The sequence below is a fragment of the Drosophila novamexicana genome, unplaced genomic scaffold, assembly GCF_003285875.2.
Source record: "Drosophila novamexicana strain 15010-1031.04,08,12 unplaced genomic scaffold, DnovRS2.1 tig00000770-arrow-pilon, whole genome shotgun sequence".
NCBI lineage: Eukaryota > Metazoa > Arthropoda > Insecta > Diptera > Drosophilidae > Drosophila > Drosophila novamexicana.
The window spans coordinates 2,711,129-2,782,287 of record NW_020824821.1 but is presented as its reverse complement, the minus strand read 5'-3'; the positions used below and the strand labels follow the sequence as shown (position 1 = coordinate 2,782,287).

Sequence of the window (71,159 nt, the reverse complement as noted above, 5' to 3'; positions counted from 1 at the left end):
ACCTTTTCTCTTTGTTGCCCAGGCAAGGGCCAGCGCCTTGGGACATGCAGCATGAAAAGTTCACCTGAAGTTAACTGTGCTTCTCTTTTGCTAACAGTTACAGTGAGAATTCTTATGGCAACAGTTGCTCAATGTTTGTGCTGCATAATTAAACAATTGTCTGGAAAATTGCGTTCCAACTTAGATGGCGCCACAGTGGCCCAGACGCAAACACATCCGTCAAGTGGCCCAGTGCTGAATATTTCCTGAATTATACGCTTAAACATTTTGGCAGGCTAAGAAGCATGAAGTCGGACTTAGAAATGGGCATTTGCTTGTTTTAAATCGAATAGAAGCAAACATTGCTTCATCTATTTATTTATTTATTTATTTATTAATGGTCGACAAAACGAGTGTCTTCCTCATTATTCAATATATTATACAATAGAATTTTATGCTAAACGCCTAGTTAAAGGATAAAATTTTCTAAATAGCATCACCGACCGATGGAGGTGTTTTATTTGCCAGTCCGGCCAGCTGTGCCCCTTTTCACAGCTAATTTTGTCAGTGACGCTATTAGAGCCTACATCTAAGCAGAAGGTTGTAAGTAGGAAAAAAGTGTTTTCAAGTAACATTAAAATAATCTTAATTTGCTATATTAATAAAGAAAATACAATAAATAGGAAGAATGAAAGTAAGAAGATTGTTAATTAAGTAAAGCAATGTAAGTTAGATAAAGAGTGTTAAGTAGATAGGACAGAGAGAAAAGTAATGGGAAATCACCGACCCGGTGGTGGAAAATTTTTCAGCCTGTCCGGCAAGCTATGCCCCTGCTCATAGCTGGGAATGGTCAGCGACTTCCCGAAGGTATCCTGAAAGCAACGATTTTATTAGGGGTAGAGACAGTTCGGTAGAGAAAACGTGATGCAAACTATTATAATTTTTACATAGCACGCGAAAAGGATTGTGCATAGCGTAGTCTGTTGTGCACGTAGATAGTAAAAAGGGGCGATAATTTCTGGTTGGTCTAGCCGGAACAGAGAATTGAAGACGCCCTAGCAGAAAAGGAGAATCTATGTCGCCAATAATCAACTTATGTAGAAGGACAACACCGAGAATTGTCCTACGGTTGGTTAACGACGGAAGGTTGAGAAGAAGCAGTCTGCTGGAGTAGGACGGCAACCGAAGATTAGGGTCCCAATTTAAACCTCGTAAGGCAAAAAGCAGAAATTGCTTCTGAACAGATTCAATACGATCCTGGCTGTTGTTATACTGTGGAGACCAAATGCAAGAGCAGTATTCAAGGATAGGGCGAACAAGAGAGATGTACAGAAGTTTTGTTATAAAAGGATCGTTAAACTCTTTAGACCATCGTTTAATGAATCCAAGTACACCTTTTGCCTCATTAACGATGGTATCTATGTGAAGATTGAAACAGAGTTTAGAATCAAAAATTACGCCTAGATCCTTAACTGTTAGTATACGTTGCAAAGGGATATTGTCGATTGTATAACTGACAAGATAAGGTGTAGTACGATTAAAAGTCATAAACATACACTTTGAACAGTTTAGATGCAATTGATTGGCCGAACACCATAGTTGCATAGCGTTCAAATCGTCTTGTAGACGAGAATGACGTAGGGGATTAGTGTATGATAGAAAAAGTTTGACATCGTCCGCATACATGAGTACACGGGCATGTGATATGACAGAGGGGAGATCATTTATAAAAAGGGTAAAGAGTAAAGGTCCAAGATGACTACCTTGAGGAACACCAGAAGTAACGTGAACCCGTTTAGAGGTAGTCAGCCTCAGCATTACTCTTTGGGTCCTACCTTTTAAATAAGAATTAATCCAAAGCAGAAGAGACAGGGGGAAACCTATTCGGTCAAGTTTAAAAAGTAAAATGTCATGGTGCACAGAGTCAAACGCCTTCCTGAAGTCAGTGTAAATGACATCAGTTTGCATTTTCGAAAGGAAAGCATCGTTTACCAAGGAAGTAAACTCAAGCAGATTGGTCGTAGTTGACCGATTCTTTACGAATCCATGTTGAACAGGGGAAACAACTGATTTGCAGAAATGCTGCAAATTCGAAGTGATTATTTTTTCAAATAATTCAGGAATAGCGGACAGTTTTGCAATGCCCCTGTAATTTCGTATATCAGACTTCCCACCTTTCTTGTGAAGAGGAATGATATAAGATTCTTTCCAAAGAGATGGAAAGACAGAAGTTTCAAGGGATAGATTAAAAAGCTTTAGCAATGGATAAAAAAGGGAAGAACTACACTGCTTGAGAAGACAACTAGGAATATTGTCCGGCCCAGGAGAGTAAGAAGACTTTAAAGAGTTTATAGCTAATAGGAGAGAGGAGTGTGAAATAATTAGAGGAGGTATATAACTTGCGGAAGAAATAGTATAAGGGTAAGCATTAGTATTAGGACAGACTGAAGAGTAAGTTGATTGGAAAAAATTAGCAAAGAGGTTAGCAGAATCAGTGTCATTGCTAGCTTTATCCAAGCCAAGAAAAAAAGAAGATGGCAAACTTGAAGATTTACGCTTCAAGTTTACAAAATTATAAAACTGTCTCGGATTTCGGGCAAATTGTCTTTTACAACGTGTTAGATAATTCTCATAGCATTGAGAATTAAGAAGAAAGAAGTTCGACTTGGCTATGGAATATTTAGCCAAGTCTGTACACGAACCAGACTTTTTAAACTTTTTAAAATATTTGGATTTTACATTTTTTAGATGTGATAATCTGGTAGTAAACCAGGGTGGTTTTGAAAAAGTAGTCGAAGGAATTGACTTAGGAATACACACATCTAAGAGGGAGATTAGGGTGATGTAAAAAAAATTAATAGCTGTATTCATATCAACTGAGTCATATAAGAAAGACCAATCGGTTGAATAAATAAGCTGATTCAGCAAAGAATAATTTCCTTTGCGAAAGCAATAGCGGGGCTTATTGGCTGATGAGCACGAAATGAAAGGATTACAATTTAGCATTGCAATCTCTAAAGTTGGATGATAGACATCCTCAGGAAGAGATAAAGGGGGGGACCTAGACACATTAGAAATAAGGTAGTCGTTAACAAATACAAGGTCAAGTGTTCTAGTCAAATGATTAGAAATTGAATTGATTTGAAACAACGAAAGATCAAGCATGCAGTCTATAAAATCGTGCTGTGCTGAGGGCACTAGATAATTTTTGGCAGTAAATAATGACCAAGAGATGTTGGGCAAATTAAAATCACCCAACACCATAAATAGGTCACTATCACGCACGTGTGAAGAAACTTCTTTAATACAAGTAATATGTTTCATATAAACTTGAATATCAGAAGAAGGAGGGACATAAGAGCATGTTACATAGACATTCCGTGTAGGAAAAGACACCTTAACTGGTTAACTCCAGTTCAGACTGGAGAGTGGCTTTAACGGCAATTAACACCCCACCACCTCGAGTCGGCCGATCATTTCGATACAAACTAAAGTTATTTGATAAAATCTCAAAATCAGATATGGTTGAGTTCAACCATGTTTCTGAAAATGCTATTATATCCGAATTGAAGGAAGTGCTGGCCATGAAAAGATATTTAAGTTTTGAAATAAGACCTCTAACATTCTGATAATGAATAAAGATTTGGTCAGAAGATGAAGCTAGTTTTTTGGGGCAGAAATGGTACCCTGTATTGAAGGGACTGGAAGGGTGACAGGCTGGTTACGCTTTTTAGGCTTGAACTCGTGAACAATCATGTGTGGAGGCCAAAATTTGGGATCACAAATGATTGGGAACATATCATGTGAAACATTTATTTTGAATGATGATATTTCACGAGGGGTGGAGAAATTAAATTTAGTTATTGACACGCTAGCAGAAGATTTGCTAGCAATATAGGCTGCCAATGACTCAGAAGTGGTGTCCGACGAAAGTCGAGACACAAAGACTTGCCTACGAGGGGCAACTACCGTTAAAGTAGGCGCTGATGGGGCTGTAGGTAATAAAGGAGTTGGGGGAGCTAACGAGGCACAATGATTGTTTTTAACAATCTGGGCAAGATTGCGCGCAGGTCTACCTTTGCGGCCAGGAGCTGATGGGGCTGAGGCACCTCTATGGAGGTGAACATAAAGAAGATGTTGAAAAATTATTGCTAAGTTGCCTAATCAATATTTAATAGACACGAACTCTCCTGGAAGCATTTCTTTTGTCTATCTAATATAATGATTAGTTAATAATTAACAAGTTGCCAATATGTACTCTATCTCAACCTTAAATCAGGCTAATATTACAGCGTCAAGAGCACAATGGTAACATAGCTTCGCTATCATTAACAATATCAAGAACAGAATCAACAATAACAACACTAATAATTAATCTGGCGGTCATGCAATAACCGCCATTAAACTAAACAAACAGAATTCAACGCTCGACGTTTGCCAGTTGTGCATAAATTTCAATTTGACAAGCCGAACAGAACCGCACCCTGACCTATGCCGCCCCTCTGCCTTTTTGCACCTATGCCGTGTATTGGCAAATAAACGGCTGCCCGTTGGCGATATGCTGGGCGAACCGCAGCAACAGCCGCGGGAATTGTGTTTTGTAAATAATATAGCCGGGCCAAATGTTTAATGACATGAAATTAATGCGCAAGCATCAGCAACATTTCTGCCATATGGAGGTGTTCCCTGTTGCCACCTGTTCAGGTCAAATGTTAATGACATAAGCCCCAAGGAGAGTTCATTTATAAATACGGTGCGTATACTCGATATCGATATATGCGGTGTATACCCTTACAGCTGGCTGAGCTTTGCTGCCATCACTCAACGAAAGTGTGCGACAGTTGGCATTCAGATTAGAGATGAGCGCGTGCTAACATTTGAAAAAAACTACCTTTTAAATAAATTAATAGATATCTCTGTGCGCAGGCAAAATATTCTTTAGAGGAGCTCAACAATAGTCCTAATTTAAATAAAACCGCTCTAACTCTTAAGTTGGGGTTGCCTAATCTCAATGCACGAGTATATATTCCAAGTCTTAAGTCTTTTACTGCACAACAAATATTCTTTCGAGCAGTAACACGAACTTTGGACAACACCTAAAAACCTTTTCGTGTTCTGAACAAGTAAAAATATATTTTTGAATTTTATTTACATTATGAAAAATGAATACAGAATTTTTTTTATATAAGAAAAAACATTCGCGTTGAAACATTTCGACGTTATTCGACCAAATCGCCGTAAGTCGTGCTTAATTCGTGCCACTTTTAGCTATTTTCGTGCTTATCTGCATAACATTGACACGCACGAACCACGTCTTATGTCGTTCTTTTTTAGTAGCGCAAAAAACTCAGCAATATGTTATCCTGTATCCAATCCACATACACACATGTGTGTGTTATGTTATTCTTTCTCTCGAATTTTATGAGTTGACTGTGGGCGTGGCCCAAATGGCGCAAACAATTGGCGCCAGTTTGTTTGAATTTTAGCTAGCAACTCGTAAATAAGGATATATTTTGCTTTTTGCCGCAATTTTCGTCCAACAACAATAGATTTACTGTTACGGTTTGAGATTTCATATTTGGCTGCGGGTGGGCACAACGAAGAGTCCCGAAATTTTTATTGTCCAGCCAAAAGAGAGAAAATACGCATGAAATTAGATTTGCTCCATCGAATTGATTTCATTTGTTTTGATTTGTTTCTGAAAATACGCAAATTGGATACGAAACCAAACACCAACACACACGCACTCACAAACACATACACACATACACTGTGAGTGGTTGCCATGGCTGAAATGAATACATTTTGGTCAAATGGTTGAGATTCGAGTATTGTCGTCGAGCTGGGGGCGTTGACATGGGGCGTTGCGGTTTCTGTTGACTTAATGGGAAGGCAGTCAAGCCCCAAAGAAACCCCCAACGCACAGACACACACACACACATTTACACTGACTCATTTTAGCCCAGCCCGACTTTTAGTAGTTTTCGCTGCCGCTGCTGATGCTGTTGGCAATTGAGCGATCAGCACTTGGCAGCTTGTGTTAGCATCAAAGTGTCAGCAGATACACATACATATACGTATCTGTTATACACACACGCACACGCACACATTTTTTGTGCCATGTAGTCAGTGATTTGGGCCGCATGAGGCTTAATGTGCCAAGCGTTAAGACACCAAAACCGAGCCGAGCAAAACAAAAAGTTGCCGCTCAATCAACTGTTCAAAATGTGAGAAGCATGGCCAAATCTAAACCCTTTTGGCTTGTCCATTTACGCTGCTTGGGGGATTTACAGATCAGCGGCTTAAATGACCCACGGGCTGCCGGCAATTCCTGTCCTTTAAGTGCCTGTCGATAACTTTTTCTGTGAACAACTTATTCAAGACATGGCACGTGATGACCCAATTAATGGCGCACTTTAAAAATTTATTTGTTGTCAACTTTTATATATAAATATTTTTTGGACTTGTTCGGCTCATTATAAATAAAAAAACAGACGCAGCCCTAAACTGAACCCATTCAAAAACTAATCATTATTGAAAACGTGTGCGAAAAAGAGAAACTTTTTGCTGGCACGGCCAGTCCCAATCGCATTACCGGCAAACAAGGGGCCCTAAGCTGACAGGAAAGTCTGTCCAAACTTCTAACGAAATAGCTTTGGTCAAATTGTTTTATTGTCCTTTTGTGTCCTTTCTACCAACGCCCACATATCCTTCTGGCTGCGCCAACATTGTTTGGCGCTAAAAACTCTCAAAGGATTTCTTTCCGGCGTTCGGTTGCCAAGAGCCAAGAGCAAAACACACTTTTGTGTTTGCACAGGATTATTCGATGTATAAGAATCGCATTTAATATTAAATTACAATATTGTGGGCTGGAAAATTGTGTATTCACGCCGGGACTTCGCATCATAATGTGACCATGGAGAACAGCTAAACGAATGTGGAATGAGAGTGAGTGTTAAATAAGCGTGATTGGAAAAGAAATGAATACAAATATAATACTCAAAGTTGTTCAATTGTTTGTGCATTTTAAAAAAAATGTGACCATGGATGTTGTGTGTTGAAATGAGGATGGAAGCAGACACAGGTACTGCATGTAGCTAAATGTCGAAGCATTTTCACACTGTATAATATAGAGGTGGATCTTTATTAAAGTGAACATGGATATCAACAGTGAACAGTTTGGAATTAATTTAATTAACATTCGATTCGGTTCGTAAATTTGTCAGAATATTGATAATTGTTGCACAAGGGCTTTGCTAATCAAATCGGAAATTGATTTATGTACGGCTTAGCCTTGATAAACTGAAATAGCATTATTTAACCTGCGGGTGCGAACCGGTTTAATTTTCAACCTTTTTGCACCCTTGATAAAGGTTCATATACAGCTTCCGGGTTTCCATGGATCAAAGCGTCCAGTTTAGAAATTTAAGGTGACAAGATATCAATTTATAACTAATACTTTAAGGTAATTATTGTTTTATTTAAGACGCGTGTCATTAGAAAATAGAAATAAAATGAAATGCTTTCACTGAGATGCAACTGCCTCTTCGTGTTGTATTCGTCGTTTTCTGCGACCCCTTCGGACTGCCGTGCGCCGTTCTCTGGAGGCCTTTTTGCGTGCCTCGGCAGCGGCACAGACCGCTTTGTAGGCAGACTTTTTGATATTTTGCAGATCTCTGCGGGACTCGCAAAGCCGCTTCTTGAGCGTGTCGATGCGACACTGCGCCGTTTCCATGAGCTGCGCCTTATCGTCGAACTCCTGCTGGGCACCGGTGGCCGCGTTTTTGGCTTGGCACAGATTTTCCTTGGCAAGCTTCATGATAGCCTCCATGGCCAGAAATAGCTGATGCGCCTTTTTGGCCGAATTGTGAGCTGCATGCAGATTATTCTGAGAGCTGGCAATTGAGTCTGTCGCCTGCTGCATGACCGACTCAGCATCGCTTATCTCCGCCTCCAGCTGCTCGACAATCTGTTGCTTGCCCGAAAGCGCCGCTTCGGCCGCCTTGGCAGCGGCATATGCCCTATCCGCCAGCTGTTTCTTAACCATGTGCGACACCTCCGCCGCGGCGGACTGCTGTGTGCCGTAGGCCTGCTCCGCCTCGTGCGCGGCCTTTTGGGCTATGTTCGTGGCGGTCTGCTTGGGACTGGGGTGGCCCATAAAGCTATCGCTATTGGCGCCGCATTTCATGCTGTTTAAGTCGCCGCCAGCTTCGTTGCAACCGCTGCCCGCTGTATTACAGGAACTGCCACCAGACACATCGCCCATATCCTCAATCTGGTCCAGACTGCCGCTGAGGCGTTTCTGATGCGTGTGGCGATTGCGCAAGCGCTTGGGGCTCAGCTCCCGAAGAGGTATAAACGCTGCCGTTGCTGCGATTGCGATAAACTGAAGTAGCAGTTGCAGTAGGAGGAACAGGTTGAGTGCCTGGGTCAGCTGTTTAATGCGCATAATTACGTGTGCCTTCAAAGTTGCTGCAAGTTTTACTTTCCAGTTGCCGCTCGAACATTTTTACATTTCAAGTAGTTTGCTAAGTCAATTTTCAGAGTAAAAAATAAAAAATGAATTGCGCCGTAAAAGTAGGCGGACGCACAAAGTAAAAGGAAAAGTAGGTGGCTATGAAGCGTGGGAAGGGGCAAGGAGAAGCAGGAACAGCGCATAAATTTTCCGCGCAATTTCACGCAATATCTTCAAGAGCAACTGAATCTCTTGGGGTTTTTTCTTACAAGTAGAATGTATCTGGGAGGCCTATGTTTACAAAAGTTTTTCTTTTTAAGAAGATTCAGAAAGAATACTCAAGATACTGAATAAGGAATGGAATATCAAACTGCTCAATATGGTCTCTATTTGGATACTGAATAAGGAATGGAACATCAAACGGATTTTTCTTTAGCGAATTGTCGCCGTTAAAAATGTTTGTCTATTCCCCATGTTTCTGCAAATATCTCATCATGCCAATGTGGCCATGTATTGGCAATTTCTGAAATGCCTCGAGGGTTATCTGGTTACGTTTTACAACACTAAAGTGTGCGTGTGGCAAATGCAAATAAATGCGTTTGCCTCAAAAAGTTGTTTTTTTTTCGGTTGTAAAATTAATTGGGTCATCAAAGCGTCTGCGGTTTTGGTTATCTTCAACTGTTACTGCGCGTCCTTTGGCCCAGATCAGCTTATCGGCCTTATCGAAATGGCTAAGTTGTTAGCTTGGCAAGTCCCCAGACGATGGTTTTGTGAGCTGCTTTTGTGCGTTGATCTGTTAATCCAAAAAGGGTAATCGCTGGCCGAAAACTGGGCTTAGGCATGTGATTGAACGACGGCACTTCGGGTATTTGGTAGTCGTAAAAAAGCTCAAGGGATTAACTTGAAGAATATTTCGAAGCATGGCCTCAACTAGTTGTGGTTTTACAGGCTTTGCAGTTTTTAATACCAATTATCATATGTTTCTTGAATGGCTAAAAATATTAAAGTGAAGTTGAGTTACTGCAAATGGACACTCGACAACCGCAACTGCCAGGACTTGACTGCTGCTCCTTCCCCCATTCCAGCACATGTCCTTGCGCCCAAAACTCATTTACTTGCAACTCTTGTTGCTGCCATGTGGAATTTGCACATTTACGGAGCGATTCGGCTCGTCCTTGTGCTCACACTCGCACTCGAATTCATACTCTCCCTCGTCCTCGTCCTTGTCCGTGTCACTTGCATGTGCCTTTTTGCGTAGCCAAGTACATGTGCAGAAGTGTCCCAAATGACACTCTCCGAGTGGGCGTCGGTGTGTGTGCACTGGTTGTGGTAAAAAACCACAAAAAATTCTACATTAAATCGATGTGCATGAACATTTTTGGCGAATGTGCCAAAAATGTACTAGGAGAAGAGGCGCACTCGGAATACTCTTTAAAAAAGACATGAAAATATTCAGTTCAAATAATTCAACTATAGAAATGAGAAAAAATTGTATATTTTCATAAACTAATTTAAATCTACAATTGAGATTTAAATATATTTGTTTGCATTCTACTTAAATTATGCAAAAACTGTAATGTGATTTTATTTTAAAAATTTTTGATCGGCATACTTTTTGCCTCCTATCAATTATTATTTTGTTCATTATTTTCCATATTTAATATTTTGGATTTATTATATTATATTTATTTTTTACATTTAATTTTCAGACGCGCCTTCGTAATTTTTAATTCGATTTAATAAAAATGCTACAGGTAGAATACATTCAATATTTGATATAATTTCAAATTTTATTTACGAGATCAGAAAAATGGGCAAAACCCGTCTACAGTTTTAACTCTACGAGTCACTGTCAATCTGTTTTAAGTAAAATATTGCGAAAGATATTAAAAATAATATCTTGTATTTTTGCTGTCACATTTTAGCTCATTTCCTTTACTTCTCATTAATGTCAAAATATAATGACCCCATGCCAGAGATGTCAGCCTTTATCATGTGGCTGCACTGCCAAATGCAGCAACAGCAACAAATTCACAACACACTCTCTCACTAACACATACACACACTCACACACACACACAAATTCAATTTCTTATGGCAGTAGTTGGACCCACAAATGGCATCTGACGTCATGCTGAAACCTAGAGCCTGTGTCTGCCGGGATATAGTCCACACTTACGAGTTGCAGCGTCTATGTAACCCACTCCGAGCCCCTTCCCACCCTTTCTGTCACCCTCCATGTCTGTGTCTGCGCGTGTGTGTGAGAGCGCATATGATATTTATGCCCTTGCAAAAGTGCTTATTGATGTTGCATCTGAAATTGAAATCTACTTTTTTTATCATTTATACTTGAAGTGCATCGATTTGAGTTTTCAATGTTTTCTGAACTTTTAATTAAGCAAAGCTCAAATTTTGTTAAGCAATATGTAAAAATGCTGGCAGTCCCGACACGATATGTCTCCCTGCGTATATTCCCTCCCACACGAGCTGCAGCTGCCCCCTTAATGCAAAGTCTAGGCCAACGAAGTATTTAATTAAAATGCATAAGTAAATTGAATTTAAACTACAGGAAAATTGCTCACATGCCACAAAGGTGCCGCCCCAAAAGATCGTTTTGACCACAAACACCAAAAAATTAAATTAACGCAAATATGAGCCAGAACTAAAAAGAAGCCAAGCCCGAAGACAACCTGGGCGGAGCGAAATTAAGTTTTATTTAATAATGACGACGAGCTTGTGGCTTAGAAAACTTCGAGCTTGAATTGACGAGCCATCAAATAGGTCACAAACTCTACAATAATTTCAGTTGGTTACAGCTTTAATTTGAACTAGTGCATAATTGGGAATTGGAAAAATAATAATTATGAAATATGTTACTTTTGTGTTATCATATAAACAAACTCTTCATAGTTGATTTTGCCATCACCATCAAAGTCTGCTTCACGTATCATATCATCGATCTCCTCGTCGGTCAGCTTCTCGCCCAGATTGATCATAACAAAGCGCAACTCGGCCGGGGATATGAAACCATCCTCATCCTTGTCAAAGATCTTAAAAGCCTCGCGCAGCTCCTCGTCGGAATCGTTCTCGTGCGATTGTTTGCTCATCAGGGTGCAAAACGCGGCAAAATCAATCTCTCCATTGCCAACGGTATCAACCTCATTGACCAAATCCCTGAGCTCCGCTTCGGTGGGACTCTGGCCCAGTGAACGCATCAGATTGCCCAGCTCCCGAGTGCTAATCATGCCCGAACCGCTTTTATCGAAGAGAGCAAAAGCCTCCTTGTACTCGTTGATTTGCTCCTCACCTAGGTCCGGTTGTTGATTCATTTTCGGATCTTATCGTAAGGTATAACAATTTTTAGTAAAGCTCGTTTTGTCCAAATGATTTATTATTGATAAACTGAATGTATTCAGAATTTGAATATAGTTTTAGTTAGTTTGGCGCCGCCTGCTCGACTCTAACGCTCGCTCATCATGGCCACAAAGTCTCTATAAACGATATTGCCCTCGGTATTCGAATTGGCATCTAGTATTATCTGATCAATTTCATCTTCGTTCATATAATCGCCCATTGTGCTCATTATATGGCGGAACTCTGACTCGTGTATCCAGCCATTGTCATCCTTGTCGAAGACCTTGAATGCCAGTATGACCTCGTCCTCGGGCGTTTGATCCTTGTATCGCATCGACATTATGTGCAGAAAATCGCTCAGATATAGCTCATCGGCACCTTCGGGATCGTATTCATTATAATAGTCCTGCAACTCATGTTCGGGCGGAGTGTGTGCCACAGCCCTTAGGATATCCTTCAGCTGTTTCATCGGTATCACACCGGCTCTGGCGGTATCAAACAATGAAAACGCCTCAGTGAGATCCTTTTCCTGTTCCGCGTTCAGAGTATGCGAACGTATTATACGCTCCTCTGGCGGCGGTGTAGCAAAATCAAAATCCGCATCCATCTTGAATAGGTTTTTATAAAGGTCTTTACAGGGGCCAAGCTAATTAAAACTATTTTGAATTTGGTTAAAAGCTACTTTAAACGTTTATTGAACGGGAGAAATATCAACTGGGAGACTAATATTGATCAGGAGAAGCTGAAATTTGGAACTTCGACAGCTTCCGATTTTTTGATGCTAAAAGGAAAAGTTACCTGACTTCAAAGATCTATTACTATCTACAGAGTGCAGCGCGGAGACTGCACTTATTCTGCGCTTGGTGCACATGAAAATACAACACTTATACGTAAATGTCCATTCATACAAGCTAACAAAAGAAGCCAGTATGCAACTAAATTTCACTCTAATATAATGTAATAGTGTGGAACAAGCTGCCTCTAGCCACTGACTCTGTGGCCGCGAAGTGTAATACGAGACTTGCACGGGCCGTAAGCTCAGCATTATGCTGGACGACATCCGGCAATGCGGTAAAGACGAGGTCCAGCTAGTAATATTCATATATTTGTCAAATCAGTCTGTAAGATATATCGAGCTCACAAAGTCTGTGCAGCTAAAACGAATATAAAAAAAGTGGTTTACTCTCCAGAAAGAAACTGGGGATAACTTCTGAGCTGACACAATCCCAGCAGCTAAACCCGATATAAACAAAGTAATTCGCTTGCCAAATCCCTTGGCGATGGCTTACAGACAAATAGGGAAGTAAAATTTGTTTTCGTCTAGGGCCGAGGTTTTAGCTTGAAATGTTCAACACCAAAAGTAAAATCTTTCGGTTATACTAGGAACTGCCTTTAGCACCTACCTATTGTAATAGTATGATTTTCTTTATTGATTTAACTTATGTTCGGGTGGCCTTTTTATTTTTAACAACACGTCTTCTTACTGCTAGTACTGTAGAGAGACTGCCTTCCACTTCTTCTCTGCAGCCGCTTTTCTTTATCGATATTACATTTGCTTCATTATCGATATATACTTATCGTACTGTTATAATTAACATAGATAGTGACACTATAATACCCTGGCTAGGGTTACCAATGATGCTCTTATCCTATTACAACTCGGCCATCCTGACAAAGAGAGCTCCCGATCTCTGTTTTTTATATGTGTATCTATCTTTATAACTAATGCTTATTGCCTATTTTCGCATCCAATGCTTAAAGTTTTGGCTATTCCAGATACCAACGTACGGGTTGTGAGATAATTGAAAGCCTTCTACATCCTTTAACAAGTATCTATCATTTTTTAAAATCTTTTCTATACTATAAGGCCCTTTATATCTTGGTATTAACTTTTTTGAAACTCCTGGTGTGCTATCAAAATTTTTTACCATGACATAGTCACCTATTTTATATTCTACTGATACTTTCTTCTTTTTATTAATCCGCTCTTCATTTCTGATTTGAGCTTCTTTTTGATATATTTCTCCACTCTTTCTTATATTTTCTAAATTTCTTTTATCACACGTGTTCACCTGTGTAAACTCTTCTAATTTTTCCTTTAATTCATCAACAACTTTTCCTTTCTGTTGTAATCCGAATAACATTTCGCTTGGAAATTTCTTTATGCTTTTGTGTTGTGTGTTGTTTATTGCATATTCAACATTTTCTATAATAACATCCCAATGTAAACCATTTTCTGGCTCCGCCATTTTTGCCATCATCGGACCCAAGTCTCTATTCAACCTTTCCACCTGACCATTTGCTTGCGGACAACCCGTTGCTATTTTAATATACGTTACTCCCTCATTTTTTAAAAATTCATCAAACTCTTTTGCTGTAAAACAACTCCCTCTGTCCGATACAATGAACTTAGGTCTACTATACGCTCTGAAATAATCTTTTAATGCCTTAATCGCTTCTTTCGTACTTGTTGTCTTTGCTGTATATAGTCTAACAAATTTTGAAAATCCGTCAACCACCGCCAATATATATTTATTAGCCCTTCCTGCATTAATTGGTCCATAATGGTCTATATGGATCATCTCCCACGGTTTGTTTCCTTTCGGTATGCTATGTAATAGTCCTTCACTCTTACCCGTCTTGGGGGCGAAGGCAATGCATTTTAAACCATTCCCTATATGCTTTATTGCTTTTTCCTTAATATATGGGAACCAGTAACTCTTTCCAATGGCATCGATCATCTTATCTCTCCCAGCATGTCCCAACTCATCATGATATTTGTAAAGTACATGTTCTTCCATATCCTTTGGTACATAAAAAACTAATCTGCCATCATTTGTTTTTCTGTAAATGACCCCATTTCTCATTTCGAATAGCTTGTGCTCTTCTTTTTCTAACATCTTTCTAATATCTACCAGTTTGTCATCTTTGCTTTGGCAAATAACTGAATTGTCCTCAAAACTATTGGATTCAATAACTAAAATGTCCTCATAACATCTGCTTAACGCATCCACATGTTGCATTTGCTTGCCCGATCTATGCACTAACTCAAAATCGTAATTTTGTAGTTCTAACGCCCATCTAGCAATTCTCGGATTTAAATCTATTTTGTTAAGCGTTAAAGTTAAAGAGTTGCAATCTGTCATTATCTTAAATCAAAACTATGATATTTAGACTCTACTTCGGTTGTTCTTTTAGAAAAATAAAAAATCGGGTGTAATTTCCTATCTTCTTTTTTTTGAAATAAAACAGCCCCAAATCCCACTGCGCTGGCATCACAATGTAGTTCTATTTCTTCTTTGTAATTATATATTGATAGTACTGGAGCCTCTAACAATTTATCTTTTAACATATTAAAACACTTAAACTCCTCTTCTCCAAACTTGAATTTCTTATCTTTTTTCAATAAATCATATAAGGGTTTAGCTAATATAGAAAAGTTAAAAATGAACCTCCTGAAGTAGGAGCATAACCCTAGGAAACTTTGTACTCCCTGAATTTTGTTTGGTATTGGAAAGGATTTAACCGCTTCTAACCCTTTTTCATCAGCCATAACGCCTTTACTATCCACCACAAATCCTAAATATTTAACGCTGCTTTTAAAAAATTCACACTTATCTAATTTCAACTCTAATTTGTTTTGCACCAGTCTTATAAACACTTCCTTTAAGGTCTCCATGTGTTCCTTTATGTTTGTACTTGCTATCATAATATCATCCATGTAAACAATTACCTTATTATCTCTTATCATATCACAAAATATGTTATTAACAAATCTTTGAAATACATGTGGCGCAGTTTTTAAACCCATGGGCATCCTAAGAAATTCATATTGTCCTAAAGGGGTAACAAATGAAGTGTATTTAATAGATTGCTCATTAACAAAAACATGAAAATACCCGTTTTTTAGATCCAACTTTGAAAATACTGTTTTTCCGCATAGTCTGTCTAATAAATCGTCGATCAATGGTAGCGGGTAGTTGTCTCTACATATAATTTTGTTCAGTCTTCTAAAATCAATACATAACCTCATGTCTCCAGTTTTTTTCTTCACTAGTACTATAGGTGATGCATACTCTGAACAACTTGGCCTAATGATTCCATCTTTTAAATAGTCGTCTAATAATTCTTGCAACTTTTCTTTTTCCATATAAGATAACCGCCTAGGTGTACAATTAAATACTTTGTCGTTTTCTAATCTTATGCTTAACTCATGTCTTAATTTTGGCTGGTTTGGCCTTTTCGCTTTTACATAAGTATTTTCAAATAAATTTTCAAATTCACACTTTGTGCTGTAATCAATATCTTCACTTAAAATATATATATTTTCTCTTTTGTTAGAATCTTCCCAACTTATTGTTAAGATATCCTTCTCAAAATTCTCTTCTAACACTCCCATGATTTCGCTATTCACTGGCGCTTCATTAACATGATTATTAATTTTAACTGCACTGTTTCCTATATCTTCTATAATCACTTTTTCAATCCCGGTTTGATTATAGATAATTTCATCACTAACAACTTCTTCACTATCAGGTTCGAGCTTAAGCTCTCCATAACTAACTATCTCATCACTAACAGTTTCGATCCCAATCACTTCATTTCTAACTATTTCACCACTAATTATTTTATTTCTAACTATCTCATCACTACCAACTTTATCACCAAGCGTTTCCGGACTAACAGTTTTCTCACTAACTAATTCATCACTAACAGTTTCATTACTGACTATTTCCTTATTAACGATTTTATCATTTAACAATATAGTTTCATTTTGCTCGTGTTTGATATCTTCATCGTCCACTTTTTTTTGTTTTTCTTTGTAGCTTGTAGCTATGATATCATTTTTACCATTATTCTGGTGATCAACTTTATGCCCGTTCACAATTTTCAATGTTCTTAAATCAATATTTAAACCAAAAGAATCCATAAAATCTCTACCAAGCACAGCGTCATACCTCATAGACTCATTTGCCACAATTATAACATTAAAATAAACATTTATTAACTTTTTCTTCATATAACATAAAATTTTTCCAAAATTTTTCAATTTACTTTCATTTAAACCTACATACGAATTTGCATCTGGCATACGCTTTACTTTTAATGGCACAAACTTTTCCTTTAAAAATGAAATAGGGCTGCCAGAGTCTATAAGGCATTCTGCAATTATTGATTTGTTAAATGAGTTACTAAAATGAATTCTTAAGTATCTTACATATTTGTTTTCCATATCATACTTTTTATTTGGACATCCTGCTATTAAATGATCCTTTGAGCCGCACGCATAGCAAGATCCTGCCTCCCGTTTGGGCTTTAAACAATCTTTGGCCCAATGGCCCTTAACATTGCAATTGTAGCAACGTTGTTGTTTGTCCGCCTGTGCTTCCTGTGCTGTTTGTTTCACTACATGGTTTCGTACCCGTTTAATTGGCAACTTTATAGCTGCAAACGCACGTAAAATTTGAGCCGGATTGGTAAAGCAATGCATACAAGCTTGAGTGCGCAAGTTTTCGCAAGGTATGCCTCGAATAATACCCTCCATTAACTCCTCTACATCAATGTTGATGTCCTGTGCCAATATGCTTTTTTCGCTAAAATATGTGGCGAACACCTCATCTGGTTTCCAAACCCGATCCTCGAACTTCTGTCGTAGTTCCGACTTCGAAAATCCTCCCCCGAAGGCCAAAACCAATTGATTTAGCATCTCGTCAATCGGAGCAATGATGCGCATAGGGTCTGCATGCAACCACTTCAAAGCACCGCCTTTCAATTTGCTTATACAAAGCAAGTGCTGTTGCATATCATTTAGTCTGTAGATCTTGGCCACATTGAAGAATTGCATTACCCATTTACGCACCTCACTTTCTCCAGTAAATTCTAATAAAATTTCCTTGGCTAACATCATCGCTCCAGTTTGGATGCAATTATTTAAGTTGCCTCCGACAGCGTTGCCACTTTCGTCGATCCTTCCAGCTGCCCCAGCGTTGCCCGCTGCACCAGCGTGATCAGCTGCACCAGCGTTGCCAGCCGTCGACCGTGGTCTTTCTTCAGTGTGACCATCCTCTAGCTGCAATAAATCGCCGACTTCACTTTCTTACTCTCCCCCGTCGCTCCCGCCGATGTGCGAGTTGCGGTTCACCGTTACTTGAAATTCTTCTAGGAATTTTCGAGACGCTTCAATTTCGAGACGCATCAATTTCAGCACCTCGGCGCCATTTGCTATTTCGTCACGCTGTTGTTGCATTATGTTTTGCAACTCATTTTGAGCCTCAATTGTCTGTTCCTTGTTACGTTGAACTTCAAGTTCCTTTGCAGCATCGTCTCGGATATCCACTGGTACCTTATTTAATCTCGCCATCAGCTCAGTTTTGGTACCCTCTGTTGGCAAATTTAGTAATGCCAACCAACTTTTCAATGTCGCTATTGACACGTCATTTATATTTATATTTTCCATTTTGTTGTGTTTTTTTTTTTCTGAGTTAATCCCACTTCTGATATTGTAATAGTATGATTTTCTTTATTGATTTAACTTATGTTCGGGTGGCCTTTTTATTTTTAACAACACGTCTTCTTACTGCTAGTACTGTAGAGAGACTGCCTTCCACTTCTTCTCTGCAGCCGCTTTTCTTTATCGATATTACATTTGCTTCATTATCGATATATACTTATCGTACTGTTATAATTAACATAGATAGTGACACTATAATACCCTGGCTAGGGTTACCAATGATGCTCTTATCCTATTACACTATATAATGTTTTAAATCACACTTTAGATAGTTCAACAAATTCCCGCCCATTTACAGTTTGGGTTTTTCACTAATCAGACTAATACTGTGTATATTATGTTCCATATATGTATATGTACATATTTATACCTTCCCCCGTTTAGCATGCTTAACCCCTTATCTAATCTCTAGGCCTCACCCTCCCAAAACATATGCAAATTAACATTAGAGCTGTTTGTTGTTGATTATGGCCAAGTTTGAGTCTCGACAAACAGTTGCTCCTAGCATATGCAAGCTCTGTGGTTACATAACTCTGCACTTTGGGACCCAGGCCGAAACTCATTTATAAGCTATGCGCAGGAATGTTAACAATGGCTTTTGGGACGTTGAAGTGGGTAATACAGGTGACTTCTCATTAGCAGCATTTCCATTTTGTATTGTTGTGACTGCATATGTCAGCTAAAGGCGATACCAGAACCATTTGCAGTCAGATATTATGTAAATTGTGCAATTTAGATTTTCCAAATTAAACTGAATAGCAAAAATAATAACAAGAACTGTACAAAAAATACCAGTGCATGCCACAAAATGCGGCACGTAATGGAGCAGCAGCAAGCGAATACCTGAGAGGAAAATAACAGTCTAAAATCGCCAACATTTTTAATTAAAATTGTAATTAACAAAGCAGCCTCATCTGAGGCTGGAGTTGGGGTTCGTTTAAAAAATAACACACAGCAAGAAAAGTCTTGCACAAAGTGCTTAAGACCTGCAGGCAGGAAGAGACAGAAATTCAGCTTAAGAATTACTTTAAGCTATAAATGAAACTTCCGCCAAACAACAGAACATAATAAAATTAAACGATTTTATTACATTTAAAACTCGAATATTCTTATTGAACAAAAGGCGCATTCGGATAAACTATTATCTTATCACCAAACATCAGCCATTATTTTTACCAAGCCCAGCAAAGAGTGCTTAGGATGAAAAGAATAATTCGCTTTGGCTTTTCACAATTGCTATAATGAAATACTCCTTAACAGTTAGTAGCAGTTTCCTAAATGGATTGCGGCTACGCCAGCAGTTTTCTATTGGTAATACACTGCAGCAGCTACCCACATAAAAGCGCTGCCCGATTGCATTCAGCGCCGATTTCAATTAAGCATATGAAAGCAACGTTTGCAACACAATGTGGCACTCGGCAACAATTGAGTGGGCAGTGCCACAGAGTTGACCATTGGCTGCTATCACTCCGGGTCAGTCATTGTCGGTGGGCGGCAAAGTAATGCCACTAGGGTGGAGGGAGGTAATGAAGAGGAGAAGGAGGAGGAGGAACAGCCCAGTTTAAGCCAAAGCGTTTTCAATATGCGCTTTGTGCCTCATTTTATGAGTGTGTCCGGCAAATGTTACATAGAGTGGGGGCAAGCAGCAATCAGGGGGAAGGAACTGCCGACTTTTGTATGGAAATTGTGAAGCTTGCATTGTTGTGGATGCATGTGCTGGCCTTTGACAGCGGCAGCGGTTGCACATGCTTTTGGCCAAGCTGTTGCCATATTTGGTTTGTTAATCTGCTTTTTGCTGCAGCAGCTGTCAATTTTCATTAAAGGCAACACGGCGATTGCAAGTTAAGCCGGCAAAAGCAAACCTCAGCTTTTCTTTTGCTTTTCTTTTTGCTGCACACGCACACACACTGTACACACAGTTGTTGAGCAAACACTCAACATGGCTCGCAGCGCACTTAAAGGCCAAAGCAAAGAGGAAAGCCAAAATCCTGCAACGCCCAACAATGTAACTCAAGCTCCCCTTGGTAGGCATTTTGAAACAAAAACAGTGCAAAAATACAGCACACAGGATACAGAGTGCACAGGCCAGCTGAGGTGCCAAAGCAAATGAGTGCGAGAGTCAATAGCAGTGCCAAAGGCTGGAAGCGGACTAAAAATAAAATTGAACCGTAAGATGAGCCACCAAAAAAAACAAAGCAGGCAATTGTCTCTTAAGCACTTTAAGCAACTTTCGCAATCCTTAAAGCCAGGACTAAAGTCGTGTTCGTCCAATCCTGTTCAACTCAAACAAAAGATCAATTTTTCCTATTCTTTAAATGCATACTCTTTTTATTACGACTTAATATTGACTGCTGACTGATTAAAGCTCAGCCTAAGAGCTAAGAGATAGGAACTTAATTTTATTTACTCTGATCCACCCGCTAGTGTGAAAAATTGGTAAAAAATAGTTGAATGAAACTTTTTTGCTCATTATTCGATCTGTGTGGGAAAAGAGGGTGTCAGAGAAAACCGATAGCCCGACTTCAAGTATATTTACAAATTCAAAATACAACAATAATGGATTTTTTCTCTTTTAAATGTTCAATTTTAATTGTGATCAACCAATTAAAAAAAATCAGGGTCGTTGAGCTGACAATTTTGCTCAGGCGGTTGGAAATGTGAGGAAAAATAAAAAAGATAAATTAAATTACGAAGAATTTATTACACATCAGAGGAAAAATAATAATTAGATTTCAATTGAGTTACAATTTTTATAATAATTAGTTAGTTCCCTTTAGTAAGCATCTCAATTAGCAAAGTTGCTGCGTGGTTGCGTTAGTTCTTAAAACCGAAGACCTTGCACACACACGCGCATACACACCCACAAACCCCCACACACACAAGCGCACACAACCTTCGAACTTTTGTTGACTTTGTGTGTGTCTCAGTCCTTTCGGGCATGTAAGTTTCTTGTTTGCTTATGACACAAATTGCATTTGTGGATGACAACAAAAGCTTTGGTCATGCCAACAAGATGATTAAATTACTCATACGCCCCATGAGCTCGCGCGTGGGCAACTTTACTGTGGAGTTATCGTTATTGTTTTAGTTTTAGTTGCCTGCCTGGCATTTAGTTAATTAAGTTTAACAGCAGCAGCAGCAGCAGCCCGACAAGCGCAAAGCCTCCGCCTCCGTCATCAGTCTGGCCCATTTAATTAGTTTTTAATTATTTTTTTCAACGCTAAACGCTTTACAAACTGGACAACGAGCACAAGAGTTGGGTATTTGTTTTGAGTTTAGTTAATTTTATTTGTATTTGCCAGACACCCCCGCAGCTCAACGCGCCCCTGCCACGGTCCTGCCCTCAATTTAGAGCGTTGTTCATTTAGCACATTACTTCTACACGCTTTGTTATACTGCAGTTTGTTTTGTTTGCCAGCCCCGCCTCCAGCCACTGCGAGACTTGCAAAGTTTTATGCTAGCCCATTTGCTTAATAGGCCGGTCGCAGCTTGTGTTATGTAATGAGTTTTGTTTAAAATTAATAAAATTTAAGCATGCCATTCGGTGATTCGTTTCACTGACACGGTCCGGCAAAAGTACACAGCCAGTGATTTTAATTGAAATATCGCTGGCCAACAACAATGGCGCTGATTGAAATGGCCAAGCAAATATTGCACTCTTCTGCATTGTTAAACGCATCTGTGAAAATGTTCACACTGGCATAGTGAGTGGCAAAGATATGACGGTGGCTGTGCAAATATTTACACACCACGTTTGCCAGTTGCCATAAAGCAGCACAAAACAATAAAACACGCAATAAACCAAATGGAAAGCGGCACCAGAAATGCAAATGAGGAATTGCTGCCGGCTCATGTGAAATGCATGCAATTCTCGAAAAACAAAGCAACAACAACAAAGCTGAAATTCAAGGATATAGCGCATAGAATTGTTTTGCCAAGCTCTTAAATACCCTGCTGTTAAATAGACGTTTCAAGCTTTCCATAGCTATATGTCACAGGCCACATTTCTGCAACTTTTTTTTCACAACAACTCTGCTTCATTTAATTATATTTTTCGATATTTTATGGCCTGTTTTCATTATCGCCATTTTTAAAGGTATTAAAAAGGCTTATAACTTACTTCCTTGTGTAATAATTTATTATATTCTTTGTGTTAATATTTAATTTATTGATTTTTTCATAGTTCATTTAATCAAACAAATTAAAATATTATTTTACTTATCTCAACTTTTTGACTATTTAAAACTGCCAAACAATAAAAAGTTACCATTAGTTTCGTTTTACCCTTCATATCAGAGTTTTAAACAAAGCTAAACGGAATGAATTGAAACGAAACGTTGTTCATAACTTAAATTGCACAAGGTACAAAGTGAGACTGACTGGAAAATCAACACAAAAGGCAACAAAACAGCAAAACAACAAACAGAACAACGAACAGCAACAGGAAAAAACTGCAGTTAACTTTGGTTTCCTACCAACAATCGCAATGATACTGGGTCAAGACAAGGCAATTAGCAATACAGCTGGGAGGCACTGTAAGCTGGCAGAGAAAAATGCTGCTGACATTCTGCTTGCATTAAACCAATTTAAAAATATTTAAAAATATATATATTTATTTATTTAAAAATATTTTTTTCTAAAAATTACTGATTCATATCAAATAATATTTTACATGTATACAGAAATTATTAAAGCTGCTGCCCCATTTAATTGCGCAGTTGCATATAACTTTGGTTTTTCTTAACCGATCTTTATGAAATTTTCTACAGTATATCTTATTGTACCATAGAATATTTGTTCCCGCGCAGATCGAGTTTGTTTCCGATAATCGATAACTTACTCCGTTTCCAAGCAATCGATAAAAATCGATATCGACATCCTGTTTTTTTAGCAAATTGGGTAAATAATAAGAGCTAGAGCCACCAAACATGATATGTTGCTTCTAGAATATTATAGATATTTCACGTATCTTTCATTTCATACATATTTATTTAACGCCAGCTCCCCGCTACCACCACAGAGCTATAAATCAAGTTAATAACCAAACTTTTATTGCCAACCACAATTTAATTTCAATTGATTTTTTCGGAATACACAAATATTCTATGGTACAATAAGATATACTGTAGAAAATTTCATAAAGATCGGTTAAGAAAAATCAAAGTTATATGCAACTGCGCAATTAAATGGGGCAGCAGCTTTAAGAATTTTTGTATACATGTACACACACACATTCATGCGCGTCTGCTTCGCATTCTAATAACATGGTAATTGCATCTTTTTTTTGTAATGTTATTTTAGTTCCTTTTTTTATCATAAGTACTTAATTGTTGGTGTGGCTGCTGAGTAGAGGCATAGCAAGTGGTACGGTCTGTCGCGATTTCGAGCACTACCGGGGAAAGTATTATTATTTTTTTTTTGCTGGTGTGGCTGTTGAGTAGAGTCGACAGTAAGTAATGCGGTCAGTTGCAAATTCGAGCCCTGCTAAGGGAACTTTTTTTATTAATTCATTTGGTGTTGGAATAAGAGGGTTCAGGGTATCCCCTAGTCGGGAGCTCCCGACTAGAACCTCTTACTTATTTTATTTTTTGTACAACATTTATTTGTGTGCAATTCGAAGTGATTTTTTCAGCAGATCATCGCACATTATATCGATAGAAGCGCTTTCGGAGATGGAGTAAATGTATGTAAGTGAAGCAAAAAACTCTTAAATTTTATTTTTCTTTGCACTTAATTTCCGAGAAAATCAAACGAGAATGGCCTAATAATAATTTAATGGCAAACAAATCGGTAAAGAGAAAACGTTAAGAAAACATTCTACTTCAAGTGAGCGTTAAAGCTTTCGCTAAATGAATTAAAATTTTAAATGAATTGTTGCCGAACCAAAAGAAAAAAAAGAAGAAAGGAATAATTTCTTTCAACTCGGGTCATAGACCAAATTAGAACCTCACCTAGAAAAATTCTTTATCTATGTGTAATATAAGTCTTTTATTAAGCATCACAACAACATATACAGCTCCAGACGACTTCACTGTGCCGGAACCAGCGCGTGCTTCGCTAGACGCTACACGGACATCAACTCGCTTACATACGTTGCTTACATACATAGCCTGGGCCTGTCACCAGGTATACGCAGGTAAATATCTATGACATCGGAAACATAATCATAGGCAGCGACTTCACTGTCAGAGGTGATTTTCCGGAAAAGAATTGAAGTCAGACAAAGAAGGACGCGGCTGAATGGGGTTTTGAAATAAGTCTGTGGCAACTTTGAGTTAAAATTTTGCTCACATAAGGCAACACATTTTGTCTAGAATTATCCTCAACTGTTTGCAATACTTTAATTGAAAGTGAATATTTTTTATTAACTTTTATTTGACTTTTCAATATCTTTGCCATGGTTTTTTATATGTTCCTCTTATTAAATTAGTCAATATAAATGTGTATTGTTTCTACGGCATCGGCGCAAACTCCTTTTAGTAGAGGAATATACATTTAATCTCGATCCTGAGCATCAACAGTTTTGTCTTTGAGTATATTAGCTTCCGTAATAAATTCTTGTATAGAAACCTTTTTAGGTTTTACGATTACTTGAACAAGCTGGGTATTTACCTAAGTCACCGTGCTCGTCACCTCATAAAGTCTTATTACCATCGGATCACATATTGTCAAAACTCAGCAAATTCATACTTTACTCTGCTTTTAGCATATCTGCACATATCCCTTATCGTATAAATTAAAAGTTTAGCGTGCTTAATCACAAGAATATTGATTCGTCCTTTTTCTATTCATTTCTTCCTTTTGCTTTATCAACTTTTAGTTTTTATCCATTTTGCTCCCATTGACAACTTTATTTTGAATGCCTCATCAGAAGTTGATCCCATTTGATGCTCTCACCTCGTTCAGCTTTGTCGTCGAGTCACTTTAATATCCTGTACACAAAGTTCCTTAGCTAAAGTTTGCCAGTTTGCTTTGATCAACCTTCCCATTGAGTGCAGTTTGGCTTTGGCTTTAGCTTTGATTGACCTCTTATTATTTTTTTTTCGCCTGCCGATAAGCTATGGCAACGTGGAGCTTAGCAGATTTAGTGGCTACCAGGTTCGCCTTTGATGTAGGCTTTGCTAGTATTTCTATTCTTGCTTCATGGCAGCTCCTTCCGCCAGCAGCCCCAATTGCCATTCCCCATTTCTAGGTTTATTATGGCCTCTTTCTAATTTATTGCCTGTTCGGACCAATTGGCTGACCAAATGGGCGCGGCTAGCAGTCAGTACTATTGATAAAGAGCTTAGCCAGGCGTATGTACTTATATGAAATTCTCGATATTCCTTGGCTTTAATTTCATTTGCTTCACCTGTAAAATTAAAGCCATTAAATGCAATTTGTAGACGAGCAGTGCAGGAAGTTGTTACTGGATAAAACTCTCAAAATGGCAGCAAAATTCAGTTACAATTGAAGTGTTGCACTTGTTGGCACATTTTCTTGTTGCTGATTCTGTTGTTATTGTCGTTATTGTTGTTGTTGTTGCTGTTGTGTGTTCGACGCCGTGTGCAATTATCACCTAGAGCTATACGTAACAACAGTTGCAAGAGCAGCAACAAGAACGGCAACATTATGTGCTCAAAATGTAAATGTCATTTGTGTGCCGAAATGCACCAGCAACATGGCGACAACAACGACAACAACAACTGAAGGCAAGTGTTGCACATTAAAAAAATGTGCTGCAAGTGAAGTGTTGGCAGCAAAAAACCAGCGAGGTACCCAAAGCAGCCAAAAGGAAGCCCCCAGAGAGCCCAGTGGAGGAATAAGGCAATGGCAACTGCTCCAGCTGCTCGACCAGCTCATGCCGCTCTGCGGATGAATAAATGGTAAAACACAATCGAGAGCCGTAAATTCCGAGCAGTCAGCAGGTAAAATAGGTGTGAAAAAGAAATAACCCAAAGCGAACAATGAGAATGAGAACAATGCCACGCCCAAGGCGCCTCAGTCTAATTGGTATAATAAAATGTCATAAAGGGAAAGAGCATTGGGACTGGCTAGCAAAGCGATGCGGGGAAATTTGACAGCGGCAAAACGACCAGAAGGAGCAGAGTGCGGCTGAGCGAGGGTAAGGGGAAGATGTTGTCCAATAGCATTCAGGTGTGCAATGGCAAGAATGCTGGCAAAAGTTTTGCAAGAATTTAAAGTTTCAAGTAAAGATGGCATAGATATGCTGTGCACTGCGAGTATAAGGGGAAAGTAATGAGTGTTTTCTGAAAATGTCAAGGTTTCTTTTTTTTTTGTATTTTTTATTATTTTTGTTTTATTTTAGTTTTTCTGTTATTATCAGGAACAACTTAAATTAAATTTATATGAATATTTACAAACTACTTTTCTACTGGTAAGTCTAATATACAAATTTACAGTGTCGACTATATAAATCGATCTGGGAGATCGATGGGGTGAGACCTTCGCAGTCTCCTCTGCACTCGGAGTCCCCCAATTCTACGCCTATTCAGAAGACACCCAGCCAGACGATTAGGATGGTTTCTCAGTCGCGCTATATAGTTTGCGGCCTGCAAATTTATAACGTCCCCGACTTTAGGTACTCCTAGGTCTTTTTCCAAGTTCTCATATACCAAGTTTTTGCTTGGAACACCCTGATTTTTGTAAGACGGGACTTTGCACCAATAAAATTGTCAAGGAGAAATGCAATCTTAAGATATTTTTAGAAAGGGAGAAGTGTATTTGCTTTTAAAAGAAATTGAATCGGATACATGATATATGAAATATGAAAATGAAGGAAGTTCGAGAAAGAAGACAGATGTTAAGAATTAGAATATAGGAAGTTCACCTCTCTATCTCTTTATACTGATTGTAGTCTGGTTCTAGATTTGCTTCTACATCCTCCAGCGCTTTCTCCAACATTACCTTCAGATTTAACTCTAGCTCCATCGGTTTCTCTACCCTTTGCCCAATCTGTTTCTTCATATATATATATGAATATCTTCACCTTATTCTGCATGCTTAACTCTAGTTTGGGCTCACACTTTATCTGTTTCTGATAAATTTCCTTAATATCTCAATCGTAATTGTCATCCATCTTTATAAGTACGTAAATAGCTATTTCAATACCGCCATTGAAGTATCTTTATAGGAATTGCGCTTTCTTCTTTCTTCAAGCACTCGTTGATGGTTTTCTCTCAGTGTAATTCATCAAGTTTTTTTTGTGTATATTTTTCAAGCAATTCTCAAGTGGCATACAAGGATATAAAGCTCCTTGCTGCGCCCATATATATCAACTGTCGATGCTTGTGCAATGCTTTGCCGTCACAATCAACAAAATTAGTTTCATTTCCAGCAAATGGCAAAAGAGACCACCCAAAACCAAGCCACAATCCCCATCAACCCATCGACCCACATAACAAACTGCGCTTTAAGCTCAGTTATCTGCTCTCCTCCTCTCTTCCTTCTGTCTCTATCTTGGTTGCTTTGCTTCTTCTATTCAATTTCCCCCTCTCGCTGCTGCCGCTTGCCGCTTTTGATGGCTGTTTTTGATCTTTGCAGAGCTCTGATAAATGATAAGGTGCCTGGACCAAGCCGACAGACAACGAAAAAGAAATTCACCAAAGTGTAGAAAATTGCGCCGCAGGTGTGTGGCTATCGGCCCGCATCACCTGACAAGCGAGAAATGGCAGTCAGTTGCTGGGTTTTGGGAAAGAGGAGAGATGGTAAGGGTTTTGACTGACTTACTCTTTAAATATTTAAATTCTGCAATTTACGCTTTGAAAAAATGTGTACAAATAATTATACATATTTTACTTGCAGCAAACCCGCCGCCAACCACCACCGTATCTGACACTGTCTGTCAAGGCTGTGCCATGAATAATGCTTGGCTGCAGCGTTTCATAAAACTGATTTTATGCTACATAAGATTGAAACGCAGTTTCTAATTTATGCAAAAAGTCTCTCTCTTACTCTACGTTCACTCTCCCCCTCTCTTAGACTCTCACGCTTTTCACATTTATTGCTCTAATGAGCCTTCAGTTACAGTTGCCATTTACTGTATTCATATTTATGCAAAGAGTGCTGCCACTGCATAGGTCCTTATTCGCTTGACCCATCGCTTACTGCCAGCGCGCAAAATATCACTCATACGCAGTGTGTTTGCGGCCGCTTGGGCCTTGTTTACAAAACTCTCCGCGCACCACTTGCTGTCCGTCAATATATTATTGGCCGCGCTTGTTCTTCACATTGCGAGCGGTCGAATATATGTATCAGTACACACACGCATACATACATACACGCAGGGGGCACGGAGATTCGTAAATGCACAATTTAATATATGCCAAGCCAATAAAAAACGAGTGGAAATGTTTCAGGTGCGAGTAGTAGACTTTAAGATATCCTATGCCCACGCGAAATGCAGGCTAATACAAATTGTTAACTAAAAAATAGTTGCAGATAAGCCCACACACATATATATGCTGAATGAATGTGAACATTTGAAGATTACTAAAATTTTAAATTATTAAAATTACTCGACTTGCTCGGCATGGATCCATGGATACATATACCCTCATTTGTTAACAAAACTTTACTGCAACCTTTTTGCATAACTAATGGGTATAGGGTATACAAATATATAACATAGTCAGTTGCTTGGCTATTGAAAATCATCCAAAATGCAGCTCAACGTTGCACAAAGGCAGCACATATATAAAGAGGGTTAACTGGTTGATCTATTTAATGTAATGAAACAATTGTAAAAATGCGATGAGGAAACTACAAACTAATAAATGCGAATTAAATCAGCGTAAATAATCAGAGAAAATAAAATAAGCCTTGCAATCTAAATGCTAGCTGTATTTGCATATTTTAACTAGGTACGTTTAATTGACGGATACATTTTCTAGTTTTCATTAAAAATGTTCAACTTACTTAAGAATACATTATATATACTCAGATCATTCATATTATCCTCTGCAATAAGTTTTCATTTGTCGTCACTTGCAGCGCTCATCTTTCACTTTATGGTTTTATATTTTTGGTCTGCCTCGCCGCAGAGCATTTCCACTTCGCTCGGCCCCAAACGCCTTTGATCCACCTTATTGTTGTGCTGCAGTCTTTTATTTATGTTTAAAACAGAGTTGTCTGGCGACCCTCCCTACACTCTTTAACGCACCCCCTTCTCCATTTGCCCACTTTTATCTCACTTATTTTTTTATTTTGTTTGCCATTTCAGGATAAGTTTGGATGCCTGGCTACAGCTTCTGTTTTACATTGGCGTACACTCGAGAACTTGCATTTTTTCTCTTCTTTTTTTTTTGTCAAAAACTGCAGAAACGCCTCTCGCCACAATCACGTATTCAGGTCCCGTAGCTTGGTTTAATTTCGTTTCCTTTTTTTAGCATTGCGCTTTTGTTTTTTTGTTGGCTACCAAATGGACCAGGGGAGGGTAAAGGGGGTTAAAGTTGGTTTCGATGACAACGCTGCAAAATTCCAGCTCACAATTTTTTACTCGGCCTCGTTGTTGCATTTCAATTGAATTGTCAGCGTTTCGCTGCAAAAAATTTGTCATAAAATGTTGGTTCGTTTAGATGTCACGCATTCATTTACAGAGCAGCCCCAACCCCTTGTAAATTTTGAAAAAAACGCAAGACTATTAAGAACTTTTCCAGAATTTTTGTGGTAATATCTAGGTATACGTGTGCTTTCAGGTGCAACTTAAGCGCATTCATTAATGTCAGCTAAAAGAGGGAGACCAAGCTCTAGCACAAATGAAATTATTTAAAAGATAAGGAAAAAGGAAATAAAGCATATCTTGTCTGAAAGCTAATAACAAAAAAAGAGCAGGTGGAAAATTGCTGAGCCTACATAAAGTGCAAGTCTGTCTCCAGATACACTTTTAGTATCTGTCCTATTTGGCACTTGGATATTAAGTCCCGTAAAGAGACAAACTTTTCATTTTAAAGATCGTTAGAAGTTAAAATCCCGAGAATTCTTTATTCCCTTATAACGATTACTTATTACTAAATGTATAATAGGTGGAATATAAAATACTCGAAAAAAAGAGGCTATTTAGATAAGTAGATAAATAATTTAATTTTGTTTTTGCATTGTTTTTAACAAAAATATCAAAAAGCCTAAAGAGGCTTTGCAATTAAATTAAATTAAAGCACAAGTTAATTGCGAAATATTTTAACATAATTATGAACTGAACAACATTTACCATTACTTTCGCATTGTCTGAGTGCCAATTGAATGTTGACATTTAAACTGAAATAATTATTTATTATTTTTTTTACAATGCGGTGCCGTCAGTTGTCAGTTTGCAGCAGCAATATCTCACACAACTTTCAAGCAATTGAACAGCAGCAAAAATAATAAAATAAAAACATATATATAAGATGGAGAGTTATTTCCTTTCGGTAATCCCCCAGCCGATGGGCAAGAGCAGCTGTCAAATGCTATAAAATGAAAATCGACCGGGAAAACGCTCGGTTTTCTATTAAAAATTAAAATTACACAGAAAAAAATAGAGTTTGACATATCAAGCAAAAATAAAATATAAAGAAAATATAACATAAATTCAAGATGAGGACAGCATAAGCCAAAGTAGCGCAAGTTTCGCCCACTGACTAACGACATCATTTTCCATTATAAAGATAAAGCCACATGCGTGGCGGTCGAGAGACTGCGAGAAATGTAGTCGAAATCCGACTCGGACTTGTGAGCAGTTGTCTGTTTTCTTTGGACTTTGGCTATAAATAAGTAAGCTAGCAGTGGCTAGAGAATGGCCAGCCACAGCTGCGACTATCTTGGCCAACTCACAGCCAAGCTGCAGCCAAGTGGCAGGCGGAGGTGCAGCAACTAATCAGCCACATTGCAAGGCGTCGTCTCGTTTCGCTGGCAAATTGCAATTTGTGCTCAGCAAATTGGACAGCGTTTCCAGTCAAATACCTAAGCGGTATTTATCTATGTGTGTGCTGTGTTTGTGTGGTTGATGTCAATTAAGTTTGTTTGAATGAAAATTGCGCTGGTTACTCGCAAAAGATATTGCCCAGCAGCTGGCAACAGTCAACGCAATGTTTGCTTTAATGCACATCTCAAGCCAAAAGAAAACTTGGAAATTTTTTTGACTATTAGAAATCAATAAAAATCTCAACAAAGTAACCAATCATATAAAATAGCAGTTGCGTTTAGCTAAAAATGAGTTCCACCAAATTTCAAAAATCGTGTTTTAACTAAAAACACTAAAAAGCAATTCATTTCGTACAAATTAATGGCATTAGAAAGTGGATGAGAACATAAACATACAACTTATTTCGACATCAAAAATAAATATACAATTTCTTTAAAACATTATATTCGCAGTTTTTCTCAAATTCTAAAAAATGAATGGCTAAAATTTTGCTTAGATATAAATGGAAATCAGTTCAAAGAGACCGGGAATATTACTTTAAATTATTGGAAAATGATTTGGCTGGTAAGCTGGAGGCGAAACGCCTTAAGAATCTCAATTAATTTTGGCCAGCCAAAAATGGCTAAAAGCAACTAAAAGTAGCTAACCAAATGAAGCTAATTAGATTGCGTCGAGCAATTTGCAGGCATCAAGACATTGACTGGCAGCCCTGCCAAGACAAGGCAGGCAGACAGACAGGCTGGCATGCTTGACGTGTTGCTAAAGAGTAAGGGGTGTGGAGGATTGAGGCAGTGGGGCAGGAAGGGAGCACACATCAATAGCAGTCGGCAAGTTGTGTAGTTGCAAATTTGATTAGCTGCTTATTAATCTCATTAATTGAGACGACTCAAAGTTTAGTTGCGAAAACTGTCGACAGCTGTGTGCGGAAATCGTTCAGAGATTGTCTGCTTTAAGCTGCAGACAGCCACATCCTGTCTATGTCCTGGCATTGTTTACAGCACCAGCTCCCTTAGAGCTGTTTGCGTTTAATATTTTTTCATTATAATTTTTGTGGTTTGCTTTTCGCGGGACGCCAAACCGCACAACTGGCGCAAAACTCTAAAGCAAGCAGTTTTTGTAGCTGACGCTGCGCTAATTGTTGCGGTTCAGTTTATTTGTTTTTCTTTTTTCTTTTTTGCGGCAACACATCGATGAATATAGATAGCTACTAAAAAGTGAAAAAAAAAACAGAAAGAAACAGGATACAAATTAGAGCTACAAATTTTCACAAACAAAAATTGTTATACACAACGCAGCCAAAGATGTAGAGATGTAAAGGAAATTTAGAAAATACACGTTGAGAAAAGTGTGCTTAAAAATTGCAAAAAATCATTGTGAGAGTGTGTGTGTGCTCTGCGGAGCGAGCTGTAAGCAAATATGCAAAAACTGTGAATTTGTATTCAATTTTTGCAAAGCGCCACAGAAAGTTGCCAAGTGGACGAGCGGGCGACAGGTCGCTTACAGCTGCACCACGCCGCACCACCCCTGCTGCAGCTTCCCCGCCTGCCACGCCAGACAAGGACTGTGCGAACAACGGAGCAACTGACCAACCAGTAAACTGACACAGCGTATTTGAAAATTGATCACCGGAACATCCGTGCGCTGACCGGAAATGCGCAAATGCAATTGCAAGTGCATTTCATGACGTGTGCGTGTGGGCGTGTGTTTGTGAGATTTATATGTGTATTAGTTTTCTGTTTGTGAGTGTCGCATATGAATAACTGTCATGCATGAAAAAAAGCTTTGAAATTTCTTAAAGCAGCTCAGCTCAGCTCACAATGAGGCGCACCTTAAAGCCAAACACTTGAGCCAAATGAAATACAAATCAAATACAAATATGACATATTTAAAATGAATTTTCATCGAATTTAGGTAAAAGATATTGAAAATATATTATGAGTGTTAAGGTAGGTATGGGTAATAAGATTTTAAAGTTAATAGAAATTTAACAAGGCAGCAAGAAATCTGCAGCGTTTTAAAAATATGCTCATGTACAAAGGTTGAAATACAAATTTCAAGCACTAATTTATGTTAATTTACTTAATATAAAAAGGGTTTGGAGCATATTTTCTTTATAATGTATAAGAATTATATTTTCATATTAAAATGCAAAATTTAAAATAAGATGCGATGTTAATAAAGAAGTGAATGACTGAAGCCGTTGATCAAATTTGTTTTGTCAAAGATATTTTGCTTTAAGGAAGAACCGAAACGAATTACAAAGGTATCGTCAAATTTTATTTGAGAAACATATTATTAAATATAATAAAGTGCAACCACTTCGGGCTTTAGTCCTCTTCTACGCCATGTAATACGAGCTTCATTGAGCCAAATTGCAACTGGGTCTGGTTGTAAATTTTAATAAAATCAGCCAACATAAAATGCCAAAAGTTTTGTGCCCCAGCGGCAACTTTATAAGCAACAAGCAAAAAAGAATTAATTTACACGCTGCATGCGAGAAAGAAGGTTTTGTTGTGTAGTCACAATGGAGAAAGGGCGAAGAAGAGCGGGCGTGTTGGCCAAATGGCGTCAAACTATGGAAACTAATTTAAGTACTTAAAGGACGTAAGAGGTGCAGGGAGAAAGGGAGACAGAGATAGCAAAAACACCAAAGAAAAGTACATTGCAAAATGCAAAACTTGTGTTGACACGACATCTAGACGCCAGTTACTCCCCTAACCCTACAACCCTTTAGGAGGAGGGGACCCCCACCCTTGGCACACCTGGCTGTCTGTGGATTACAGGGCGAATGCATTACAGACAGACACAGGGCTAACATTTCCCTGACAGAGTGACAAACTTCGCACATTGCACAAAAGACGGTTGCAAAACTTGTACAGATTGCTTCAATCCCCAACCCAGCTTGAACTCTAACCCTTTTCCAACCACCCCCTCCCGGCATATCCCGCGCTATGTTGTGGCTACGTTTTTTATGTGTTACACTAACCTGGTACTTAGTGAAAAGTGAATAACCAGTGTTACAATGTTGAGCTCTTAACGGTAAATTGTTGCGCCAGAGACAAAACTTTTCCTCTTCCTTTTCCTTTCTTGTTGTTTTGCAAATGAACAACAACAGAAAAAGTTGGACAACTGTACGAACTGGAGGACAACTCCGGCATCGTCAGCCAAACAAAATGTGTCAAGCAAGTGCAATGCTTCAAGCTCAAATTTATGCAAAGTGCGCCAGTTCGCCTGACGAGCTAAGGAGAATCAGCGGGCGAACCAGTGGAGGAACCAGTGGGGGAACTAGCTCTCCAAGCGCATTGTAATTTCAATAGAGCTGCGCATATTTTCGAGCACTAACTGAAATTATATAGCAAACTTTAAGCAGAAAAATATAAGCAGATAATCTTATCGAAGCTGAGATGCACTTTATTAAATAATTATTTACTAAATGCATAATTATGTACCTAATAAACACAAAATAATTCACTAAGTTGTGCTCATTTTTATGAGGGAACATTCGTGGCTTAAGTCTAAATCTGTTAGATAAGAACAAAAATACTTAAGGAAGACTATTTTTATCCAACTTAAGACTGATCATATTCTTTTAATTTGCAACTTTATTGCTATAATACAATTTTATTAAAAATGAAAGTTCTATGTGTTCCCAATTTTTAATAAAAATATTGTTTAATAGCTAATATGGTTGCTTACATTATTAATCCATATTTCTGTGTATACTCAGTATATTATTTGATTTAGAATTAAAAAAGTATATTTTAAAAAATGTATAAACTACTCCAACAACATTCGCACAAATCTTACTGTACACGCAACAGACTCTCCTATTATAGAGTATAGGCAATTCAATTTACATCGCTTGCAGTTTGCCAAAGTTAATCAAGTTTTTTTTTTGTGTGCGATAAACTTTTCTTTATTCTGGGGAAACGAATGCACCGTTACTCCACAAATAATAGCAACTGCAACTAAACGAATTTTTAGTTTATGAATAAACGAATATGAGGGTAAAATATAACAACCAATTCTGCTGGCAGATTATGTTTACTGAAAGATACCCAATTAGGGAAGAAATATTCACGTAATTCAAGTACCTTTGAGGGGATGGAACACAAAACTAGATCTGAGGTTCTTTGGACAGTCAATAGTTTTGATTGTGCATGATCATAAATGTTAAGCAAACCATCTTAAAGCCGAGCCTGTAAGTGGTTAGAATCTCATTTTTTTCGATTACTCCTAAATCGAAATCTGCGATCCTGTTTATAGTACTCTTTTTAACAGCTATATAACAATCGTTGCTGTGGGGCTTGGCAGCAGCACAAATGCCAAACGGATGACACATTGACTGACGGTCGAAGCGCTGATGCGGCGACTACTGCTTCTGCTGGTGATTTTGCCAGCTGTTGGAATTGTAGCTGATGCCTGACCTGGACCACATCATGGCCCGGCATGAATGACACACCAGTTGGTGTGTTGGGCCGAACCGCTGGCCCAACGTTTGTTTGATGTAATCGTAGCTGTGTGTTGCAAAAGGAAATAGAAGCTGGCGAAGGCAAAGGCAAAGGCGCAATACCCAAGCAGCATCAGTTGGTTGCCGGCTATTGCTGATGCTCCTGCTGCTCCTGCAGCTCCTGTCAAGTGCTGCTAGATTTTGTGGCGTTGTCACTTCACTTTGAGAGACGGGACTGAAGCGAGTGTGGGTCAATTGACTGTAAGTAGCTTGGAGCACACTAGCTAAAGCAACTGCTGCAGCAACCTGCTGGGCATTTGGATTAAAAGTGTTTATGCAAATGCGAACAACTTTGAGTGATTGCTCGACGATGGCGACGGTCGCTTCAATGGACAGAAAGTTGACGCGAGGGCAACCTGAGTGGCAGTGCCTGGAATCCTTACACTTAAAAGAAAATCAACCATTTAAATCTGATAGAAAATTGCTTCAAAATCGTTTACATAAACAGTTTGTAAAATGTTTAGATATTCGCTTACAGTCAACAGTTATTTGGTAGCCAGTTGCTATTCGGAATAAATGTTTGCTATATAAAAAGTGAAATTTGTGGAACGGCAGGTATCGAAAGTCGGTTCTATGAGGTGTTTTCAACCAAAAGGCTTAAGTTTTAATTAAGTTAAAGAAAAGTCAGAAGAGCTTAGCAATAACTATGTCCTATAAAATAGAAAACAATTCAATATGTTAGAAATTAAAATTCCCTTTTATTGAAAGACTGCTTTCTTCATTTGTTTTCTTATGAATGTCGCGCTCTATTTCTTTGCCGTTCTCATACATTCACTCTCTCCACATCTCTCTTTCTCTCTCTCTCTTTCTCTCGCTCTCTCTCTCTCGTTCTCTCTCTCTCTCTCTCTTTCTCTCTCTCTCTCTCACTCTCTCTCTCGCTTTCTCTCTATCTTACTCACTTTCCACATCTCTCCCTGAGCTCATATCTCTCACTTCTTCCTCTCACCCTCTGCCTATTTCTCATTGTCTGTTTCCGTTTCCATTTGTCACTTGTCTTTCATGTCACGTTTAAAATCGCCTACGAAACGCTCGCTCGCGTATCATTTTATACGCTTGCAGAGGATATTTTAATTTTGTCGTGAAATGTGTAACGCATAGAAGGAGACATCTCCGACCCCATAAAGTATATATATTCTTGATCAGCATCACCAGTCGAATCGATATAGCCATGCCCGTCTGTCCGTCTGTCTGTTTCTATGCGAACTAGTCTTTCAGTCTTAAAGCTATCTTAATGAAACTTTTCAGAAGTTCCTTTTTCTGTTGCACGCAGGACATATGTGAAAACCAGCTGGCTCGGACCACTATATCATATAGCTGCCATAGGAACGATCGGTCGAAAATTAAGTTGCTGTATGAAAAAACATTTTGCTTATCAAGATATCTTGACCAAACTCGGCATTTATTAGTTTTACTATGCTTCTCATATATATGCAAAATCCTTTATAAATCGGACCACTATATCATATATGTGCCATAGGAACGATCGGTCGAAAATAAAGTTGTTGAATGTCATTCTAGATAATTTGATTAAGCACGGCATTTAAAGATTTCACTATGCTTCCTTCATTTTTGGAAAATTTTATTTACATCGGACTACTATATTATATATCTGCCATAGGAACGATCGGTCGAAAACTAGGTTTTTGATTAAAAACGTTTTTTGTTTATCAAGATATCTTGACCAAACTCGGCATTAACTATTTTCCCTGTGCTTCTAAGATACGGACAAAGCACTATAAGCATTATGAAAAGGTTGGGTCTGCAAGGGTATTAGATTTTCGGCGTGCCGAAGATAGCCTTTCTTTCTCGCTACTTTTCTTGTTGTTGCACGCCTCTGGCACCAATAAAGCGTCAGCCATTACGCGAATTTATTTGCGGTTATCCAATTTGGTCGCAATTGCAATTAATTTCTCACATATTTTTAAGCGACTTTTGTTGCTGTCGCTGCAACAGCCGCAGTCTGAATGGCGGTTGTCCCATTGTTGCGTGCCACTTAAAATAATGTGTTTTTGCAGCTCAATTTAATGAATTTTAAATTGTCTAATAATTTAATTATTTACTGTGCTTAACGCTAAAGCAGGCAGGGGCTAAGAGAAACGTTGCCGGATCGTTTTCAATTTGTAATCAAATCAAAACGCAGCCAAAATGCTTGACACAATTCTTTCCGCTTTTTGCGCTACAATTTTTAGCGCAGACAAGCAAACAGCGACAAGAAGAGGGCGGACTGAAGGTGCAACCCGAACCGCAACAATGAAAGTCCTTAGGAAAAAGTATTTCACTTTCACGCCGCAGCTGCAGCCGCAAGAGTCAAGAATTTGCTAAGTCTCCCAGCCAGGCCGGGGCCAGGCCAACAGATTGCGAGTAAGTAATTGCTGCAGTTCTTACAGCAATTCTCACTGCCAGTTGCCACTTGCCACTTGCTACATTGCAGCACCACTTCAGCACCCCGCGCTCTTGTTCTGGTTGCTACGTTTGCTTAATTGTCTGCAGTTTCATTTTGAGCTGCTCGGTCAAAAGAATTTTTCTTTTGGCTTGCCTGGCTATTGCATCAAGTTCGGTTGAGCCTTAAGGCAAATCAATTAAACTGAACCTACAAGTAAACGCAACACACCAAGGGCCAGAGCAAAAAATAACTCAGGATAAAGTGATCTCCAGTTTGTTTGTCTAACATATAAAGAACTACAGGGTGTGAGCTATTATGACCCTCTCCATCGATTTGAGTATGTTTAAGTACAACTTCTAAGCAAAAAAATCATTGAACATTAGAACTCTTTAATACAGAGTATGCTTTGAAGGAATTTGCCAGTTTATAAATATATTATTTCATTTTTATAGATTTTTGCTTATCAAGATCAAGATTGGACCATTCTAATATTGGGGAAATTATTTTAAAGGCCTTTTAGAATTATCGTATAATATCCCTAGAGATTCTCTAGGAAAGAAAAAAGAAGTTTTATTAAAAATCTTAAGCAGAAAATTAAAATTAACCAATTTTAAATTTGACAAATTAATTTAGTATAAGTAAAATTCATGAAGGTGTAGATGGACATAGTAACTGGAGCAGATGGAATAAATGCTGAATTTGCCCCTTTTGTAAAGTGTTAAGACCATTGGCTGGCCAATGAATTTATAACTTAATTATTATTTTCTAATTCCCAACTATAATTTGTCAGCTGAGAGAAATTGCATTTCATTCATTTCACTTTATTCATTCATTTAAATAAGTTGAAACAAAAGCCAACTACTTCATGCTGACAGCCCTTGTGTATGCAGCATGCAATAAATGTTGGATTTATATTTTCTTATATGCATAGGTAAATGGATTGAGCTGCCTCATACATAGCCACACACCTACACAGAAATGCATACACATACACTTGCCGCAGGCCGTCAGTCAATTGAATAGTTGGGCCAATTGGGTGCAATCAGGGCCAGCTGACGCTTCAGCTAGCTGATTAATTTATGCCAATATGCAATTTTCACACCAACGGGCAGCGGGAAATGACAGCTCAAGCGTATAATTGCATGGCCTCTGCTTATTTATGATGCCAGCTGTGCAAGGAGCAGCTGACAAAAAAGGGTGAAGGGGCTTTCCAGCATAAAAGGAAAGTGTGCAAAATAACTTTAAGTGCAGCCATAGCTCATAAATTGAGCCGTCAACTGGCAAATACATGTTGCATAAATTGCATTGAAAGCCAAGTATGTGGAGCGCATGCTTTAAGAACGTTTTCCATTAATTGCACTGCCAGAAAATACAGTGTTAAGAGCACATTTTTCATGTCAGGAGTTAGCAAAAATTCAGGAAATTGGGGAATTGGAAAATCCCAAACAAAACTACAAATTTATGCAAATTGCTAGAAAATGCTAAACACTGTGAAAGTCTCAATCTAGCTTCCTCTCTCTCTTACTCTCTGTCTTTTATCTTCCTCTCTTGCCATCTCGCACGTGTGCGCTTTATGGCCACCAAAAAAAAATTCAAACTAAAGCAAATTCCACGCCACGTGTGCCAGCTGGCATTTTGATTAAGTCAACGCACCCCTACCCATAAAAAAAAGAAAGAAAAATAAAGAAAAGCAAAAAGCATAGCATACATTTAAGCGCAGCCAGATTACGTATACGACGCCTGAGCCGCGTCGACTGTCAAATGAAAATCAAAACGACTCGGACAATGAAAGCAGTAAAGCAGAAGAGAAAGCAAAAACAAAATGTTCAACTGTCAACCGCAAAGGCAATATGAAGAAGCATAGCTGGCTAGCATACTAACGAAGTTTAAATGCCCTACATGGAGAAAATCTGTTTGAATTTATAAACGGACTGAAACTTGAAATTGTCGAGTCTTCACATGAAAAACCTTAATTTACAAAAGTTCTTAATTAAGACAACCATGTGTTATAATAATTCGATCCAGCTAAATCAGATTTATATATGTACATACATAAGTAAATAAAAAGCCTCTAGGCCAGACTTCATCAGTATATGTGGAATGGAGAGTTAGTTCTAAGAACTAGTTAGTCGTGCAACGATTCAACTCCTGTTTCAGCTCACTCTTGCGCTTGATAAGACTCCTACTCACGTATCTCTCTTAAAAATAAAAATACCCTCATTTAAATAGCATATATATATATATCACTTGCCAAGCACAAAAAATGCGACCGCTTTAACTGGAGTTGGCTTAGATTGCTCTTTGCCATAGGCCAATCAACGTCAGTCACCGTCAATCAGCGTCAGTCGTCAGTTTCACTTGATCCCTGATGGATTGCCAGGACTCCACATGTGCTACAAATACGCTAATAAGCAAAACCTCGACGTGGTCCGCATATGACAGGTGGCGGTTGCAGCACTTGAAAATGAAACTTCAACTCGAGTTTGGTTTTAAAGGGCCATGAAATTTACGCCTTGACAAATGATGCTTGAAGGCCAAGTTAAACGGGTCGTTTGCGGTTTTTATGCGATTCCTTTTCCTTTTTCTTTTACAAGCACTGAAATGTATAAATTTATTTGAAATATTACCAGGGCCTGCGTGTTCACGCTTAAACCTTTTTCTTGGCTGACAAGCTTTCAACACGAAACTCGTTTTGTGACATAATAAATAATTGTGACCACTTTTGTGGCATAATTTATGCAGGTTGAAAGGTAAAAAGTGGCTTGAGTCGGGTCTTAAATTTAAAAGAACGCCCACAATTAAAAGTGCAGCGCAATAAGCGCTCGGAACAGCTATATAAAATGTCCAAAACAGCTTTAAAAAACCTATAAAAGAGGTTTCAAATAGGTTTAAAACAGGTTTAATAAAGCTTTCATCAGCTCTAAGGCTTAAAGCAGCTTTCGATCAGCTGTTAAGTCGCTTTAAAGAAATTTGAGAGCAGCTCAAATGAAAGTTTAACTTAGTTTTTCTCTCCAAAGGCTGTTGCGCCATTGTCCTTGAGTCCTGCCCGTGGCCCACTGATTTTGCTGTCTCGGGTGCCCGCCATAAATTGTGTGCAACATCTACATTATACCCCTTATATATATATATATATATTTTTGTTGGGTTAACTTTGGTAGGGTTGTCATTGCCATGCATATTAACGCAGTTTAACGCATATTTATAACACCTACAGGCTAATGATCAAAACGTGCCACACACACGCACACACATACGTTGCGAACTGGCTCAGATTTTTGTCTGGCGCTGGCCAACAGCAAAACGCTGGTAACATGAATATGCGAAAACACGAAGGAAACGCATTAATTAAATTTGGTTTCGAAAGGCAAACCAAAAATACGTAACTCTTATTTACGGCGCCCAAGAAGCAGGCGGTCGCAAAAGATAGCCAGGGGGGTGGGGTCGGGCAGGCATAAAGAAAATCATGTTTCGTGCCCGCACATTATATATATATATATATATATATATATATATATATATATATATATATATATATATATATATATGTGAGTGGCTCGAACCACTGTAGGGGCCCTGCCCATTAAAGAAGAGCGTGAAAATTAAACCAAAGGCGATGCTTGCATTATTCATCAAGGCCTCCTCTCTCCACCCCAAATACAAAGATGAGCAACCACGCAGAGAAAACCAAATAATAAAGCCTCATAAAAATGGCAAGCAAAATGTCGGCAGCTTAACCATATTGCGGATATAACAAAACAAAAGATAATCATATAATAAGCAAAAAGGCAAAGAAACTGGATTCAATTATGTGCGATAAACAGCAGTCATTAAATATTAAAGTGCTAATGAAAATGGAATGCACAAAACCAACGTGGCGGGATGAATGGACAAGGCTCACGGCCAAGTCAAATGCAAAAGGACATTGAAAATAAAAAACGAGTAAGTGATTGCAGAGCGTGAGAGAGAGGGGCGACAGGCTAGTTAATATAAAAAATGTTCCGAGCTACGCAACTTATTTAAAACAATTTTCACTTTATTCCTAAAGTCCTTTTTGTGAACTAAAAGCTTACGTTGAACGCTTTTTTAGTTTCAGTTAATTTTCAATATTTATTTCCTTTTGTAAATCTATGGAACTCGTCGCTTGATTAATTTAAAGATTTATATATTTATATATTTTTCATTAGTTTTTCATTCTAAATTCCACGTTCCACTTTCGCCAAAAATTATGTGGAATTTAAATATAGAGCAAGTCCAAAAATCAAATTAGCATAGAAACCAGAGCGTGGAACAGTCCGCTTAAGCTGCAGTCAAATGAATAGCTAGCAAAACAACAACAGTAGCAGGAAGAGCAACCAGCGAGCGTCTTTGTTTGCTTTTATGATGCCTGCAAGCTGCCAACCCTCATTCTTATTCTTAAAAATAAACTACTTGCCACTTGTTTACCGTTAGCCGCCGCTTGTGCCATACACATGGCGTCATATCCACATAGCATATATGCTTTATATGCATATCTTAGTGTGGCCAGGTGTCTCTGTGAGAGTGGCCTTGTGTGCGAATGCTTGTGTGTGCTTACTTTTATTAGTACCACGCCCAACACACACACACACACACACGTACATATATATATATATATATGTACTTATAAGAGAACCTGCTCCTGGCAATATTTGTTGCCTCACGCTTGGCTTAAAGTTGCGTGCAGTTTATCGCGCCACCCACGACTCGAGGGAAATTTTACAGAACTTTCCATATTTGTTTTGCGCTGTTTAATTTTAATTTATTTTATTATTTGTCGCAAAGGTTAACACTGCCCTGTGGTGCATAAAATTGGGACGAGAGTAACAGAGTAGCAGACCCCAAGGAGCTGAAACTCGTGTGTCGACTAAAATTATTTGGGACTAATTTTACGCATTTCTAATTCAATATTATGCGGATTTAAGCCTTGCGGTTGGATTGGCTTTATGTGCTCGTGTTTTGAGGTTACGTTGCCTGGCGCCTTGAGCTGTCGGGCGTGCAGAGCCCTAAAAATAGTTATGCCTTCCGGCTGTCAACGGCTGCTTTGCTTTTTAAATAATTTGTGGCTGGCCTCGCATTATCAGAATTTACAATTAACAGCAAGTTGTTTTAAGGTTAGTTTACTAACACTTTGAGGTTAGGCCTTTAGATAATTAAAGGTCAAGTTGTTAGCACAGCATTAATTATGCAGCAGAATGGGTAATGATTTTTCGCTTTTAGTTTAATTAATTGTGGTGAGATTGATATTTAATTCAACTGTTATTTTGTGGTCAAGAGCTAGGATTATGGATGATATAAATAACTATATTAATTCAGACAAGGGCTTTAATTAAGCATTTGTAATTGCATATGTAAATTAAATTATGTTTGAAAAATCTTGAAGCGAAATAACATATATGAAATATTCACAAACACGATGAATAAAGCGGTCGAAATGTGCATTTTCAAATAAAATATAAATTTAATTTTCAAAAATTACCAAAACTCATAACTGTGAAAAATGTTTCAAAATAAATTTAAATCACATCAAATTTTTTTCTGCAGCATTTTGTTGTATATTTTATTTTTGAATTTTGTTGAATTGTGCTAAACAAATTGGGCTGTGCAACTTTTCTGCATTGTTTTCACATTTTTCCTTTTAAAGCTGTGGGAACGCCCTCTCAATTAATTTTAACGAGACGTTTATTTTGTTGTTACTTTTTAACAATATTCTCTTTTTTGCTTTACAGCAACTCTCTACTTCCTTTTTTAGATTTAAGAGCTGTAGAAAGTCTCTTTAAATAGTTTGAACAAAGCAATATTTCACTTTTTGGCTAAATCCGTTTTTTTTTTTTTTAACCCCGTCGTATCCAATATCTAGCCTCTATTCTACACTAGACACACCATAATTACATATCATTTATTTGGCAATCAAAAATTCGTTGCGATGATTACACATTTTCCATTTCGTATGTTGTTGGTTTTGGGCAAAATCAGAAATGCGTCCCCACAGCGAAAAACCACTCAACATTCAAATCAACTGAGGCTTGTCATAGATGTGCGGCCCTCAAACCGCGAACAGCTGACAGCCGTGCAATGGACTAAACCAGATGATAAATATATGATGTAATTGCTGACGCTTGAATTTGCTGGATAAACAGCATTTGTTGCAGGTGTTGAGCGTGGCAAATAAATTAACAAACACAAAAAATGCAATGCGCGAAATTGCAACTGGCAATACGTGAACTGGAAAGCAGAGGCGCGGTCTAAACAGCCACAGGTTTTGTCCTGGGCACTGTAGTTGAGCCCTCTCTTTTTGGGTTTTTGCCTTTTATTTTTATTTATTTATTTTTTTTTTTTTTTTTGGCAGGGTAGGGGCTAGCGTATTTCACTCTATGCTTTATTTATGTCATGAATAAATGTAAATTTCCCAACACCGTCGCAGATTTTGCAACAGGATAACGACAAGAGTCGCCGGCAACGCGTGTCCTTTGCATAATAATAACTTGTAAAATGTCATGTAGTGCGGGTGTGTGTGTGTGTGTGTGTGAGTGTGCGTATGCGAGTGTGTGTCCTTTGCTACGCTCAGCCTGCTTCGTCTAGCTTTAAGCTTTTAACCGTGTGCTGTGCGCCGTATGCGAAATTAGCATTTAATATAAGAGAGCGAGAGAGAGAGAGCAAGAGACATAAAGAGAGAGGGTGAGAGAGAGAGATAGAGAGAGAGAGAGAGACAGAGAGAGCAAGAGCCTGGTTCCATAAGGCCAAGTGCATTAAAATTGCTAATACGCCCAGTGTAACATTCATTTATTTAGCAACGCAAGAAATGTCTGATATATAAAAATATATATCATCACAAGCATTCCATATGAAGGGATTTTATAAAGCACAGTATTAGCACACAAATTAAATCGCGATGCCGTGCAAATAAATGCGGTTGTAGCAGGGGCCCAGGTGCATATAGAAGGAAAAAAAACAAGTGGGCACATTAAAGTAATGAGAAAATAGACAGAAAAATAAAAATATGGGAAATGCTGCAGATAAGGCTGCCTTTTAGGCAAGTAACTTTATGAAATATGAAAGCTGCAGCATATTTAAGTGCAAGGTAATTGAATTAAGGATAATTATACATTCTAATAACAACAAGTAAGAGATTCTAGTCGGGAGCTCCTGACTAGGGGATACCCTGAACCCTCTTATTCCAACGCCAAATAAATTAATAAAAAAAGTTCCCTTGGCAGGGCTCGAATTTGCAACTGAGCGCATTACTTACTGTCGACTCTACTCAACAGCTACACCAGCAAAAAAAAAATAATAATACTTTCCTGCTTTTCCTAAATTTTTGTAAAGGCAGCTGGTGCTCGATAAACTATGATTAATTTAAGTAGTATATAAGGTTTAGTTTGTTAAAATAATTTGCTAAAAAACGATTAACTATTATTTTAATTAATTCCATTGATATCCGTGTTTAATCAATTAGATTTATTTATCGTTTCTTATTCTGTCTGCATCAAAAAGAAATAACTATACGAAGTTCACTAAACATATTTATATGAATTCGATCAAGACATCTATATACTTTGGAGTTTCCCACCAAGTGCATCCACACTTGGACTAGAAAATTCCACAGCTTACCCAAACTGCAAAGAAAATGTGCCCTTTGCCAGAATACTAATTACAAAGAGCTATTTCATATTTGCTATTCAAATGTGTTTGCATGCTTTTCTCATCCTTTATACAAAATACCCATTTGATTCACTTATTGACTGCCCCGCCCCGCACTTTGTCGCCATGATTAAGTGCATGTAGTTTTTATGCCGCTAATTGACCGGAAACGTAAACGCAAAATAAAAAAAATAGAATAAAATAAAAAATTGATTAGTTTATTCAGTGCAAGGCTGCGACATCAATTTGTAGTGCCGGGCACAAGGACAGTGCCACAGTCCAGGAGCCACTGCAATAAATCTATTTTCATGGCTTTCGGCTTGATTGGCATTTGCCATAAAAAATGTGCAGAGCTTAGCATTTGAAGTGAAGGCCAAATCTATTTAAAGGCTAAACGGGGCGAAATAGGCAACACATTAATTCAAATTAAATCTGCTTAATTTACGCAGACGCGATAAAGTACGAGTCACATATACGTCACATTTCCGCGTGACCAATTAACACATTACGTATACGCCATATGCAAGCAACATATTTAACGCAAGTTTCCATGGAATTCTCGCCAGAGCAGTTGCTTAGTGAAACGCGTTCCTGTTCACTGGCCACTCGAATTATTTCGTCTTAGTTACATTTGCTGCAATTAAGTTACGAGCATTTTATAACAGTCACAAATTGCTATCCAAACGGATGCATCTAAAACTCAGCTAAAAAGGGCGCCGAACACGAGAGAGTCTTACACTATGCACCATGTGTTTCAAGACCGGAATTTATAAGACAATTACATATAAGTAAATATTGCATATTTTTAGAAACAAAAGGAGCTAATAAAGTGAATTTTATTGGATGAATTTCTTTTCCTTATTCCTTATACATCTAGAAAATAATAAGAATATTGGTGGAAGAGCTTCTTAGAAGTCTTGGATAAATTTTGATAAAATATCGCTTACATATTTATATTTAAAATATACATTTATCAAAATCAATGTACGCGAGGCTTAGCTAACAAAAAGGATCCAACCCGTATAAGATTATATTTATAAATTTGTTCATAAGATAACTCACTTAACTCTTATGAGCTTATTTCTCAGTGCTGCCGGCCAAATTCAGTATATATCAATTTCAAGGGTTTGTATTGAATTTTGTTGTACCTATTATTTTGTTGAAAAGTGTAATTGACACCTGGCCGGCTAGCTGGGTGGCTGGCTGCAGTTGTGCTGCCATTTAGCAAATGAAACTAAAGACATGCGAGAAATGCGATGAATGCTTGCAGCATTCGTTGCTTCAGAGCATCCTTCAAAGTTTTCGATTCTCTTTCTCTTTCTCTCTCAATGCGAGATGCGCGTGTTTTCTGGTTTGTACCACAAATTGCATATAATAGCAATTTGTTGCTCCTTTCGCGCACACACACACACACACACATACACCCACACACACACAGATTGCGTGGCAAGCGATTTTAACAACTTGAGAAAGAAGCAAGGGGGAGCAGCCCGTGTGTGAGAACTGGAGCTAGATAAAAGCCATTTGAAAACTATTACGCCCATGAGATTCATTCAAGTAGTGCGGCATTTATAACTCAAATGCCTAAAAAAAAGAGGGAAGAGGGAGACGCCAGCCAAACTTGAACTGTGAAGCAGCAAAAGGATTTGCCAAGAATCAGTGTTGAGCAATACCACAATGCGAAACCGCAAGTAACCATCGCCTGGAAATAGATTAATGTACGTGCGACAAAAGAATACGCTAGGGTTGCGCAGTTAAAAGCCATTTAAGATTTATTTCCGTGACTTTCGCAACACTTTTGCCAACATTTCGCATCACTAACAGCGCTGCTAGGCAGCAGCACAAAAATGCCACACACAAAATGGCGTTCTCAATGCTTTCTTTTTATTAGAATGTGTCCATGGAGACGCCGAGCGGCATTGCCATTGTCTGTTTCGGCTTTGGGCACTCGCTGTGCTTTAGCTACTATGTCTGTATCTGTATCTGTATTTGTATCTATATATATGCTCCTATCGCAGTGTATGTAGTTTGTTACACATTTCTTAACACGTAGTTATCTGTGAACCAACAGCCACAGCAATAACAACAACAACAATAACAGCAACAACAACAACAGCAGCAATAACGGCAACCACTTGAAACAACAATAAAAAGCTTGAGTAACTACAGCAACAAAAGTTGCCAGCTCCCAAAGCTGGCATAAAACTTGAAACCCAGCGGGATAGTCATTCCATGGACTAGCAAAAAGAGCTATGCCTACATTTGGGAAAGATCTGCAAGGACGCATAGATTCAGAGGATATAATAATGATTCGTATTGTATGAGTCATATATATTAAACGCAAAATGCAGCCAGGAGATGTAGTACACGGCTTCTGATGCATGAAAAGGGGGGCTGGCAAAATGAGCTCTGGCAAAGAAAAGCCCAAAATGAGTTTGAAACAAATACTTAAATGCAATTTTTCTTTATAGAATTGATTAAAATCTAATAAGATATATTTCTAAATGGTGCACTTTTTTTAATCTTTTTATATTAACTGAATATTTGGCATGTATAATTGTTTCTGTTCTTGTTCTGTTCTTGTTTAAATTAAATTCATTTCATTTTACAAAGAGAGGAAAATCAAAGGAGTTCATTTTTTTAAACATATTTACTTTCTTTAAATCTTAACTTCTGCAGCCCAAACCAAACCTTCGACAATAGGTTTTAGTCTACAACAAATTCGCAGCCAATGCTTGTTTAATTAAATTTAACAATGTTTCCTTAAAGCCTTAATTGAGCCAGTTCTTGCCTTATTTGTTTGATGTTTTTTGCAGAAACTCAACATTTTCCTGTTTTTTTTTTTTGTGGTTTACAGGAAGCAGAAATTACGAGCTAATTAATTTTCTTATTAAAAAGAGTCCAAATATCCTGCGGCTACCTTTTGCTGTTGCTGCTGCTGCTGCTGTTCGCTGTTTAAAGCGAGTTTTCGGGCTAAATTAATTTGTTTCGTTGGCTTCAATCGCTCAAGCATTGTTTTATTTGCACGGCTCGGCATTTATTATTCATGATTCCTTTTGTAGGGGTGTTTTTTTTTTTTTTAACGTTTTCAGCAGCTGCGCTGCAAACTAATACAAAAATTTATTGTAACTTTTGGCACTGCCGGCAACAGCTGCTGCACATTATGTGTGACTATGTTACCCACTCGCAACTGTGCTCCACCCGTCCAAAAAGGCAACCGAAAAGCCAGCCTGGCAGCGCCAACTCTCGAGGGGCTGCCAAAAAAGAGAACGAGCAACAAAAAAGAAACACATGTGTCTCCTGCTTCAGTTTTATCTGCTGCGCTGCACGCGGCACATTTGCATAGTTCGTGCAACAGTAGCAGCAGCCGTAGGAGCTCAGTTTTTGTTTTTGATTTTATTTTCTCTTATTAATGTGGAAAATGTAATTTCAAGCACTTGCAACTTCTATAGCTGCGCCTCTAGGGCATGAAGCAGGCGCCCCAAAAAATTGGCATGTGGAAAATTGCAAAAATCCCCTCATGAGTTTGCCTAGCTGCAAAAATAATTTGCGGCCTGTGGCAGTAAAGTTCAATAGCTGCAGGTTACGTAAAAGGTATGAAAAGGCAGGCCCCAAACCCAAAATTAAAAAGTGTCAAAATGTAGTTTGCTGGAAAAATTCAGAATGGCTGCTTAAATTACTTTAGTACAGAATGTAAGCAAGGAGAGAAAGTAATTTAATCAACTTTTTTATTACAAAAATGAATTTATCATGTAAATAAAATAAATAAAATTAAGCTTGACTGTTAGACGACTTGGGTTCGTTAAGAGAGTACATATACTCTTTGGAATTTAATAGCTTTGCTTTCATGTTATCAAAATATACATATAAATGCACAAAATTCATAATCTATTGCAAAATAAAGTATAAAGAAAGCACGTGCATAGTATTTGACCCTCAAGTCCTGCTTCCGCTCATCCTAAACAATACAAACTACTTATATAGATGATCTAAAGGCTTCGGTGTTAAGTACTTGCCTTAGAATTTTTGTGCTGCCAAGTAAAACTAAGAGCTGGCACATTTCCTTCTATTCTCCATTTCAATGATATTTATGAGCTGTGCATCTGTGTGTGCCTTAGTTTAAAGAAAATACAATTTTCCAAGTGGCAAAGTTTGCTCGTTGTAAGCTCGTAAGCATCCGTTTCAACTACATCTCGCACCGAAAGTTGTACGGGTTGGCGGCAGGGTGCGGAGGGGGCTTGTTGCTTTCTCATCTACAAATTGCTGCAGATGCCATAAGTGCAAGTCGAAGAAGTTTGAAGTCACGTGGATACCATAACATATCGAATTACGCATTACAGTTCGACTAATGGGAATTAGGAAACTCTAACGAGCGTGACAAATGCAAATGATAGCAAGCAGCCCTCAGGCTTGCCTCCTCCCATTTAGCTGGCTAACTTATCAGACATGCAATAAACATCAATTTGTAATCAATATGCTATAAACCAATAATGCTGTAAAAACCAGTATGCAATATAAAAAATGCATTAAACTTTTATAAGCCTTTAAATTGTTGCCGCGGTTCAATCACAAGCGAACAACCCAACTGCCACACACAGGCTGCGGGTAGTTTAAATAGGGCCGTATGCATCCCATATCCCAACTTTTATTGCGGCCGTGCGCTGGCAAAATGAGACACAAAGTAGACTCCTTAACGATTGGCCTGCGTTCCTCGAAGCAAAACAAATTTCCAGAGAAAGTCTTTAAGAACTACACAAATATGTGGTTGGGTTAACTGAACTTTGAAGTCGACTCTAAAGAGCGTCTGACTTGGGCTTCCAGATCGCTCAAGGCTTAGATGCAGCCAACTTAATGCGCATGTAAAATAGGTTAGTGATGCCAGACTGCTCAAAATTTAATTGTTAAATATTATTTAACAAGCACAAATACAAATTATTTGACAAATGCCAAAAACAAATTTACTATATACATTAATATACTATATATATTTTATTATTTGTTTATATGAAAAATAATATAAACTGAAAAAAATATGTAGATTTGTTAAAAAAAATTATATAAAAATATTTCGAAAAAAATAAAAATTTAATTTTTACTAAACTAACTTTAACACAGATATGTCATTTTATAAGTAGACAGAAATCTGCACTAATTTCATCCATAATAAATAAATAAGAGAGACTTAATTATGAATAAAGATAACCAATATCATCAAAGATTTGGTTATTATAGCTCACAGTTCGCGGTGTATTCTGAATTGCTTGAAAGTGTTCTTTTAAGCCACGAAATATATTTTAGAGCTCTTAACTCTTGCCCGAACTCAATATGTCAAGCACCTGCCTGCATTATTATTACTATTATTATTATTATTGTGAGGCTCCAGTATGTATATATGTTCGTATGTATGTGTGTTTGCTAAGGAAGTGGCTGCGGCTGTGGCAGCCACATCCACAGCAGCGGCACTTTTCATAATCTTTTGCATTTTATGGTCTGTGCGGTGGCAAACAGCACAAAAGTCGGCAGCCAAAATTCAAATGAATAGTAAATTGCCATCGGGTCGGGTGTAGGAAGACCTGCAACAGCGGCTTGTGGTCTTCGTTGGGTGGGGGTTAGAGGAGAGTACTTGCTGCGGAAACAGCTGTTTCCGTTTACAGCAGCTTTTGACCGAAAAACCCCACTACAAACGCGTTTTGCGAAGTTATTATTACATTTTATGCGAATTCAACGAGTTTTGTGTGTGGGCCGCCAAAGCAGTAAAGCAACTAAAGGGAGAGGGGTGGGGAGCAACGGGAGGTAACAGCAAATTTGCATGCCTCGCATATATGGCCGGCAGTGTCTGTGACTTTGGCCTCAGCCACTTGGTAGCAGCGCCGTTTGCTTAATTAAAGCAGTCAAACCGAAAAAAAAGCCGAATAAATTTAAAACACTTAAGTTGGTGCTGTTGAAGCGAATCAAATCGCTTATACCCTGTAAATATGAGAGCACAACGATGTGGTCTCATGCAGCCCAGTGTATGTAAGAGATGGCTTATGAACTGCATACAAAGTAAAAATATATAAAGAGTAGAGAGAATTCAGCTAGGAATTTAATTTATAAATTGTGAAGATTTTTTACAATTATATTAACTTTATAATTAGTTAATAAATGAAAGTTAAATTCAAGATACAAACCCTTGTTGTTAGAGTTTTTGTGTTGAAGAAAATCTATTTAAGTTAAGGAACTTGAACTATTTTTACAAAGTAGTTCCTAGCTAATATAAAAATGTGTTTGTATTTAAATGAACGTACGCGAATGTACAATATATACATGATTAACAAAAACAAACTGATAATATTCGTGCGCAGCAGAATATTTATTTATGAATATTCCTTAAGAATTATGTATTCTTTAAAGAATCCGAGAGGATATTGATATGGAAAAAAATCTTTTAGTCCAAGCTCTTTACTTAAACTTGTTATGCATTAAGAAAACATTACCAGCTTTTATACAATCGTAAAGGGATTACTCAAAGCATATTACAGGGTATCTGCTACACTGGTAGAGCTCATTTATTTATATTTATAGACATAATATAAATGAAAGTGAGTGCACATTCAAAACTTCATCTTACAGAGTATCTGCCTGTCTAACACGCCGCCAAACTGCATTGCTTTGTTTTATTTTTTCCTCGGCCGCGCAGGAAGTTCATATTTTTGCAATTCGCGCTTGGGCTTTAATTAAAAACAAACTCTATAACGACGCGACTGGACGCGTCCGTCGCGTTGGTCCAGTGCTAAATTAATGAGCGTTAAAAAAGAAAACCAGTAAGAGGATCTAGTCGGGAGCTCCCGACTAGGGGATACCCTGAACCCTCTTCTTCCAACATCAAATGCATATATATATTCTATTTTAGAAGCTATATGTCAAGTTTGGTGACTCTACCTCTTATCATTTACCAAAATTGCCCAAAAACAGGATATCGATATCGATAAAAATCGATTGATTGGAAACGGAGTAAGTTATCGATTATCGGAAACAAACTCGATCTGCAGGCACTAGAAGCACCTACATCTAAAATTTCAAGTCTCTAGCTCTTAGTTCTGAGATCCTTGCGTTCATACATACGGACGGACGGACAGACAGACGGACATGGCTAGATCGACTTGGCTATTGATGCTGATCAAGAATATGGGATCGGAGATGCTTCCTCCTGCCTGTTACATACATTTGGATTTTGCACAAATACAATATACCCTTATACCCATTTTTAATGGGTTCAGGGTATAAAAAAACCGAAAATGTTTGTTAGAGTCTGGCAACGCCGGACGCTGGTCCGCGGCTAATTTCGTATGCGGCACACACAAATCTTGCCATTTTTTACCGAGAAGCGGCAATTGGAACTGGAACTGCAGCTGGAACTGGAACTGGGCCACGTCTGGTTTTTGCTCGTTTGATTCGCTCCATTAATTTCGAGGGGTTCACTTTGTCCTTTGTCCTGTAGAGAACCTGCTCTGCCTGCTCCGGCTACTCCGGCCATTGGGCGCTCGTTAAACTTCTGTGACAAGCGTTTGGGCGACGCGTTGTTTGCTTGTTGATTTGTGTGGCGCTTTTCTGGGTGATTAAGTCATTCATCAGGGACAGTCAGAGCCGCAGCCACCGCAACAGTAAAAGCAGCGCGAGGTTTTTCCTCTCTGCTTCTTCAACTTCGTTTTAATGAAGCGCAGCATTGCGGGCGGCCGCATTTACAAAATAATTAGAAGCCTGTGCTGCTAATGCCCTCAGGCAGTGTACTGGCTATTTGGCCTTAACTGTAGCCATTTTGGAATTAAAACAAGTTTTTGGGTTTCTTTTCATCTCATAGAAATTGCCCTGGTCATCATTAAGCAATTTCGACAGCTTTGCGACACGCGGCGTATACGTAATATGCCCACAATGATTAAACATTTTACCTGAATGGCAAATCGAACTTTGACTACACTCAGAAAAAATGTGTTTTGAGAAATTGACCGACAAAAATTCATCACAAAAACTGTTAACGAGAATAAGCTTAGGAAAATGTGTGAAAACCAATTTTTAAGATATATAATATAATTTGTATTATATATTATATAATAATATATACATTAAGCAGAATACCTCTGTTTAATTTCTGTTTTTTTTTTTTTTTAATTTGTTATCGATAAATAAACTGATTGTTATTAATGATACATCTAAATGTCTCATTTAACTTTTTCAAGAGATATTTTGAATTTACTTTTAAAACAATAAAGAAAAATAAATTTTCAAATATTGCTCTAATAATTATTAAATTATTATTAATTATTAAAAGTAGGGATATCGCAATATGACAAATAAAATTATGTTCAAAGTCGTTATTAAGTATATTTATCTACATATGCATCTACATCTCTATATTTATCTGTATCTGTATCTTTATCTATATCTGCATCTGTGTCTTCTTCTATACCTTTACTGTCTACCCTCCAAAAAGAGTTATTTATATATAGTATATTTCTTAATATTCAAGAAATATGAACGCATTTGCAACTAGTTATGTTATTTAGTTAAGCACTCGGAAGCTGCTTTCATAGTTCTTACCAAGAATACGCAGTGCTAATTACTATTTGCTACTGCCGCCTATATAGCAGCCCACGCAATCAGAAGCCAAGGTCTAAATAGCCTCTAAGCCCTATTCATTTGGATTAATGAGAAACACCGGACAATCACAATGGCAGCTGTTGCTGGGCAACTGGTGATGGGCATATTTGAGTTGTTGCCCAAGCCGTGGCAAAGTTAAAGGTCAGCTCTAAATGGATTAGCTGTGGCATTGGTAGGCTTTAAGTGAAGTGAATTGGAGTGATATTTACTAAAAGAAACAGTTACTAAAACATGCTCAGATTGTGATTGATTCAATTTCAGCAGTAATTAAAGCTGAGAATATAATAAAATATTAACCAATTGCAAAATAAGCTCTAAGAGAAATACCAAACGTCTTAATATATAATTTTATAAATCAATTTAATAAATTTAGTTCAAGCTGCAAAAACTGCTCTAGCACCAAAAACGCTTCCCAAAAAACAACGACCTGAAGACAAACTTGAACCAAAAACTGTATTTCCACACAATAAATAAAGTAATTTATATTTTGGATTTTTAATCAATTTGTTAAGGAATTGTTAGAACCTCATAAAAACGCTTATTTCCCAAAAATAAATCTTTAAAATTAGGTTTAATTGCCTTCACTTTTTGCTTTTTTGGAAGTGAATTTAAACTATCTGAAATTCTTTGAAATAAATAATAAATAAACAATACTTTATAAGTAAATAAAAATTCTTTCAGCAAAGATATTTATACACGAAAACTTCGCATTTGTGTGAGAAGTGTGAAAATTGTAAAATTCGTGCCTAGAGCGCGATTCTCAGTTTAAAAAAGTTGCACAAAAGAGAAAAATGTGGCATGTGGCAAAAGGATTATGACACGTGCACGTAGCACACACACACAAACATACCCACACACACAGCATATCTGGTGGCATTGCACGTAGCTGGTGGGCGTTTTTTATGGAGGCGTGGCATGCTATAAAGGCTGACTCCACGTGAGAGTGTGTATGTGCGTGTGTGTGCGCTGGTATTAATTTCTAGCTGCTTGTTGATTCCTCTACACATTTTTGTTGCCTTGCTGTTGTCTTGGACGTGTGTGTGTTTGGTTTGTATTCATGTTGTGTGTATCTGTGCGTGTGTATATGTGCTTGCCGTCGTCGTTGTCGTTGTCCTGTTTTCATTATTAATATGCTGCCTGCTTTTCTTTACGACACTTTGCCACTTTTTTTGTTTTGTCATCTCTTAGCTAAGTTTTTCGTTTCGTTTTGCGTGACACAAATTATTCTTGTTGACACATAAAAATTGTTAACCCTTTTTCTCGCCTTTGTTGTTGTTGTAGTAACATGAGAAATGACAATAGATGATAAAATGCATGTCCATCTGTCTGTCCGTTCGTCCGTCCGTCCGTCTGTCCGTATGTATGAACGCAAGGATCTCAGAACCTATAAGAGCTAGAGACTTGAAATTTTAGATGTATATGCTCCTAGTGCCCGCGCAGATCGAATATGTTTCCGATAATCGATAGCTTACTCCGTTTCCAAGCAATCGATAAGAATCTATATCGATATCCTGTGTTTTGGGCAATTTTGGTAAATAATAAGAGCTCGAGTCAGTAAACTTGACGTATAGCTTCTAAACTAGAATATATATATGCATTTGATGTTGGAAATAGAGGGTTCAGGGTATCCCCTAGTCGGGAGCTCCCGACTAGAACATCTTACTTGTTTCAGCATGTATATGTGTGTTAGACATTGATATATTTTAGCTCAAATTGTGCTGCAATTTGCGCAAGCTGACAAGAGTAAATAATAAATAAATATATAGATATTTTATTTTATTGTGCGCAGCTGTGCAAAGTTTTCAACCACGCCCCCTACTCACGCTTTTATTGTGCAAATTATGCATTTTTATTGCATTTTAATTATTTTTGTTTTGTATTCGGCCATAAATTGTTGTGCATTATTTAGACGCCGCACGTTTTTCCGACGCGTTTTTCCGAATAACTTTTTCGCCGCCCTTTTTTTAACGCCGCCTTATTTGGCTAATAGAGTTTTCAGCGGGCGCTAATGAAGCATAGTTTGGAGTTTGGCGGCAGCGGCAATTAGCCCACCGTCGCCTTTTGTGCTGCTACTGCCCCCGCCATCGCTCCCGCCCCTTGCGGACATTAAAACTAATGGCAAACGGGATTGGGGCGTGTGCCCTGCAGCAAATGGCCTGCCCACGGATATATCATTGGACCAACAAGCCAAACTGCCCAAATAGCCCAAAAGTCATGTATATAACAAATGCGAGCAACGCGAAGTTAAAAAATGTATCCAGCAGCAACAACAACGACGAAAAAAATAAAAGTTTTTGGCTCGCATGTTGGCAAAACCTGCGGTCACAAAAGAGCTGTAAATTAAAATTTACTCGACATGAAATTGAAGCGCCGGCCTGCAGGGCTCCGACACTGAGCTCTGCTCTGTTCAGCTCTGTTTTCATTCATTTTTCTTTTCCCTACTATTTTCTCTTTTCCTTTTTTTTTTTGCCTTTTTGGTTACTTTTTTGTTGCGTTTGCTTTGCCATTTCCGGTTGACACCCGGCGGGGAACAGGGGCCGGGACAAGTCGTGGCGCCAGGCGCTGCACGGAACATCAAGCTGCATCACGAATAGAAATCAGTATACAAATATATGCAATTGAGATCTATATATTCTTGCGAAATCGAACAAAAATATATATCTAAATAATTTTAAAATATAGAAAATACATATTTAAGATTTATTACACAAATCTTCTATTCTGGCATTTGCAAAATAGAGCAACAAGCAACATAGAGCATTCTTAAACATTACCTGAAATCGTGAGAATCGCATAGAAATGCGAATTTTAAGTCTCAGAGAGAGAGAGAGAGCGAGGGAGAGAAAGAGAGGAGCAATATATATACTTGTGTACAAAAACAGTCTTCTAATTATCAATTGAATTTATGATAATCGCATTTAAGATTATGAATTCAAGCTTCATTTTGAAGATTCAAATTAGCATTTAGTTTGGAAGCAGCTTTTCCACCTTTCAAATTCAAAGAATTTTCAAAAATAACTTAAGCATTCCCGCAATTTTAGCACTATCCAAAACAAATATCTGCTAAACTCATTAAAATCTACATTTCACTCCGCAACCAAAATTCATTCGCATAGCTCATCTGGAATTCGTGTCAGTCTGGCAACGCTCACTGCCGGGCAATTGGATTGCAGCCGTTTTTATATGCATTTCGACTGCTCTGCGATTGCAGTTCGTTCATTTTGGGGGGTTTTCTGCGTTTCCTTTCAGTATTTTTTACTTCTTTTTAGCTTTTTGGTTGGCTGTGTTGCGGCTGCCGCCCAGGGGGCTCGTATTTTACGTGGTTAAAGTTTAACGCTACGCCAGGCAGACAGACAGACAATCGGGCAGAAAGGCAAAGCAGATTTCGCCTGGGCATGCCGCACAGATTAAGCGCCCAGAAGTATGCAGCAAAGGCTGCAGCTTGTGCGTGGCTTAGGGCGCCACAGAAAAAATAAAGGAAAAGTCGAATGCAAAAAAAAAAAAAACCAAAACAAAATAAGGGAAATGGAGAAATTTGTAAACCAATGCGACTGCATTTTGTTTCAATCAATTATCGCGGGGCGCTTTTGTTGTTGTTTTTTTTTTTTGCTGTTTAGCCACAAAATTGCCGTTAAATGGCAATTTCCGCAGCCATTATTTAAAGTCAAAATGAGAAACAAAAAAAAAAATAGAGTCCAAACGAACGCAGTTAAAAGCAGCCGCCACATTTGCCAACAACTGCCACGCCCTCCGCTGCACATGTTATTTATTTAAGAGCACACACAACTCTGGCTTTTTTATAGCTAATATTTATGTATATCAACTCGCGGGCTGCAGTTTATTTATCAAAGCGACGGGCAGCTGTCGCCTGCCACGCCCAACTCCCCGCTCAACACGGATTAGATGGATTTATTGTGGCTCTGACAAATAAATTGTGTAAACCTTTGTTTTTGTTATTCGTTTTGTTTTTTCCGTGTCTGCTAAGCCGCATTGTTAAGTTTACCATATACCAAAAATGTTGTTAAGCTATTTCAATATTTGCATAAAAAGTTATGTTTTGTTTGCATAACAAAATATTTGGTGTTGTCTCATAATAGTCGGAAGGCGTCAATTGGCTTAATTTTTTTATTAACACTACACAAGTGGACTAATAGAGCGTGGTTTTTAATTCATTTTAATAAAGTTTTAGCCATTTTGTACTCTTTGAATATTTAAACGTTTTCAGAAAACAGCAATGAAACAGTGGAAATGAAACAGCAGCACAAGTCAGTGTTGTGCAACTTTGAAGGTTTTTAAGACTTGTGGCAACACTCAAGAAAGCAAACAGCTGTTCGCACTCTGTAAAATCAAATTGATATTTCATTAAAATAATTAAAAAGTCAACTCAAACTCACCCACTTAAAATACTCCAAACTCAGCGTGTTGTCCATTTAACACTATTTCCAATATGTTTTCAGCACAGGACTTGCTTATGAGCTTATCGGGAAAGCTGGTACACAGAATCCATTATGTTACCAACTGCTAATTCCGGTCACATTCCACACGCTATTTGCATATGAAGGGGTTTAGTAAATGCTATTTGCAGTCGGTCTGTCGACACGGATGACATGTTTCGAGTTAATTAAATCGATGTTTTGCTCTGCTTTGTTTGGATGCAACAACCAAAAACTGTGGACATGATGCGGGTTGTCGACTTATTGATTTCCCAAGGGTATCATAAAAAATTTGCCTTTGCCTGGGTCAAGTTTTGTATATGCAAAATCAATGAAAACGTCTTAAATGTACTGTGAAAATAAGTTTGCTGCCACCGAACTACAAAATAGTTTTATATAATTGTGTTCCGCGCATTTTACACAGTTGAAGATGGAATTGGGCGGGCTCCTTCCTTTCTTCTCCAGAGGCAGTTGTGCCCGAGAATGTCTGATTTTTGTCTACATACATACATATATATTGCACAAGTTCAGACCATGTATTTTTAAGTCGATGCAAATATTTATATAATGTCTTTATATGACGTTACTCATCTTAGTGTTTAGTTTGTCCTTGTTCAGACAGTCCCCATTTACAGTGGTCACTCGGAAATTATTCAGACATAAGCATTATTCATTTATCAGCCTTAAATCTAAAATGCGTATTTCAAAGTTTTCATAAGCTTTTAACTTTAGGTTAAAAATTAGTTTTTATATTTTGATTGGACAAAGTAGGATTTTCAGAAATGTTGCGAATATTATAATCAAACCCAGAACCTTGGGTTCTCTGAGCAACCATTACATATCATTACAGCTAAAGTAATTCTCTTACATATTGTTCAAGGATCTGCCATATATATATGGACGGCGCTATAGTATTACTTTTACATAATGTGCAACAATCTATTGTTGACTCTTAACTTATTTTTTAATTTTTCTCTAAAAATGCATTCGCTTAACAAAAATAATGTAAAAATCTTATAACTTTTGAAATTATGTGATACGCCACGTTCTAGCGTGGACTTGATGCTTATTTTGTAATTGTTTATATAGGTTGACATAATCTGCAACGATCTGGCGTTGTCTTTTCTAATTCACATTGCAAAATGCATTTATTGAACAAAATTTTGTTAAATGTAAACTGTGAATTCCTCTCACGGCGCATGCAATTATACAGTATAAGGCGTTACACATATATATATAAATATATATTAAGAGTGCGGATATATGTACTCGATACATAAGTTGAACTCTAGAACTGCTGCGCATTGTCCTGTATGGAGTGGCTGCAGCAGGGCTGCTCCTCTTCGTATTCTGCGTGCTGTGGCTGCTCCTCCCTGATGGCAAAAGACGCCTCCAAAATGTACTGTGATTGCGGCGTTCGTCTGGGCGTGGAGCAATCCTTCTCCACTTGTTCAGGCTCCTCCTCGTTGGCGGAATCTGGCGAGTAGAGTGGCGCAGCGCCCATTTCGCCGACATGGCCCACATACTCATTTTCGTCCGTGTCGCTGTCGTAGAGCTCGTCCTGCCCGCCCAGCTCGATCAGCACGCGGCGCAGATAGCGCAGCTCATCCTGTGCCCGTGATACTTTGCGCTCCAGCGCTTTCATTTGGGCCTGCGGTATGAGGGGGCAGCCGAGTGCGTGCAGAATTTCCATTAGCGGATCCGTTGGCAACGGATCAATATTCACTAATTGCTCCAGTATTTGCAACAATCGCGGCAGTATGCCATTCTCGTTTAAATATTTTGTATATTGTTCTTCTTGAGCGGCCATTATTTCACAAATTAATTTTAAACATAAAACGCGTGCAAATAAAATTTTGAAGAACTAAAGATCACACGATAGCGAAAATAACTGTAAAAAGCCTGGGTACACCGTGGCGCCACTAGCGTATATTTATGGTACTAACACAAAAGGTGGCAGCACTCGCTGGCAAAATGTTGCCTGACTGCTTTACAGTTCATTTATGTTTTGGTTCATTAAAATACTTTTAGAACTTGCGCGCCGCTACAAAACATACGCGTTTTAGAAAATCTGGCTTTAAACTTAAATTCAGCTGTATTTGCGTTAATTATCAAGTCCACTAGAAACTCGCTACGAATATAAATGAATACTAATATTCTGAATCAAATGTAATACCACTAACCATACAATGTACATTATATGGTTAGTGGTAATACTGAACTAGTTGAAAATTGGAAACCAAATGTAAAACATTTATCGATAAATTTCTCAGTGTGCGCTTCTTGTTAATTGTGAAATTTTGTTTCGCTTTTAAGTTTACAATTGAGTACCGCATCCGTGGCAAAGAACAAATTTTCTGTTAAGAAGCAACTTAAAACGCTTTAAACGATGTCCTTTTCGTTCGGCACACCCACAACGAACGCCGGCCTGGGCGCTGGCGCCGCTGCTCCAGCAACAGCGGCTTTCAGTTTTGGCGCGCGACCGGCCACAAGCGCCCCGCCGCCTGCGTTTGGAGCAGCCACGGCCACATCGAGTCTGGCCGGAGCAGCGGGTGCTGTTGTGGGTGCTTCCGCGCCGAATTTTAGTTTTGCGCCCGCAGCTGCTAGTGCCGCGCCAACGCTCAGTTTCGGGTCGCAAACTGCAGCGGCTCCAGCGGGTACGGGTCTATCGCTGCCCTCCTTTGGCAGTACCACAACTGCGCCCGCCTTTGGTGCGGCCAGTGCAGCGCCAGCTTTTGGTGCGACCAACACAGCGCCAGCTTTTGGTGCGGCCAATCCAGCGCCAGCATTTGGTGCGGCCAGCGCAGCGCCCGCTTTTGGAGCATTCAACGCAGCGCCCGCTTTTGGAACAGCAACTGCTACACCCACAGTTGGCGCTACCCCTGGTGCGTCTGCCTTTGGTGCGTCTGCAGCATCATCTGCTTTTGGTGCTCCTCCGACAGCAGCACCTGCCTTTGGCGCGCCCGCAGCTGCACCCGCCTTCGGGGCAGCAACCGCCACTGTTGCGCCCTCGTTCAACTTCTCGACACCCACGACAAGCGCACCGACAACAGCACCGCCCGCCTTCGGGTCGACAGCCATGCCTGCCACGCTGGGTGCAGGCGTTGGCGCGTTCTCCTTTAACAAGCCGCAGGCCACAACCGCAGCCAGCCTGAACTTCAATACGACCACAACAACGGCCACGGCGCAACCTTTCAATGCGAATTTACGCCTGGGCGGGAGCAACACCTTTGCGCCTACGGGTACCGGCGGCATCTTTGGTAAGCCACTGACGACAAGCGCACAACCAACCGCAGCGCCGCCTGTTTTTGTGGGCCTGGGCGGCATCGATGTGAGCGCCACGCAGCCGAAGCTGGGTGACAACAAGCAGGATGGGATTAAAGTAAGTATCGGATAAAAAAGAAGCCAAATCAGAAAACAGCTGCAGCACACGACACCTGTATTCTGTCATTACAGATCAAGGAGACCCAGGTGCCGGATGAGATAGTCAAGACCGTGGATGCGCTGAAGAGCTACATTAAGCAGCAAAAGACCATTTCCTCGGACATTGGACGCACCTCGACCTCCAAGCTTAGCAATGTGAGTCACGAGATAACTAATCTTCGCTGGGTGCTACAGAACGTGGCCAATTCGGTGGATGCCAACAATCGGCACATCAAGCAGCTGCGCAGTGAAACGGCCAAGGCAATACAATCCCTGGAGATGGCGCAGCGCACGCAGGATACGCCCGCCGGACTGCAGTTCGAGAATAGTGCGCCCTTCCAATACTTTCAGTGCCTGGTGGCCAAGTACGAGGAGGATCTGATTGCTTTCCGTCAGCAAATCCTGCTCACGGAGAGCCACATGCATGCGCTGGCCAATCCGCAAAGCATTTCGCCGGATGATCTGAAGCGCGGCTTTCGCCAGCTAAACGAGTCGTTCATCTCGCTGGCCGGACGCCTACACGAGCTGCATCAACGTGTCGAGGAACAGAAGGAGCACTATTTAAATTTGCGACGGTATCGCATGCGCGACGCCACCAACGTATTCGCCGAAATAGACAATCCGGCCGTGCAGCTTTTGGAGCCGCAGCGCATCAGCAGCGGCCCGACGCCCTTCTCCAACATCTCGGCGATGAGCACGCTGAACAAGAGCTATGCAGCCGCTTCGGCGGCCACGGCCAGCAATGCGGCTGCCTCTAAATGATGGCTGAATTGATTGTCGAACGGCATGTTTAGGCACCACGTTTGGGTTTTAGTTGTTACGTTCAAATCGAGCGGTCAATAAAGTTATTTTACAAGATTATGCCATAAGGAGGAATCAATTTATATGAGAAGATCTAGCAGTTATTGTAATTCACCTCTTTTCCGCAAAAACTTTCGCTCATAACAATTTGAAGCCTCTTTTTTTTTTAGGTTAGCGGGTTGATTATTTTGAAATCGAGGGAAATGCTCTCAAATACTTGGAAAATTGATAGCCCCTTATCTGTTTTTTTTTATAAACCATGACAGGAACAGGCCAGACTTGTTTTTCACTGAAGTTTTAAGAAATATACAGCTTTCCATGGATTAGTTTGTGCCCCGAATATTAATCTCGGTCGGCAAAAATTGTTGTATATTAAACGAGATGCCATCCAAGATGATCATCAAGTCATTTAAATTGTTATAGGTAGCATAGAATATATATTTCAACTCGATTGATGCCAGGAAAGGGCTTAACAGATGCAGCTGCGTTGCAACTTACTTCTTGACCACCTGAATGACATCCTCATCGGCCATGACATGGGCTATGCCCACGCGCTGTGGCGAGTATTTCGTCGACGTGCCCCAGACCAGCGCGTACTTGAATTGTGCGGCCAGCGTTCGATGGATGGCATGGCAGACATGCTCGACACTGACGCCCTGTGGGAACACATATAAGATTATAAATTATTTCATATAGATTTTGCCGTCCACTTGCCTTTCGCAGAATCAGACCATCGTCAAAATCTGGCGGCGCACCGGGCTTTTTGGTGTACACCCTGATGAGCTGCAGGGCCTCCCAGAGCGCCTCCAGCATGTAGTCCAAATTAAGTTTCATATTACAGCTAACCACAATGGAGTGAGGCTGTCGCGCCAGTCGATCCACCTCTTCTATAGATATCTGATCAATCTTATTATACACATAAAGGCAAGGTAAATAGACACGATTGGCCGTGACCACATCAATAAACTCATCCTCTGTACAATCCTCGCGGAACAGCACCTCTGCATTGAAGATCTTGAATGAGTGGAGAATCATTTGCACCATTTTCTCGCTGCAACGCGTCAGCGCGCAGGTGGAATTAAAGCTCAGACCGCCGCCCTTTTTCTGTTTAAAGTAAATATTGGGCTTGCGCTTGTTCAGGCGTATGCCCACCGATTCCAGCTCACGTTCGAGCAGCTCGCGATGGACATTCGGCTTGGTGGCGTCCAGCATCATCAGCACCAGGTCAGCGGTGCGTGCCACGGCAATGACCTGACGACCACGACCCTTGCCCTGGGCGGCGCCTTCGATGATACCCGGTAAATCGAGCAGCTGTATGTTTGCACCCTGGTACTCAATCACGCCGGGTATGCATGTCAGCGTGGTGAACTCGTAGTTGGCTATAAAATGTGAAAGTTGCTGTCAATTATTTGGGTTGTTGGGGCCACGCCCTGCTCACCTGCTTCCGATTCGGTTTTAGTGAGTGTGGACAACATGGTGGATTTGCCCACACTGGGGAACCCAATGAGCGCCACACGCGCATCTCCGCTCTTGAGCACATCGAATCCTTCACCCTTCTCGCCCTTCTTCGACGGCTCCAGCAGTTGCGAGCGATACTTGGCTAATTTGGCTTTTAGCAGGCCCAAATGGTATTCAGTGGCTGCAAAATGGATTCGCAAATGAATTCTAACCCTAAATTCCGATACCTGGCAACGCCATTGCCAGCACTGCGAATTCCGACGCCGCGTTGTCTACGCCGGTGTTTGCAGTCAACCTACCTTTGTTCTTTTGTGTGCGCGCAATTTCGCGTTCGATCTCCGCAATCTTCTCTAGAATGCCCATAATGTTGCTTGTCCGTGTTTTGGGCGCAGCATTAAGTTAATAATAATATTTCGGCAGCTACTGCGCTCTTATTGTTGTTTTAAAGTTGGACTTTTTAGTGCTGAACAAGGCATGCATAAAGTCATCGATATGTTGAACTATCGATATATGTGTGAGCCAACTCACAGCGTGCTTAGCTGTAAAAATAAAAATAATTGAGTTTATTACAATTATTTAACACATTTAAAATTAATAAATATTGAATATATTTTTTATAATAAATGGCTCTAATTATCTTGAGAAAGACTGAAATGTATCAACACATATCGATACCTCTTTCCGATATTTTCGATTCGTATGCTGCAGAGCTGTCACCTGTTTTAATCTGTGAGCCTACTTACGCCGCGCATACAAACGCCTTCGATAAGTTTAAATATATAATTGTAGTTTAGAAAATCATAAAATATACACAAATACACATGTAAATACTGTTACAATTACAAGAAACAGCCACACACACAAATGACACTCGATTAATTACAATAGTCATAGTAGAGAAAGAGTTTTTAGTTGGATAGACTTAGTTTTAATTGGCATAATAGCCATTGCCGTCATTGCCCATGAACTCAGTCCAGCGTTGTGCTTCAATTGGATCTAGCTCGGAGCATACCTCGCCCGGCTGCAGCGTGCGGCAGGTGCATGTAATGCCAATTCGTGTAATTATCAGCTGTGCCTCATATTTGGGCAACGCGGGATCCGCGTCAACAAGTCGCTCGCTCAGGCACTGCTTAAGGAATTGCTTGCGCAGCACTCGCAAATTGTCGGCGGTATAGCCTGCAGGAGAAATATTAAAAATTTATACATTATAAAGAAGTTCTACGTACTTTTATAGGCGCTGATCTTCTCCTCGACGCAACTGAGATCCTGCGGCGAGAACAACGGTGGATACACCTCGGATTCGCGTATGTTGAGCACAAAGGCAAAGTTCAGCGAGGAGCTGACGTTGCCTAGCGCCTTGAGCAGCACGCCCGTTGACGAAATGGATGCCAGATACCAGTCTTCTGCTGGTGCATCCACTGTCGAATCGTCGCCAGCATTGTTGCTGGTAGTGGAAGCACTGTTACTGCTGCTGCTGGCAGTGGCTGGCTCATTGCGTCGCTGTCGCTTGCGTCTGCGATACTGCGACTGTCTCGTGGAACTGGTTACCGCTGCCGCAGCTGCTGCATCCGCTGCCTGCTCCTGCGCCTCATTGTCCAGCTCCAGATCCCACAAGCTGAGCGGCGACTGCGCGGACAGTGGCTGGCTGGTGGAGGTGCTGCTGGGTGTGGTGCTGCTGGTGGTGCTGCTCGACTCAAGTCTGCCGCTGCGCACATCCCGATTGCTGCCGCTGGGATATTTGCTGCGTAGATGTATGGGCCGCTCGTTCTTCTCCGCCAGCTGCGGCAACTCATCATTGTACACTAGCTCATACTCCTCTGGCAGGCGCATGGCATTGGGATTCTCCACTACCCCTGGCTCATAGTCCTTCTGAGTGTTGTGGAACAGCCATGTCACAAGGTTTCTTTTTTGGATTAATGCTTAAGACTTACAAATTCTTTGTAGGGCTCCTTGATGTATTCACCAGCAAAGCTGGGCAGCTCGTTCTCCGGCAACAACTCTGGCAGCGGATGCTTGTGATGCTGTTTTGTGTACTTGACCGGACTAGGCGGCTGCTCCTGCTGCTGATCGGCTGAATCTGTGGCAGCCTGCCTCAGCAGTTGCTCCCGATTGGCCAGCAGCTTCTTGAGCAGCTTGGGATGCTTGAGCGGCGACTTTTTGCCCGCCGGCGCTGGTCGCTGTGTACGATTTAGATGCACCTCGAGATCATCTGTGCTAAACAGCACAGCGCCCGGCGGCTCTATGTGCCGGGCAATGGCATACAGCTTCAGCACCATGGACTCGTTATAGCGCAGCCGACAGGTGTCCGCCCGTGCCTGCAAAATGATGTCGCTGTCAGGCACAAACTCGTAGGCATCCCTGGCATTCGGCTTGTTGCGGCACTGCAGCTGCCAGTGCAGAAAGAAATCGCCGCCAAAGCTTTGCGAGATGGAGACGCCACCGAGCAAACTGCTCGCGCCGCCCGCATCCGTCATCATGGCATCGAGCAGCGGCTGCCCGGTGCGTCCGTCTAGTATCGTTGTCTGCGAGTAGTAGTAGACGGGAAAACCTGGGCCCGTATTATACTTGATCATAAAATCGGTAACATTGTCGCGATCAAAGTGCCCAGGCACAATGGCGCTCACACATTCGCTGGCCGGGAACGTATAATTCCAGAGCATTCCATAGGTGTGTCCATCGTAGGCATAGACGCTGCTATTGAAGGCGGCCACCACGATATCCGAGATACCATCGCCATTCAGATCGCTGAGTACGGCAGGTACCATCAGACCCGAGCCCGTCTGCTGATGCAGCGGGATGAAATGCTTCTCGCTGGTGTGCGCCATCAACGTGAGCAGCCGCAGACTGTAAATGCCGCCCGGTGTATTCTGTCCGCCGGTCAGCATCAGCAGCAGCTCGGTGCCGTCCGCCTGGGTCAGCAGCTGTATGGGCACAAACATCTCCTCGCGATGCGGCGTGGGTATGCTGCGCAGCACCTTGCCCGTTTTGCCCGAGATGAGCTTTATATGGCCCGCCTTGGACTCCTCGCGCTCCTCCAAGTGTGCGGCTATCAGTTCGGGCACCTCATCGCCATCCAGGTCGCGTAGCACATTGATTGTGTACAGATCCATGACAATGGGCGAGTTGGTCTCCACCTCCAGTTCGTGAAAGTTCCAGATGACCTGACCAGTGCGTCCACTAATGGCAAAGATCATCTGCAAATACAAAATACTAATTAAAAGCCGGCGAAGGGATTGACTGGCCAAGCTTACGCCCAGTCGTCCCGCCGCCAAGCAATCGATGCCACCATCTCGATCTATGTCCGCATTGCAGTGCAGCGAGAACACATTCGCCACACTCCACGTTTGCCACAATAGGGAACCATCGCGTCCATTGAGCGCCACGACGCCACCCTCGCAGGGTACATCGTCGCCCTGCTGGGCCGACTTGCAACGTGGAAGCGGTATGCCCTCGTAGTGTATGTTGTCGTCGACGCCATAGCCAAAGATCACATCCCGGATGCCATCCCCATTCAGATCGGCCGCTCGCAACGGACTCTCACTGTTCATTCTGGGCAGGCTGCGTGTCCACAGTCGCTGTACGCTGATCTGTGTGCAGGGTACGAACTCGCTGCCCAGACTGCTGCCATAGGTGCTTCCCGCAGCGGACAGGGCCGCCAGCTGCGCATCCTCGCCCCACCAGTGATGGATGCGCTGCACGGGCAGCGGGAACAGCGTCAGCATCAATGCCGCCAAACTGAGCAGCGCACAGAGCACGGTGAGCGCGGCAAGGCCATAGCAGAAGGGCTCACACCAGCGGCAGCAGCGTCGTCGCTTGTGCTGCTTCATGATCGGCGTGGAGCTGTTCCCAGAGCCGGAGCTGTTCTTGCGACGCGGCGCCATCAACGGACGCTTCAGGCCCTGCTCTTCGCTGCGCTGTAATAGGGATTTGGTTTAAAAAGTAAATTAGTTAAGCAATCGTTGCTTTACGAAATTCAATTTCGCCCAGCGAAATCAACGCGAAAGTTCTCATATTCAACTAGAACTTAATTGGGCGTCATTTCCTTGCAACTCCAGCCAAAATTCAATTCTATGCATTCCAGTAAACATTTTCGCACTGATTTCTGTTAAATGAATTTATCCTACTTATGACTGAATCGAATCAGTTTTCTGGAACTAACACGGAAAGCGAAAGTCAATTTAAGAACCATTTTTATATAATAAAATTAATTTGCTTGCACATTAAATTCACAGAAAAGCTATATTGATAAAAACATTTAAATAAATAAAAACATTTAAATAAATAAATATAAATATATATTTTTCACTTAAGAATTCTCTGATGCCGTTGTTTTCTGGAACTACGACAGAAAGTGAAAAGACAGTGAAAATATATTGAAATACAATGATAAAGAAAATATATTTAAGCAATGATAAAAAAGAAAAGGAAATGCTAGTGAAAAGACTCGGAAAAATTCTTTAGCGTGTCAGTTTTTAGCACGGAAAGCGAAAGTAAATTTGAGAACAATTTTTATATAATATGCACATAATATTCACTCATTTAAAATAAATAGTATATATTATTTAATCACTAAAATGGTAAATCTGTGACTCACCTTTGCAGATCTGGCGTCCTTGATGAACACCTCATCGTCGACATCATCGCTGATGTCCTCATCAATGGAGGAGTCCCGTATGGCGATGCGCTTAGAGGGCACATATGGTCGCAGTTTGATCATGTTGGGCCACGCTTCCAAGTTGCCAGCGCCCAGCGCCTTTGCCTGCTTGCCAAGCGTTGCCTATGAATAATATAAATTATTTTTCTATTATAATAATTTTTCACAGCTTTATTTAATGCATTTTATTTGGGTGTGCGTGATTCTCTTTTTTTTTTGGTAAATGCAGCTCAGCGATGCGCGTCTTTGGGCCGTGTAAAAATCAATAGCGACGTCACGGCGCAGCGCTCAGCTGACATGTGAGTGGGATCGACGCATGCGCCCTGAACCCAAACAAGAGCCTTACACCCCCAGCAGGGGGCAGCTAGCACCCAGCTGCAGACCGCACACGTGCTGCCGCAACATCGGCTACAGGTTTGTTTATCAACAATGGCGACAATGACGCACTTCTCGTTGTTCTCCACCTGAGCAACTGTTGCTTCGGCTGCCCGTTGCCGACCCCCTTAGGGGTGGCCCAAGCCCCAGACGAGCACGGGCACAACTCCCTTATTAACCACCATTTCAAAGGGCAGTTCAATGGCCTCGCTTGGCGCTTTCATGAATGAGCAGCCTCCACACAGGGAGTTGGAGGCGGGTTTAGGGGCAAGTTTTAGCGTCTGCTGCAACATTCCATTCAACAAACTTCCGCATGCATTCGTGCAATGTGGGTCACAGGGCTTCCATTTTGGTTGTTTGTTGTTCAGACATGACTTATTAATTTTTGCATAGATTTGCATTTCTGTTTGAATACCAGCTCGGAGCTTACCTGAAATATCAGCGCACAAGCCATGTCCTAAAGCCTTTGATTTGCTACGACCTTCGTTTAGTTTTTACGCACAATCTTTGCTGGCCCAAAGTCATAACTCAAATGTTATTCTAAAGCGTCAAAAAATTCATAGAATTTATTTTTCATTTTCAATGACGTAATGCTTGTCAAAAAAAAAGTGGAAGAAACCCCCACAACAAGTGTAAAAAACTATTCAAGATAAAAGCGCGCCAAAAAAAAAAAAGAAAAACAGAGAAAAAACCTTTACAGCAGCTGCCACGCTCCGCGCCGCACCGCCAGCTGCCATCGGCAGAAACTTAAGAGCACCACTTGCGGTAGGGTGGAGGTGGCGGGGGGTCTGGCTGTGCTTTATTTCAAAAGCGTCTCTCTACAGGCTGTATGGCAAGTACTTGGGTCAGGTCCAAAAGCAGCGCCAAGCTCGACTGCATTCGAATAAACTATAGAAAAATCAGCGGCTTTTTATAGCACAGTATAGGAGTGGGGGGGAGGTGGAAAATCTACGGCAAGTAACTTAAGTGTGTGTTATTATCGCAGCAGAGATAATTTAATAACGATGACGAGTTGTTGTTGCTGTTGCTGTTGCGGCTAAGGAAGGCCAAAGGATGTGTTGCTCAAGTGTTTGCGGCAAGGCGTTGAGTGCTTCGGCCTGTGGGCGTGTCAAAAGGCCGCATGCATAGGTTGTGGCATCGAACAAAGTATATATATATATATTTATATATATATACATAGTGTGTGGCAGGCTGTTTCAAGGTTAACTTGGCCCTCACAGGTGAGGACATGGCTGAGTTTTAATTATAACTCTTAATAGACAACTCACTAGATTTAGCCCTATGTCTCGGCCATTTAATTTAATAAGTAATTACTTTTTTTAGAAAACTCATTTAGTTGCAGTTTTATATGTAATATATGGCTGTCTATCTCTCTATTTATCTCTTTCACTCGTTCTTGCTTTTCAATCATCTTATGCCATCATTATTGTTCTCGTTTTTATACCCTGAACCCCTTAAAAATGGATATAAGGGTATATTTGTGCAAAATCCAAATGTATGTAACAGGCAGAAGGAAGCATCTCCGACCCCATAAAGTATATATATTCTTGATCAGCACCAATAGCCGAGTCGATCTTGCCATGTCCGTCTGTCTGTCTGTCCGTCCGTCCATCTGTCCGTCTGTCCGTA

General features: G+C 39.7%; 7 protein-coding genes across 8 annotated transcripts; 1 reads left to right on the top strand and 6 right to left on the bottom strand.

The window, feature by feature from the left end:
* Window positions 1-7,453: 7,453 nt before the first annotated feature.
* Window positions 7,454-8,516, bottom strand: LOC115763747. The gene is made up of 2 exons (XM_030706451.1): window positions 8,435-8,516; window positions 7,454-8,365 (listed from the first exon to the last, which is right to left on the bottom strand). Exon 2 carries the CDS (start codon window positions 8,243-8,245, stop codon window positions 7,505-7,507), a length of 741 nt encoding a protein of 246 aa, XP_030562311.1. The 5' UTR covers window positions 8,246-8,365; window positions 8,435-8,516; the 3' UTR covers window positions 7,454-7,504.
* A 2,653-nt stretch (window positions 8,517-11,169) lies between these two features.
* Window positions 11,170-11,787, bottom strand: LOC115763829 (neo-calmodulin). Its single transcript, XM_030706581.1, has one exon. The coding sequence runs from the start codon at window positions 11,761-11,763 to the stop codon at window positions 11,308-11,310; it is 456 nt and encodes a 151-aa protein (XP_030562441.1). The 5' UTR covers window positions 11,764-11,787; the 3' UTR covers window positions 11,170-11,307.
* Window positions 11,788-11,863: 76 nt separating this feature from the next.
* Window positions 11,864-12,549, bottom strand: LOC115763827 (calmodulin-beta). Its single transcript, XM_030706580.1, has one exon. The coding sequence runs from the start codon at window positions 12,393-12,395 to the stop codon at window positions 11,895-11,897; it is 501 nt and encodes a 166-aa protein (XP_030562440.1). The 5' UTR covers window positions 12,396-12,549; the 3' UTR covers window positions 11,864-11,894.
* Window positions 12,550-60,025: 47,476 nt separating this feature from the next.
* Window positions 60,026-60,890, bottom strand: LOC115763703. The gene has a single exon (XM_030706392.1). It carries the CDS (start codon window positions 60,627-60,629, stop codon window positions 60,108-60,110), a length of 522 nt encoding a protein of 173 aa, XP_030562252.1. The 5' UTR covers window positions 60,630-60,890; the 3' UTR covers window positions 60,026-60,107.
* Window positions 60,891-61,071: 181 nt separating this feature from the next.
* Window positions 61,072-63,116, top strand: LOC115763701 (nuclear pore complex protein Nup58). The gene is made up of 2 exons (XM_030706390.1): window positions 61,072-62,201; window positions 62,276-63,116. The coding sequence occupies exons 1-2, from the start codon at window positions 61,209-61,211 to the stop codon at window positions 63,002-63,004; spliced, it is 1,722 nt and encodes a 573-aa protein (XP_030562250.1). The 5' UTR covers window positions 61,072-61,208; the 3' UTR covers window positions 63,005-63,116.
* Window positions 63,117-63,366: 250 nt separating this feature from the next.
* On the bottom strand, window positions 63,367-64,958 carry LOC115763702 (developmentally-regulated GTP-binding protein 2). Its single transcript, XM_030706391.1, has 4 exons — window positions 64,801-64,958; window positions 64,482-64,682; window positions 63,758-64,422; window positions 63,367-63,699 (listed from the first exon to the last, which is right to left on the bottom strand). Exons 1-4 carry the CDS (start codon window positions 64,862-64,864, stop codon window positions 63,538-63,540), a joined length of 1,092 nt encoding a protein of 363 aa, XP_030562251.1. The 5' UTR covers window positions 64,865-64,958; the 3' UTR covers window positions 63,367-63,537.
* Window positions 64,959-65,268: 310 nt separating this feature from the next.
* LOC115763748 lies at window positions 65,269-70,055 on the bottom strand. Of its 2 annotated transcripts, none has more exons than XM_030706453.1 (6): window positions 69,961-70,055; window positions 69,096-69,278; window positions 67,753-68,415; window positions 66,433-67,695; window positions 65,728-66,367; window positions 65,269-65,677 (listed from the first exon to the last, which is right to left on the bottom strand). In XM_030706453.1, the coding sequence occupies exons 1-6, from the start codon at window positions 69,982-69,984 to the stop codon at window positions 65,430-65,432; spliced, it is 3,021 nt and encodes a 1,006-aa protein (XP_030562313.1). In that variant the 5' UTR covers window positions 69,985-70,055; the 3' UTR covers window positions 65,269-65,429. The 2 variants fall into 2 exon arrangements, with proteins under 2 accessions (XP_030562313.1, XP_030562312.1); XM_030706452.1 differs by having other exon boundaries at window positions 65,270-65,677; window positions 65,728-66,370.
* Window positions 70,056-71,159: the final 1,104 nt, after the last annotated feature.

Bases quoted from the DNA above. Each gene is read 5' to 3' on its own strand.
- LOC115763829 (XM_030706581.1), bottom strand. From the start codon at position 11,763: ATGAATCAACAACCGGACCTAGGTGAGGAGCAAATCAACGAGTACAAG.
- LOC115763748 (XM_030706452.1), bottom strand. From the start codon at position 69,984: ATGGCTTGTGCGCTGATATTTCAG. The intron at 69,279-69,960 runs GTAAGCTCCGAG...TATTATTCATAG, and splicing joins CTTGTGCGCTGATATTTCAG to GCAACGCTTGGCAAGCAGGC. The intron at 65,678-65,727 runs GTACGTAGAACT...TTTCTCCTGCAG, and splicing joins GAAGATCAGCGCCTATAAAA to GCTATACCGCCGACAATTTG.
- LOC115763703 (XM_030706392.1), bottom strand. From the start codon at position 60,629: ATGGCCGCTCAAGAAGAACAATATACAAAATATTTAAACGAGAATGGC.
- LOC115763701 (XM_030706390.1), top strand. From the start codon at position 61,209: ATGTCCTTTTCGTTCGGCACACCCACAACGAACGCCGGCCTGGGCGCT. The intron at 62,202-62,275 runs GTAAGTATCGGA...CTGTCATTACAG, and splicing joins ACAAGCAGGATGGGATTAAA to ATCAAGGAGACCCAGGTGCC.
- LOC115763747 (XM_030706451.1), bottom strand. From the start codon at position 8,245: ATGGGCGATGTGTCTGGTGGCAGTTCCTGTAATACAGCGGGCAGCGGT.
- LOC115763702 (XM_030706391.1), bottom strand. From the start codon at position 64,864: ATGGGCATTCTAGAGAAGATTGCGGAGATCGAACGCGAAATTGCGCGC. The intron at 64,423-64,481 runs GTGAGCAGGGCG...CACATTTTATAG, and splicing joins TAAAACCGAATCGGAAGCAG to CCAACTACGAGTTCACCACG. The intron at 63,700-63,757 runs GCAAGTGGACGG...GTGTTCCCACAG, and splicing joins ATGGTCTGATTCTGCGAAAG to GGCGTCAGTGTCGAGCATGT.
- LOC115763827 (XM_030706580.1), bottom strand. From the start codon at position 12,395: ATGGATGCGGATTTTGATTTTGCTACACCGCCGCCAGAGGAGCGTATA.